This window comes from Solea solea, chromosome 4, assembly GCF_958295425.1.
Source record: "Solea solea chromosome 4, fSolSol10.1, whole genome shotgun sequence".
NCBI classification, from domain to species: domain Eukaryota; kingdom Metazoa; phylum Chordata; class Actinopteri; order Pleuronectiformes; family Soleidae; genus Solea; species Solea solea.
In genome coordinates, this window is record NC_081137.1 from 17,115,786 (window position 1) to 17,175,708 (window position 59,923).

Genomic DNA, 59,923 nt, shown 5'->3' on the forward strand with positions numbered 1-59,923 from the left:
TTAGTACGACTGTAGCCATTTTTGAAACCCAAACTGGGTAACGTCCAGAGATTTGGAACCAGGCATTACCTGGAGGAATTTGCTGTTCACATATGAGCGACACAGCATGTGTGACACATGTTCACTAAAGCGGTGGAATCGCTGGAGAATGTCTGACGTGACTGTGGCAGATATTTGTGTTCACACACGCAGCCCATCCAGAGAATCTCTGGGGGTTCAGCGCACGTTTGAATGCAGCTTTTGTGTTTGCCTCTCAATGAACTCGATAACATGATGTTCTACCATGATAATATGAATTGTGTGGTTCTTTATACACTGTAGGGACTGAACTGTATTTACTTGCACAGGCAGCCAAGGAACCATTCACTACATTTCTGTGCAAATGCACAAACAGTCCATCTATGTTCAGCTCATCCTCAGACTGAACTGAACTCAGGAGAAAATCTACTTCTCCTCTCATCTCTCCATTTTCTAGTCTTCTCTGAACATTCAGTGACTACATTCATCAGTCTGTCTCTCTGGATGAATTTAACATTATGTCTTTCCATTTTACCCACAAGCAGCTGCACTGTCTGCCTTAAAAATTGCTTTGTGTTGTCAATTATTTCAATGGCACTGTTATTTGTTAACGATTATTTGAGTTTTTGATTAATCAGTTACCAAATTAGTTGATTTAGTAATCAGTTTGCATGTTTTTTTTCAATAATTAAAACAGGCTTTCTGATTCTGCTGCTTCTTAAATGTGAATATGTTCTGGTTTCTTTGCTCCACATAAAGAAAATCACTAAAACCGAGTAGTTGTTTTGGTTCAAAATCATAATTTCCAGGTTTGGTAAACAGTGATCAACATTTTCTGACATTTTACTTCTGACCAAACAATTGACAGATCAGTCAAGAATCATTCGTTGCAGCCCTAGCTGTTTTGTCAACAGTTTGTAAAGAATGACAAATTAGGGAGGAGGGTGCAGTAAATGAATGTGTAGAGCTGGGCAATCAGTCAATTGTGATTTTAAAATTCTTTGTGGACAGAAAACAAACACTTGCTTAACCCGAGGCAAAACATTTAAAAGGAACTATATGTTGTTTGCACATCTAACAAACCTATTGATTTATTTCAACTAATATTATTGAACTATTGCCCAGCCCTATTAATGGGGTAATTAATAATTAAAGCAAACTTTGATAACACCAGAGAGCACGTCCCATTTCATCACAATACTTCTCATACAGTCTCTTAAAAGCAAATTAAGTTTCTGCAGAGCGGCACACACAGCTGCGAGTTCAGCCACCATCAATAACAATGTCCAAACCTCCTCCGTCGAGCTCCGTTAACCTGAATAAAAGCTTCCTGTTGGCTCAGATCAACACACCGCAGGCGTGGGGTGTAGTTGTCCATATTTTAGCAGATACCTGAACATCACTCCGGTGACGGGAGACGTGTTGTTTTAACAACAACAACAACAACAGTGAAAAGTCTGACCTGACTGCGCTGCAGAGAGAGGCGTGCAACATAAAAATGTCTAAATCATTTATGAGACACAGTGAAGGGTTTTTGCAAAAGGTGCACGGCAGAAGCATGTCAGGCAAAAGGCTGAGGCTGTACTAATGTTAGGGCAACAGGCTTTTTTTTTTTTTTACCCAGTATGGACAATAAAATCTAATAAAGAAGAAAACAAAGGATGTAATGGCACAGGGACTCTATGATCTAGACAAGATACAGGGAAGGTAAAAACATTGATTATACTCGTTTTACTACAAGTACGTGTACGTTGGGGATTCTTCAAATTCTGAATTTTAGCTTTACTCATACATTCACTTTTCCCCCCACACTATGTATGTGAAACCACCATTTTACCTCCTCAATATTTCTGTAGTATTGCACTTAAATGTTTTGGCAACTAACGTTTAGGCACAGAGCTGCGTCACCAACAGACAATCAGTATCTGCGTCGGCTTTGTCCCTAAGCGCAGGTGTAATACTGTCTTTATTAGACTGGAGGTGATGCTGGAGGGATGTGGAGTCTGGTTTTTATTCTGTCCCAAGTCCAGTGAGCAGGTTATTAAGAAAGAGTGAGATTATAGTGCAAATAAGAAAGTGATCAGAGAGTGGAAGAAGGAAGGATGAAAGAAAAAACCCACAGCAGTCACTACAGTGTCGTGTGTGCGTGTGCGCGCACATCACAGACACTGGCCCACAACCTAATAATACATCTAACATATTAAATCCTGTATTAAAATGGATTTCTTTTTGTTCAAAAATAAATACTCTGTAGCCATGATCATTTCTGATGAGAGTCTTGGAATGTATGAAAATATTTTTGTCCTATTCAAATATGTAAATGCATTCCTATATTTTCTGAAGCAAACCAAACAAACAAACGAAAAAATTAAATAAAAGAAGCTATTCATCAGCACAGGAAATAGCAGGAAAATTATATTTTAAATTAATTAATGTCTCATTAGTATGAGGAGACAGACATTTTATATATATTTTTTAGTTTTTTTTTTACAAACTTGCAGCGCAATCGTCCAGCCAAATAAGCAGGGACTGAGGGAAAGGTTTGCGTTTAGAAAAACACCCGAGGTGGCTCTCTGACACGCTCTATACATTCGTACACACATTTAATTAAAGGTATAGGCCCAACAGTACTTGCAAATGAGATTTAAGTGCATCTAATAGGTGGAGTTTGCGTCACGTTGTACTTGTGTTATAAACAAAATATTTTTGCAGTTCATGATGACAAATGAGCCGATACTGTCTAATCTGTCTTGAGGCTTTAAACTCCACCCAGCTGGTTTTTCTGGGATGTTAAAACAAACACTCACAGTTACATGTAACTCAAGGCTTTAACCAGGTCTGACTGTTTGTTCCCTCGACAAAACGCACACGCGGTCATATTTCAAATCCTCTCATTCGCTCACGCTCTCACTCACTCACACACGTTGTGGAAAAAAAACAAAAAACACTGCAGTGCATTTTTATCTCAATGCAAACAAACCGATCTGTGCATTCAGACTCTGCCGACAGCCTCTGCACTGCCTTCGCTCAGACACTCACGACACAGGCGGTGGAAGTGCACGCTGGGCTTTAGCTGTCGTCGTCCTCTACGTTGCTCTGGGACAGCGTCTTGTCTGGATTGTAGGAGCCTTCGAAGCGCTGGGAGGAGATGGCCGCTTGGTGAGACATGCTCTTCCTCACGATGTCGCCTTTTCTCCACAGAGTGATCTCCTGCGGCGTTACAACACAACTCGTCACAAACGACAAACACGTACTGGCACGGTGGAATGTGTTGGCACTGGTCAGTCACAGCTGCGCTGATAAAGATTGTTAGTGAAAGGTAACAAGTAGCAAAGTCATGTCCCAGTGGTATAAAGAACTAAAAGAAAATCCTCTCACTGCAAGTATGAGAACACTCTTTTAGATAGATATTCAACCTATTTTATGATTTGTGTTTCAAACAGTTAAAACCAAGTAAGTTAAATATAAAAGAAGCTTGGATTTGTCTAAGATCAATGGGGAGAGAGTTCCTGAGTGTCAGGACTGAAATGATTGAGATTTCGTAGCAACCAGCAGGCTCAGTAGGGACAGGATGAGTCAATACGCCTTTTTTGTGGCCAATATCACAAGCTTAGTCATCTACTGAAACTGATATAAAGTCGATACAGACCTTCCACATCTTTTAACCTACTAAGATGTTAACAACACAGCCATTTTACACTCTGTGCTTAGTCATTTACAGTATTTATGCAATATTTTAGGTTTATGAATCCCATTTTTTCATAACAGATCCAGTGATTTTGACCATATCCGACACCTCTTCTTCTTTCAGCGTCTCCCTTTAGGGGTCGCCACTGCGGATCATCTGCCGCCATCTTGCCCTATCCCTTGTGTCCTCTTCTTTTACACCAACTGTCCTTGTCCTGTCCTCCTTCACAACATCCATGAACCTTCCCTGTGGTCTTCCTCTTTTCCTCCAACATCTTTAGTCCAATATAACCACATATCCCTCGTCTGCACGTGACCAATCCAGCTCAACCTTGCTTGTCTTACTTAATCCAAACCGTTCAACCTGAGCTGTCCCTCGAATATGCTCATTTCTGATCCTGTCCATCCTGGTCATTCTGGTTGACCTTAATGTTTGCTGCTATCCTTCTGTCCCACTCCTGATACTCGTCTTGTGTACTGTCCATTGCATTGGATTGGCTAACCCCAGGTATTTAAATTTTCTCTACCTCTACTTCTTGCCTCTTCACCGTACCACCTGTCTCACAGTCATCCACACACAGGTATTCTGTCAAGGGTATAAAGGCTCATCTCTAATTATTATTATTAGATCATTATAACTTTTATTAAAACTAGAAAAGTGTAATTAAGATTAAAGTTGTCTTTTCCAAGTGGGTTCTGGCCAAGATTGACAACACCACATTAAACAGGGTTACAGACAGGCAGAGTAGTGTGTGTGTGTGTGTGTGTGTACCTGCTGTTTGAAGTAACGTCTTTCCTCCTCATCAATGAGCACCAGGTTGAGGTAGTATCGCACAGAGAACTTCTTGTTGATGTCCCTCATGGTGGGCGTCATCTCATAGCCTGCCAAAAACAGCCTGATGGGGATGGACTCTCCTGAGGGACAGGAAGAGGACGAGGAGCAGATAGCAGAAAGAGTTAACAACAAAGCCAAACCCACTGTTTCTGGACCACCAACAGTAAACAACCCTTCTCTTTACCTCTGACTGGGGCACCGTCCATGATTTCGTACTTGGCTATGGTGTCGTTCTCGTGGTAGACGTTGGGTCCCGTACCTGTGGTCTCCCGCTTGATGATATCGATCTCCATATGTCGAATCTTAATCCTCACCAGCAGGAAATAAATCTTCCCCACAATCACGTCTTTTAGATGATACCTGTGAGTGCACAATGACACAATCTGTCATACTTACACATGACTTTTTTTCATTTTATCTTGCTTTGAGCAAACGGGTAAGATCCCAAATTCCAGGAATAACTTAATTTATTTTGTGGCGTTATTCAAATTACAGTTTCTGTTCCAGTTTATATCGTTTTGAATAAGTAAACCGGTCACTTCCAACTGAACAGTTTTATAAATGAATCACAGCTCCATTTTATGCACGTTACTGCTTAGGCTTACTTTGATTTATTGTACTCGAACTCGATATGTAGACAGTCCTCGATGCCCACTTCCATCTTGATGGAGGAGTTGAGCTCTGGATAGGTGCTGAGTGTGTGAACCACAATGTCCAGTTCTTTGCTGATATCATTCAGTCTCCGGCTCACTGTCGCCCGAAGAAAGTAGCTGGAAGTGCAAACATTATGCAAACATTAGCTCACGAGCCGTGACAGTATGTGGCAAGGAAACAAGACTACGACACTAAAGTGGGTTAGGGTAAGCCACATACAAAGAACCTTGAAATTCTGAGATTGTGACTGACCACAAATGATATAGAAGTGATATAGAAGAGAATTTTGATGCTACATTTTTAATATCTAATTATATTGATTCATAATAATACTATTGCACTTCCATTTATTTTTTATCTTAACTTTCTTGTTTTCTATCCTTTTCTGCATGCCACAAAATCTGAACGTTAAACTCATCTATAAATAAAGTTAAACATTAAGCAAAAATCAGTCTGTACTGTGACACAGTGAATGCAAGTTTTATAAGGGATCAATGTAAATGTGTCATTTTTCTATCACCACAATTCTCTGTGAGTTATTATAACTTTAAGCAAAAAAAGTTGTCGATTCCAGTTTAAACAGACTCAAATATGAAGCTACAAGCAGCTACAGAGCTACATCATTAAAATAATAACAATAAACACAAGTAGAGGGGTAGCAAAGGAATATGAAATAAGGAAAAGACAAATAATGTGAATGATGCTATGAACAATTATGTATTATTAATTAAGTAAGTTTGTATAAATGCACACCGACACACACACATAGCAGAGCTCACCGTAGTTTGACGTTCTGCCCAGTGTAAGACTCGTAGGGTTTCTCTACATGTGTGAACTCAAAGTCAAATGTCTGTGACTGTGTCAGCTCCCCCGGCCGAGCCAAGTCTTTCACAAGAGACACAAACTCATGGTGGTTCCCTCTGTCATAGTACAGCTCTGGAAGAGACACATTCTCAGCATCAGACAGCAAAACACTTCTCCATATTCTGATGAACACGACGTTTATGCAGACTCTTCCTTTAAAGCTGACAGCTGCAAACAGCTTTGATTGGATGTGATGAGTGTAATGGCTTCATCTTGCCCTGTGTGGATGTGTAATGCCTCACAGCTGTTTTATTCTGAAACATCATTTAGATAATGATGAGTAATTTTGTGACCGGCCCTCATGCTACATCCAGTCTTAAGTGAGAGCGTCATTGTGCCATTCAAAGCACTTAGATGTACTCAGAGACAGATGGTGGTGAGGATAAAAAGGGGAACTGGAGGGACTGCAACATTCAACATGCATTCATGGTTAAAAAAAACAAAACATCAAGTAAGAGGAACTTCCGCTCTTACTGCAGCAAAACTTTAAACTCCATGTGAATAAACTGAACCTACCATTTTTAGATTGTAAAAGGAATTGTAGATACATGGAGTCACGCAGGTCTTGTGACTTTCTTCACAGTGCAACCTTTGTGAAATTATTTACAGAATTCAAATGACAAATCATTTACTTGATGTTGTTTTGTTTGTTTGTATAACGCATCCTCACGTTGAAGTAAACTGATTCTATCTTGACTCATTTTACACAGTGCAACTTGAATTTCCAGGAAGTATTCACTTCAGATCCATGATCACTGTTATAAACCGCACTTTAAAACAGCAGTGGGAAAAAAGCACAGGTCCCTAAGGACCATCTAAATAGTTCTTCTCACTATCAGCCTCCTGCAAATCCCATGTTTTGTTTTGTTTTGTTTTTGCCTGTGCTGCTTTTGAAATGTGTGACAGAACAAACAAGGTGAGTCATCCTCAGTCTGTGGATCACGAGGTGTCAGATCTAAAAGTTTACCGGCTTCTAGAGGAATATCAAACTTGGCACAGCATTTTCTATGGACGTGCTTAAACTCAAAAGATCAAGGATCAAATTAAAGCAACCACCACACGATGGCTGATAAACAGTACAAACATTTGGAGACCTAACATGGAGATAAGTAAATGACAGTGAATCAAGGTGGAGCTAATTCCTAATTCCTAACAGTCCCTTGCCAGTTTCACTCGCCAGGTGTCGCTACTTCATGTCTCCTCACAGCGGTGCTGCTCAAATGAATGAGGGAAACTTGGGGCGGAAAGTTACCTGACCGAAGGACAAGGCAGCTCACAGCGGGATAATGGTGTAGAAAGCTACTCTAAGAGATGACCTATCCATGTTCCAATACATAGATTTAATGCACTTTGTTCTCTATGTTGTGAATAAATAGAAAAATCCTGCACGTTTTTGTTTTCTTCAGTTAGACAGAGAGCGTGATGTATCGCTATATGATTGTCTTGCGATTTATTGATTATCACAGAACCGTTGTATCGCGATATTATTGGAATTGTTGACCGTGCATTGCCTTTGATTCCCACCTCTTATATATACATATACGTATATGTATATATATATATATATATATATATATATACACATATATATATATATATATATATATATATATATATATATACACACACATATATATATATATATATATACACACACACACACATATACATCTTATGTCATATTGATATTGAAGAAAATTATGTCACAATACATGTTTTAATTGATTTTGTGCAGCCTTATTATAAGCATAATATTGTGACATAATTGCCAGCGTAATTTTCTCCCCTTCTCCCTTCCTCAGGACCGCACTTTATATGAACGGTAATCCAGAAATTCCTAGTGAATCATCAGCACGCTGCTGTTTTCCTATTGTTTACATTGCACAACCCGAAGAAAGAAGCACTGAAACAACTGTCTCAATGTTGCTTAACAATAAAATGTTCCCCAGTGGTTTAAATTTAGTTAAATTTAGTGCAACATGTTGGTTTTAACAGCAGCTGATTTCCGACGCTTCCGACGCTATGCAACAGTTTAGTGTGTTTTATTGTTTCTTAGAAAGCGAAAGACTAAGCTCTAATGTGACTGTTTACTGTCAACATTTTTTTTAAAACTGAATGTCAAAGGTCGATCAGACTAGCTAGCCAATGGCTGGCGCGTCAGCTGACGTTAGCTCGCACGTACGTCTGTCACGAGACCCGGCGCTTCAAACTGACAGTTGTTGTGACAGTGACTACAGTACAATATTAATAATACAGAACAGTGCAGTGTTGTTGGCTGGTGTAAAGTTACTTATGCAGACTAATGTGTCAAATAAAGTCAACGGAGTGAGTGTAGCCTGTAGCTACAACTGCTTAAGCTCTCATGTCAGACTTTGGCTCAGTGCGTGTGTGTGTATGTGTGTGTGACGCAGGCCCGTGTAGTCGCTCACCTATCTGTCCGACAAACTCGATCTTAATGCCGTTGTGCTCCAGCCTCTTTCCCGGGTATTTGAGCGTCACGTTGACTTTGCCCGACACTGTTTCTCCGTCGTAGAAGAGGAAATATTTGTCCTTCCTGCCGTCTTCGCTTTTGTGCTCAGCCTTCTTTCTCGTTTCAGCGTCATTCAGGACTATGTCGATGTCCGCACTTTGACCGAAACCAAAGAAGCTCATGTCTGCTGCTGTCACTGCCGCCGCTGCTGTCACTGCTGCTGCTACTCAGGAGGAGACCCAGCTCTGTGTTAGCTGTTGCTGTAGCTGTTGCTGAGCAGAGAGAAGCGGAGATGAGCAGAGCTAACACAGCTTCCCACAGATTCTTCTTCTTCGTGGTGTTCAATGGCTGTTGACAAACAACATTTTAGTCCATTACCGCCACCAAGGGGTGTGGAGTGTGTATCGGCACGTCAATGTTGTGTGATGACGTTGCCTCTCCACTAGAGGGCAGAGCTGAATCACAACAGGAGACGACTCAACTGTGTCACTTGTGGAGAAGCTTTGCTCTCCTTTTTCCATTAAGGCTTTATTAATGTTCTTAAACTCTTTTTTCATTCTTTTTACCCTGGATTTTAAATGTAAAATGTGAGAAAATGTTGATTTTTTAGGAAACATTCACATTAAAGAAGCTGAAGGGTTCATGATGCACTTGGGAAAGTGATGGATGAGTTAAAAAGGTTTGTTACAATCTTCAGTCTCATCATTAGATGTCAACCACACACTGGACCTTTAATTCTTGATAGTATGGTGAACTCATAAACCTTTAAATAAAAATCTGTAGTTTTACACCCAACTCATGCAGAGAATGAAATTAATACACATCGTAATCATCAATATGATATTTCAAAGTAGGTAAACATCAGTTAAATATGAGCGTAAACTGATGAATAATGAAGCCACACATTCTATGATGTAATCTGTGTGTGTGAGAGAGAGAGCTCATTATGTGGCTCCTCTGGGAGCAGATTCATAACTGTTGTTGTTATTAGTTCTTGTCGTCTTCTGAAAGTCAATCCTCCCCTTTGTGAGTCATTTTACGATCAAATATGACAACAGTTAAATGATTCCCCCTCAGGCATCAACCAAAATGACTCACATTTCATAGAGAAGGGAGTCAAAAAAACAAAAAAACAAAAAAAACTGTCTCATGCTGGGACATCTGAGAGTCACATGGCTGAACTTTACTACTCTTTCATATTTGAAAGGATGACTTCAACAGGCGCAGTCCCTCCCGCTGTCCTGACATGACTGAGACCAATTATTTTTGCCGGGGTTTGGGGGGGGGGGGGGGGGGGGCAGCTGGAGCTGGACTTCATCACATCACATCACACCGTGATATTTCTCTACATTCCCTCTGTCGTGTACCGTTTTCTCCTCCTCGGTGTCAAACTCTCTCTCTCTCTTTGCTCTGTCTGCAAATGTTTCCAGCACAGGCCACAAAAAGGTTGGAGCACATGTCTCTATGATGTCTGATAAAGGCTGATGAACGAGCTGATGCTGCTGTTTCCCTGCAGAAAAGATCAGTTTGCTGCTGTTTTACTCGCATCATGACGTCTCCAACGAGACGCGCCAGGAAAGAGCAAAAGAGGAGACGGGACAGTGAGTCTGACTGCAGCAGATATAAGGAAGAAAAAAAAAAAAACTTCTTATAAACAAAGTTAAGTTCTATACTGATCTATACCCATGGTTCTCAAACTGTGGTAAGTGTACCTCCAGTGGTACGCTCTGTGGGTACTTGGGAGGAAAATCAGAAATACTCTTCTGCTGTATGTACCATGGTATGTGATTGGAGTGTGTACAAGATTTCTACTAGAGGATGACTAAAATGGAGAGAAGGAATTTCCCTAAGGGATTAATAACATATAATAAAACAATAAATAACAGCAAAAAAAAAAAAAATGTGTTCACAGCGGGATAGAATTAGAATGTGTATATTTTCAAAAATAGTCAACTCGGAAACTTGCTATGCAGTTTTTAACAATTTTACTGTTCTATTATGTTGCTATAGTACGGTTTTATTTCTATTTTTTTTGTTATTGATTTTTATGTTGATGTGCCTTTGTGTTTTTGACCTGACTCATAAATCTTATTTGATGTGATGTGATGTAGTAGGCTGCTCATAGAGGGCGGATGGGACGGTGTATTGTCACCAACAAGCTTTAACTGGACCCTCGTTTATGGCTCATGGCTCCACCTGTCACTCACTCACTCACTTCCTGTAGAATCACAGGCTGAACCTGAAGCTAAACCTTGTATATAGACTGCAGTTTCCTGGTTATCGGCTGTACAGGAGGTCACACAGGTACTGGGGCCCCAGGGCGGGGAGGGATTCCGAGGTGAGGAGGAGAAGGAGGAGGAGCATTTAGTAAATGATGCAGGACTTGACTAGGAGCCAGTGAAGATGGATTATGGTGAGGGTGATGCAGTCAGACACTTGGAGATCAGCCAATCCTGGAGTTATGATGCTTAGTGGACAGAAATCAGCAAGCAAGTTTACATCCAAACCTGTTTCCTCATCATCAATAAAACAAGTCTCTGGAGGAGCTAGCTCTCTTGGAAACAGGAAGTGGAGTAACATTTGCGTTTAATGAGGACTTAAGATTCCTTAAATGTCATTTAATCTATGTACAGTACATCTATCTATGTAACAAAATACAGCACACACATCCTCATTAATGCAGAATCCTCACATATTTAATCCAGTGTGTGGTGCAGAGAAACTGAACAAAAAAATGACCTCAGATCTGCATTTTTTTTCATCTCATTGGCCTAAAAGCTCGTATAACTCCAAACACATGTCGTATAATCCATAACTGAACCGCTTTAACGAGAAAGTCTGTAAGAAAAAGTTTGTGTGTAAAAAATAAAGTGAATTGACGTGATTCATCAGGCTCAAAGGCCTAAATTACCTCTTTTTTTAATGTGCTTTTTCTAACCCGTGTTGAGCCAAAGGTGAAGCGAGCTTGACTCGATTTTTCTGACTAAAAGAAAATGATCCGCTGGCTCCGCCGCAAACGGCAATATATCATCATCCCTGCTGAGCTCATGGACTATAAAGCTCCTTATCCAGGAACACGCGCTGCCAGTTGGCACCGCGGCCAGAAGAGAACAAGAAAGTTGTTTTCAGTGGGGCAGGAAATGGAAATGGCTTCGGACTAAGATAAGAGCCGCGGATCGACAAAGACGCCCTCAGTGGGACGTCACATGGACCTTCACAGTGTGGACACTGTGCGACTGACACATGATCCACACAAAGGGGAAAAAACAAAAACACACACACACGTCTCCAGTAACATAGGAAGTGAGTTTATTAATCACAAATTGAGTAATTAAAATAAAAAAAAAAGAAACAAAAGAAAAGAAAAACAACAAGCCGTAAAGAAACATTCTACTTCACAGAGTGCCGTTCAGAATAATCACCTTTTTTGTTTACAGGATGAGCGGCGAGCGCTGACGTAGAGGCCAACGTGCCCTTTAACACCAGCGCACAGTGTGACGCAAATATTAGAATCACTATCAGCATCCAGCCATAACTGAATGATCATTATAAATGGAAAGGCTTTATTTTCCACCACCCTCCTTTCCTTTTTTAAGCCTAATATTTTAGTACCATATTCTATATCTTTACCAAAAATAATTCACACTATATTATTAGGCACTAATATATTTCTATATCTACTGGTTTAGAACATGTCTGCGCCTTCAAATCTATGGAAAAAAAACAACAACAACACTATGTACAAATTTGCAGATATGTAAAGAAGCAAAAAGTGGAGATTTGTGGTGACATCATTCCTCTCAGAGAGCACGGCCAAACGACTGCTGCTGCTGCTTTAAAAGCACTTAAGAAGGAATAAAGGTCATTAACTGGGTTTATTTGTTTAATGGTACTTTTTTTTTCATCTCTTGGTTGATTGAACATGTTAAGGAGAATGAAAAAAATAGAAGGATGAGCTACTATGTGCAAACGTCGGGCTGATCGTCTCTACCACGACTGATACTCGGTTTACATTTTACCATTTAACTGTCACACCAGCTGCTTGAAAAGAAAAGGCCAGTAAAAGTAAACAATACCACAAACTACCACCGAGTGTCTAGTTCGTCCCAACTTTTGGAGAAAAATATACCGAAATAACAATATTTCTGATGGTCTTTCACCAAAATTCAAAATAAAAGTGTTTGTTTTGATAAATGGTGCTTAAATTTGAGTTTGAGCCCTCTGCTATAAACGGTTTCTCCGTGTTAATGTGCAGAATCTGTAGGTTTGAGACTGAGCTTTGATCCTTAGCCACGAACCATAATAGTTAAAAGTCATGTTTTAGTTAATTCAATTGTTTCAATAAGAATTTGAGAGCTGTCTTAAACTCTCTGGAATAATAAAATCTGGTTGTAGATTACAGCTGGTGGCTTTGTTGTTACGAATGATGATAAAAATGTTACGTTTTTTCAGTATTACAAATGGTAAGAGTTTCATATCGCCTCCAATAGTATTTTTTTTTTTTTTTTTTACATGTTCACCACTTTACATAATCTTGAAAGAGAGAAAGAGAGAAAGAATAATCTATGTACAATCAGAAACACTGTTAACCCTCCAGACCCCAGCTCTGCTCTAATTAAGCATGAGTTAGACACATGAGGCATCAGAAAATAATTCATAAAGGATTCAGGTCAGAGGAGAGAGAGAGAGAGAGAGTCTCCTCTGTGTGTCTCCTGCTGTGGTTGGCACCTTAAATTATAGTTTTTAAATAATCCCGGCGCTGATGACATGTCACAGTGAGGAGCCGTTCACACGCAGCGTCTAAAAAAATCCTGGAAAAATGATGCGTGTAAGCAAAGAATCCAAAACATGGGAGCATCCAAAACATGGGAGCTGCTTAGGTGACTGGAGTTGCTGTTGCAGTTGTTTTTCTCTCTCACTCCAGCTTTGTTGTTTGAACATAATATGGAGGAAAAGGAGAGAAAAACAACTGGGTGCATCCTTTGGAGTTAACAGAAAACAATTTAATCTACTTCTTTGGGTCGAGTATTAAAAGACTCGCTCTGGTTTGTGTCTCCGTGTGAACGGTCCATACCACGATAAACACGCTAACAGCTCTTAGATTTTCCTCTCTGCAGTTGTTTTGTTTCAGAACAAATAAAAGAGAACAGGTTAGTTTCATTAGACTGAGTGTTAACAGCACTTTTGATAAAAAAACTCATAAATATAATAAATAAAAAGTGAAGATCAGGGAGCAAATGTGGGTAATTCATTGCGCTTCCAAGCATCTCTTTTTTTTAAAAAGCAAAACTGAGCCAGCAGTGTTTCCAAACGCTTCCAATTTAGTGGGATTAAAATGTCCGGGTTAATGTTGACCGCAGTAGATGTGAGTAGTTTGGTTGTAGCTCCAATGTTTGTTTGTTTGTTCTGGATCTGGAAGGTTAACTCGCAAACCCTGTATTATTATAATTATTGTTATTATTATCTTTTAATCATTATTATTATTATTATAGTTGAAATACTGAACATAAATGTGTGATAGCAAAACTATATATCTCGGACAGCAGGTTCAATATATACAAGACCGACAACAAGCATAGAAGGACACTTAAAACGAAGAAGACGCAGCACTGATTGTGGACAGTGTTTCACAGCATTTGACTGGCACTCTTCAAAACCTCTTACTAAGACTATCTACAAACACCCACATGGAGGTCTATCGCGACACTAACCGGGCGCTCCCCCCGTCCCCCTCGCCCCGGTTGAGACATTACATAATAAGACTGCCGATCACGTCATGATATGCTAACACAAGTCTTTTTTTTTTTTCCTCTTTCTTTTTGTTCAGACTGCAAACGTGTAAATGCTGGACGCAAAGTGGTTAAAGTACGACACTTTTTTTCTCTTTTTTTTCTTCAATCCACAATCAAATAATAGTAATAATAATAATAATAATAATAATAATCATAAAAAAAAGAAGAACACATGTTAGTATTTTACAAATATTTAAAAAAGTAAACCTTTATCTATAGGCATTTTAAAATATATTCCATCAAAAATAGTCTGACAAATTTCAACAGTAGAAAAAGAAACGTTATACAAATGACAAAGAGTTTTTGAAGCGAAAAGTTTTACAGTAGAAACACGTCATGGATAGAGTGACTTTAGAGGAGCGAGGGAGAGAGAGAGAGAGAGGGAGAGAGAGAGAGATATGCCTCTTTGTCCTCCGCTTACATCGGTGTTGAAAAACCATGCAGTTACTGTCTAGAGCTCCGTAATGTAGCAAAACAATTCAGCTGGTGGTGATGAGAGTTGACAAACTCAACCCAGTCCCTACGCGTGCAATAGCTGTACATGTTGTTCTGTGAGGTCTTGTCACCTTTGGCAAACTCGAGTCGCTGGGCTTTCGGTCGCGCTGCGCGCTGAGAGCGTGGACTGTTGGCGGCTCCGTGGTCAGACAGTGTGGAGCGCGCTCCCACGTGTCCCGTCTCTCACTCAGCACAGTGCCCCCCTCTTCATCCTCTCCCACCTCAGATCACAAATGACGACTTGTGTCGGAAATCCCCCTGCGGAGAAGCGGCAGAGCCACACAGAGGACGACCGTTAACAACTCCGGATAAAAATGTTTTGCGCACCATTTCCCGTACTTTAGCAGAGATTTTGATCTCTGTGTGCAGAGCGGGAATCAGGAATAGAACAAATTAAGCACATGAGTCACACTGGTGGCTCCTGTGCTCCTGAATATTATCATCTTTTCATTAAAATCTGCAACGTGCCTGCAATTAGTCGACAAAAGGCCTTAGATGACAGCCCTTTGGTAGCCCTAATTGTTACCATGGCTACTGCTTGTTTCTCTTGTTTACAGACAGTCAGTGTAAATTACTGTTAATATACACATTGGTAAGAGATAAAATATATATGGTGCTATATACAGTACGCAGGCAGGGAAAGCAGCAGCCGCACTAACCCTAACCCCGAATATAACATAACATAATATAATATAATATGATATAATATAATATAATATAATATAATATAATATAATATAATATAATATAATATAATATAATATAATATAATATAATATAACATAATATGATATAATATAATATAATATAACACAACATAATATAATATATAATATATATAATATAATATAATATAACATAACATAATATAATATAATGTAATATAACATTATATAATATAACATAGTATAATATAATATAACATAATATAATATAATATAATATAATATAATATAATATAATATAATATAATACAATACAATACAACATAATATAATCATAATTTGTATACTTTTTCACTGCTGACACAAAGATTTCCCAGACTGTTCTCAGTCATTTTTTAAAAACAAACTTTAAATAAGTGTATCAGTTACAAATTGATCCAATTCTAAGTGCCGTCTACAAACCTCGTCTTCCGTCCTGACGTAGTCCACTCCATCTCCTCTGGCTGGAACTTTGTAACTGAAGGAACACGGAGCACATTAGGGTTTGATGGATGACAGGGCTGAGGCAGTGCAGGCACATTGATTTGTTGAATCATTTTAAAATAGGACGACGTGTGGACGTCTTACTTGTTTCCTGTCTGTTTTTGACTGGAGAAGTAGCCTTTCTTGTACGCACAGCAGATGCCCACTGTTATACACAGGAGCACGACAACCACCACCAGCACTCCCAGCAAAATCCCCACCAAGTCCAGATCAACTGTGGAGGACAGGTCACATTTTAGACTGCTGTCTGGTAAACCTGATGTTTAAAGACTCACACAGCCCTGACTGTCACGTTCATATTCATTTTAGCCCCATGTGTGCATCACTGAACTACTTACACACTTCCATTTTCTGGGGTAGACACTCAGCTTGTCCCGCGTCGTTCTTCGCTCGACAAAAGTACTCTCCTGCATCTTCTTTCCTGACCGCAGTGAACTTCTGCATGGGAGGAATCGAAATCGAGCAATTATTCAATCAATTCGTTCATTAAGTTTCAGTGTTTTTCTTTTGTTTTGTTGGCATTGTCATCACCTTCACTGGTAATGTCACCGTCAGTGAATTGTTTATTTAGGCCCATGATTCATTGTTTCAATTGAATTGTTGCTAGGAGCAAATAAAGGAAGAAGAATACAGAATCTGTCACTGTTTATATAAATTGTATTTAAAGTAATTGCACAAAAGACAAGAGGCTAAATACTGGTGCAGTCAGCACTCTAAGAATGAAACACATGAGTGCAGAATGAGATGTAAACATCACACTTTTCACAGTAAATGAAGCCTGAGGCAGCGCTGTGTCCATCTTTGAGGGAACATGCCAGAGAAGCTTACGGTGCTCTGTTACGTTTTTAGCCTTTTTAAAAATGACATAAAACTGCGGGGAGTCCGCGCCTCTGTCGCTCTCTCTGTGTGTGTGCAATCACTTTCAAACTCACTGCTGCTCACCATGTGCTATCACACGTGCACTTTCTGTCATGTTATGAAATAACAGGAGCAACATTATTTCTAATTTAATTAATTTAAGTCATTAGTTTTGCATAGAAATCAGCTATTCTGGACATTTTTGCCAGAGTGGAAAGACGGGAGTTATAATTGATCATGTACTTTGACAGCAGCAAGGAATGAATGATAAATTAATTATTTAAAACATCAATCAAAAAACTTTAATTGGAATTTATGCTACATATTTTCCCTTCCTTCAAGCCCCAAGTGTATGTACAACAAATTATTAAGTTTTGGTAATGGAAATTGTAGTATTTATGAAGTATTATTATTATTATTATTATAATAGTATTATCTACTATTTAGGGGAAATATTTTTTTTAATTTGCAGGAATAATACATTGCAGAATAATGCAAAATTTAAAGACTCATGTTTCCCAGTTTCTGAAAAATCCCACATTGAAAATGTATCTAATTAAATAATACAAGTCAATTTAATACATAAGTAATAATAATTATAGAATGGCACCAATTCCACTCTTTGCACCAGTTGTTGATTACTTTAAAAATAAAGAGTCAAAAAACAAGATAAGCCCAGTATAAAAAACCCATCCTTGTCCATTTACAGTACAACAGTGTCACATAAAGAACATCCGTGGAGTTTTTCTGTGACGTGTCACGTTCTCAGAGACCAGCACCAAGGTTGACAGGAGAGTGAAGCAGGCACGGGGAAGCGAGTGAGAATTGAGGAATGTGCAAACGAGGACAGCAGATTCCCCTCGTGGCTCGAGTGCGCTCACACCATCAACTGTCTCCCCAAAATATCCGCCCCCACCCCTGGGCGTCAGGCCACCGACCCCGCTGCCCCGCCCTTGCCGCTCATGTGCCCTTGTCCCAAAGACATGCGCGGCACATAACTCACCAGAGTTCCCTTTTCCGCGTTGAGAATGTACGAGGAGTTGAAGAACTTCAGGCTGCTCTTTGGGTCGTCGGGAATCTCCTCCTTGTTCTTGAACCACTGGTACTGAGAGTCGGGGAAACCCTCCTTCTCCACGCAGCTCAGCTCAGCCGGTTTCCCAAACGGCACCGATTTGGGGACAAAGCATTTCGGCACCACGGGCTTCACTGCAGTGGCACAGAGCACATGATCATGGTCACACACATGGCTTCACAGCTGAGATAAGTCTTTGTATTTGCTGAGCATCACAAAGATAAAAAAACAACAGACAGTATTGTCTCATGATGTGGCTGCGACCCGCTGTAAGACCTACATGAAACAATGTCGTCCTCGTGGCTTTACGGTTCACTGGAACCACTGACCGCAATGACACGACCAGATGGGTACACGATTTTCGCCCTGTGCCAAAAAACGCCACTAAAACACGCGCTCGCTTTCTTTAGAACTGCAATTCAGAGTAGATGCAGTTTCAGAGGTTTCCTCTTATAGCCCAGAACACGCCTTTGCAGCTGGGCAGGTCTGGTCATAACGCATCCTAGTGTGTATGCCAAAGGGCTGGTGCGACCTGCAGCACAGTCTCATCTTACAGCATCCAAAGTGTCAGGGCACAATAATAGCTTGTTTCCTGCTTGAACCTTTATATTTCGATGCATCCGTCTCACATGTTTGACTCGACATGCAACACGTAACACACACCAGTTAATGCCTAATCCGAACCTTAAAGACCCTGTAAAGCGAATACAGCGTTTCTTCTCCTCACACATTCTATTAGAGCTGCTACTAACGATTATTTTCATAAATCGGTGAATCTGTCGATTATTTTCTCGATTAATCGTTTGGTCCATAAAATATCAGAAAACCTTAAAAAATGTTGATCGGTGTTCATCAAACCTGGAAATGATGATGTCTTGTTTTGTCCACAAACCAAAATGGCTAACTTTTAATGATTTCTTTGTTATGCAGAGCAAAGAAATGAAGAAATACTCACATTTAAGAAGCTTAAACAATCAGAAATCTTGTTTTAATCATGAAAAAAGCTTCAAACCGATTAATCGGTTGTCGATTAATTTAGTAATCGATTAATTGTTTCAGCTCTACATTCTATGTAAAAGAGGATGTGGGAAAAATACAACTGTGGAATAAAGAGTTTCTCCTTAGTGTTTTTTTAGGCAGGTCTAAAAATATGGCTCCATGACACACAGGCACCATAGCTAACATAACTCCTCCTCCTCCAAATGCTGTAACGATATAAAAACCCATTGCGCACTTTATCAACACTGCCTTTTGTTTGCTAACTAGCTAAGATGTCTTTGTTCAGTCACTGACCTCGATGTGAAATTACATTACATTACATTACATTACATGTCATTTAGCAGACACTTTTATCCAAAGCGACTTACAATAAGTGCAATAAGTGCAAATCACACAGAATAACTCTGACACTTGTATCTAACAAGAAGCTGCTGATAAAGAGGAAGAGAGTCTGCGATATGTCGTTAAACTACTATGAAAGTGGAGAAAATGTAGCTCCCTGACATTAATATTCTGTACAAACTACAATGTTCACGGACTCTGGTCCCCACTGGGGCGGATAAAATAAGCAGAATAAGACGGGACTTATAATTCATCATATAGCAAAAGAATATGTGAGTAATTAATTCATTAAAATATCAATTATTGGCTTTTCGTCAGTGTTTGTACAGAATATTAACGTACGTGGGATTAACAAACATGTAGTGAAGGAACATTTTTCATATTTTCTATCCATTTTAAGGCCTTATCCCTGACCTTAACCATGACCAGTTCATGCATAAAACTTCACGACAATTCAAATGTTCAAATGTAGGTAACAAATACAAGAACACACAAACACATACATTCATCAATGATGCAGGTAAGTTGAAGTACCTCTTACAACGAGATCGATCACAGTCTCATCAAATGACTTCTGGTCATTAACGGCAGTGACCTCGCAGCGGTACTTCGCGGTGTCCGATCTCGTGGCGTTGAGTATCAGTAGCGAGGCGGGTTCTCTGAATATCGCTCGGTTCTCGAGATCGCCTGTCGACAGGAACACATCGTCAACAACATCACAAATAAAAGGTACAAACTGTAAAATAATTCAGTTAATTAGTATTTGTACACATTAAAAAGTTGTCCAACAGATCCTAATCTTCAATACAGGTGCATGTTATACATGTACATGAATTATATACGTTGCTCTGGACTCTTTTATAAAGACAATTACTTAAATGCTGAACTGCATTGTGGGTCCGTTGCTGAGGTTGAGAAATGTCTAACTTTCCAAGAGTCAGCTTGACTATAAGCCAATGAAATCACACTTTGTAAATATTCTAGAACAGGCACTCAAATCAAATCAAATCACATTTTAAAGTCTACTTCAAACACTACACAACCCTGAGCTCTGTAACAAGGAACTATAAAAATATGAGAACAGAATAGATGGTTTTCTTTTACATACTTTTGATGGCATATTTTTTAACCCTTTAAGAACCAGTGTATCGCAGACGACACTCTTGCGCAAGCACACTTTGCATTAGTGTATTTAAGCGATGGTTTGTGCTATTGGAAAAATTCCAACGGTTTCTGTTTTTGGACATTGAGTCAAAAACAACTCAAACAAATGTTATTTTAAATATGTTTTTTACTGTTAACATTTCAAATTTAACACGCAACATCTGGTGTTCATGTACAACCTTTTGTTTTTCTTCATTATAATTGTTAATACACTACTTTAACATGCAGTAAATTGTAAATAACTGTCAGATATTGAAAGTTATTCTAGAAAATGGGCAAAATGGCCCTTTTATGGTTAAATTAAGCAACAACAAAAAAAAGTCCAGATGGACATTTTAAGGCTTAGGTGTTAAAGAGTTAAATATGCTTCCTTTGTGTTAATTCTACATAATAGCAGAAAAGAAGCAATTATGACGATTAATCACATCAACTCTTCAATCAATTAATAACATGAAAAATTATGCAAAAATACCAAACAAACTGTGACTTAATACCCTACCCATGATTTTGTTGTCAAAGAACACATAACTTGGTCCACCGACTGTAATCTTCTTCCATTCCACTCTGGGCCTCAATGTAGAGATGGACTCAATCACACACGATAACTCGATTTCTGTGGGGCAGAAAAGAGGGTGAATACTATTAATTCAAGGCTGACGTGAAAGACATTTTTATCAGGGTTTATTTATAATTGTTCATTGGCTCTTACTGTCAAACTCATTGGTCCACGGTGAGGCATTGTCTGTCTTTAGCTCCACCGCTAACACAGTGAGGACGCCTGGAAAACAAGAGGAGAAGACGCCACATAGCATATGAGCATATCTGCACAGTGTGAATTGTCATGATACCGTGATGATCTCATGTTGAATGCTGAATACCGGTGCCGTGTCTTTTTTAAAAATATTCTTCTTCTTGCAGATTTGTAACCCTTTCACCTTCAACCATCTTCAATTTCACAGGCACATTTTTACTCGAATGGAAATGTTAATCTCAAATTAAGCGTGATGTCATGTGATGATCTGGAGCTTTGTCCTTTCGGTGTCCAATTTTAGTCGTGTTGGTCAAAGCATTATATGTGTATGAATGTATGTAATGAGGGTGGGGGGGTGCTGCTTCTACGCACACTGGATAATTGTGCAGGGAGGCATGTGCCCTTTTCAGGGCAAGTCACAAGTCAGTATTTCAACTGCCTGCCGAGCGAGCCCCTCCTCTCTCTCTCTCTCTCTCCCTCTCTCTTTGGGCCTGATGGTGTTGCCCAAGTGGGACAAATGGTGCAAATGCACCCTTGACAGATCTGTGTTGGTATGTGGTGGAGGGATAGGGCCTTGAGAGGCAGCGCTGCTGAATCATCGTGACAGCCTACGGTCGCGCAAAATTAATCCCCACAAAGTCACTTTCACACGAATGTTCACTAAAGAACAGACTCATCAACACGTCCACAGACGTGACATGTGTGTCTACATTAAATAAATAAATGAATGAATGAATGAATGAATGGAAATCAGTCTGGTGCCCTATCCATGTGATTCTGAACCTGCTTCCTGAATGATACACACTGTGTGTTCAGTCAGGTGTGCTCTGAGACTAATTACTAGCACCGCTGGGCCCCTCGTTTAAAGAAAGAGGGATAACCTGACCTCCACTGAGTGTCATGTGGATCCACAGCAGTGTCTATGGTCACCTACCAAAGCAGACGGCGTAAGCTGATTAGGACACAGTCTTTCTGGAGATCATGACAAGACGACAGCTTGTTTTTAGCCACCGCTGACAGTAATAACACTGCGCGAACTGGGTCACAATTACATTTGACATCAAGAGACCTCCCCTCAGGAAGCGTTGTCGAAAGTTTAGTCTTCACAGTGACTTTTTCTGTGCTCCGAGTCCATACTTGGACTGCACTTGGCTCTTGTTATTGTAATTACACAGGTATGAAAATAGAAAGTCAATTTGCAGAGCCGTTTTTCATTTGATCATGAAAGCAGAGATGTATCAGACGCCCACCCTTGGTTGCTGATAAATAAATTGGATGATCATCGCTCTTCCATCTTCATGTGCAGCATTAGAAAAAGTCCAAACCAGCTGACGCTGACCTCATACAGGAATAAATAAATAAATAAATAAATAAATAAATGAATGAAAGGCCGATTTCAGTCAAACAACTTGCAGTAGAGTACAACAGCTGATGACAATAATTAAAGGTTAAATTTACATAATATTTGATTTAGCTTTGCGGCTCCAGATGTGATTTGAAAACCGAGATCCGTGCCAAAGATGCAGAGACAACAGAGTCTGGTCCCAAGATGATAAAGTCTAGTTTTACAGCACCACATGAGAAAAGTGTTTTCTATCTGACTGAGAACTTTACCAAAGACTTGCAGAGGGAGTAAGGAGCAGAATGTGCACTTCTTGATTCAGAGAGATGACAGTGAAAGAGACGCCAATCCAATTCAGTCACAGCTTGTCACCTACGCTGCACACGAGCACTCTGGCAGAATGAAAAGGCTGTGCGCTTTCAACTTCCTGTGTTTCTGAGCTCTTCTTCTTCTACTACTGCTGCAACACCGATGTCAGCCATCTTCAAATGAAAAATGCACAACTGAGTCATCTCTGCACGCTGAGAGGTTAAGACGACGACAGAGTCAATGGACAATCCTGTCAGTTAACTTAATTCATACATGTGCAGATATGCTATATTTACTGTTTCTGACAAAAGCTTGTGTATGCCAGGCATGCCACTGCTTACTTGTGGGTTTAAATTTCAGATGCACTGCATGTACTGTGTAACTTAATACCAAATCTAACTAGGCCAAGTATGCCAAGAGTCCAAAATATCAGAATATGTTCTGCTGAAATAGAATCATAAGTTGACAATAAATTATTTCAGGTGATTAATTTAGTCCCATGACTTTTTCATTAAATGCAACACTTCATCATAATTCCAAAGAAGTAATAGCGGTTAGCACCCAACCCCCCCATCCCTGTGCTCCTCCTTAATTCGGAGGTATTAGGCCAGATTAGGTGACTAAGTGAGCTTGACGTCGAGATAAAAAGCTTGAGGTCTGTCATGGAAACAGCTGTCCAGGAAAAGAAATGAAACCCCCACTCAAAAGGACTGTACATGGAGATCTGTCTATAATTTTATCTTCAGTATGAAACAGGAACAGCAGACCATAATAACGACGAATGATCGCTTGATACCACTTTTCATAATTGTAGACGAATCACAGACGCATAAACTTGTGGGATAAATATTCTAATCCTTTTAACCCTTTATTGTATCGCAGATGACACATTTGCGCTTTGCATTACATCATCTTTGCATTTTGGCAACAAATGTGATTTTAAATATGTTTAAAATGTTTTAAATTTCAAATTCAACACACAAAATCTGGTGTTCATGCACAACGACAGTGTCTTTTTAAATAAAACCTTTTGTTTTTCTTCAAAACAATATTTTAACATGCAGTAAATTGCCAGATATTTAAAGTTATTGGGTTACAGAAGAAATAAATAACCCACAACATGTCTCAGTTAAGCTGCTGCTGCGTCTATTTTTTAATTCAATAAAAAAATTATATATTTTAGCTTAATATTAATCCACAAAGCTGCGCCGCTCTTACTTACATTTCGTCAGCTGAGCTCAGTGAATTACTTCATTGATAGTTAGGGTTTAAGGACTGTATTGACTTATTTTCTTTTTCTGATCTCTGATCCAGTAAATTCTCTTAATCTATGTCATTAAGGTATGGCGGCCCTGATATTTGCTCCAACCTACTGCTCATCATAAGTGAACTAAGATGGCAACACACACAAAACACACCCTGCACTATCTATCTTCATCCCACTCTTTCTTAACTGGATAAAGTGAAATGCTTGATCTCACATTTAATATCACAACAATAATATAATAAACATTCGGCTGCATTGGCAAAACATTCTGGTGATACTATACTGTACCAAAACAGGGGCGATGACAGATGACTGTCATCGTACAAATGCTTTATGCTTAAACAATATAGAGTTTCCTTTGTGTAGTGACAGGAGTGGAAGGTGGCAGTTGGAGGCTCAAATACACGATACGATACAGTATCAAATATTGATATTATCAATGTTTTCTTACAACTAACATGCAGGCTTAAGTAATTCATAGAACTAAAAGCTGTTAAACTGATTAGGCGAACAAAAGAAAAAGAAAATAAGCACTCAATGAAAAACAATTCCCAGTTGCAGATTTAGTGTTGAAGGGGGAGGTGGATTCTGAATCACTGCTGGCACATTTGGGATTTTGCTAATAGCAGTACTTGTGACAATGTTACTGCTTTGTAAAGTGTGAACTTGTCATCCACCAAAAAGCTTCATCAGGGAAACAGGGTTACAATATCTAAGCCTGTTGAAAGCTCTGGTGGTGCTGACTATGCGTTACGAGAGTGGCGTTTCGCTTTTTCCTTCCAGTTTGTCTGGCACATCCTTTCCTGATCGTGTCCAACTCATCCTGTCTGTGTTCTTATCTCCTTCAAGTGTCTCTAAGGTCTAGCCCTCATTTCCAATACTAATGAGCTAATGATTATTATTGTTTTAATTAGTGCGTGGCCACAGTAGTGTTTGACGCAGCAGTGCATCACTATGTAAAACATGTGCGATATAGATTATGAGCTTGTTAATCCATAAAGGAGAGGGAATACACAAGAGACAAATAAGAAATATAAAAAAGTAGCATGTCACGATGGTGGTGTAATCTGGTTTCTATATGATACACTGGTATATCAGGTTACAATGAGGTTGAATGTAAACTCGCACAGCTATTCCATGACGTCACCGTTTTACAGGAGGTAAAACACAGGTCATCGTATTTTGTTTTGCAGAGACACACTCACAGTGATGAAAAAAAGCAACGTCAGCATCATTAGCGCTGGAAACATGCAGCTGAAATGGATCAGTTACAAAGACAAATGCCGGTGGATGAAAGTGAACGCTCCTCAGTGGAGTCGGTCGTCGAACAAGCATCTCTCACGAGTGAGTGATCTTATAGCCGAGAAGGTGAAACACCGCACAGTAATGGTTTAAGCGTCAGTTCTGACTTGAAGAATTTGCAGACTGAAGCTAATATGGAATATTAAAAAGGACAGTGCAACACATTCACGCTTGTTCTTTGTGGTCGTGACGATTAATAGCACTTATCTCGTCTTGACAAGCACTTAAAGAGATTTACACTACAGCTTTGTCATTCACACACAGATCCAGCGGATTCTGTACACATGACACGCTTTTTCTGTCACCTATCATTCACACTGGCACAGCCATTAGGGGCTAATTTACAATTCTATGTTTTGTCCAAGAACACTCGGGCATGCAGACTGGAGGAGAAGAGCGGTGTCAAACTATTAATCGTTGAGTTAATGGACGACCCCGTCCTTCCTTTTGAGCCAGATCTGCTCCAGATTCTAAAACAACAAACACAGACGACCTCATCATGGGTGGGGACTTGCTGACTGAGCAAGTTCTTGGTATTACCATCATCAAAACAATCAGACATTAGCCAAGGATAATCAGTTCCATCAGAGAGTTTAGCGTGATCTGTTTGTGAGGATGTTGGCCCTTAATAAGAGAACCATTTAATCCATGCAGGTGCTCAGTGACCTGCATATACAGTCTTGCCATCTTGGTTGGACACAGCTGTGTGTGAGATCTGGCAGTCTGCAAATCTGCAAAGTTTTTTCTTTAATCTCCTTGCTGGCCCCATGATGGGTGCAGGGTTTTCTGTGTAATCTTAGTGTAATGCCCTCATAAACCCCCCCAGATTTACATCACTGAATAATACAATAGGAGGAGAGGAGCTGTGTATTTCTTGATGCCTGCTCTGTTTAATGAATCCCTCCTTTCTTCTGTTGTTTCCCCTGGGAGGCCACACTTGTTTCCTGTGCTGCTGCTCAGTGAATCCAGAGAGGTGAGGCTGGTATCATAAATAGAAAGGTTCAATTAAGCAACCAGTGATATTCCCCGAGGAGCATCTAGGCCTCGTGCCTGTGGAGAATATTCCCACGCCCCTTTTAAGTCTCAGACATCAAAGTACACCCAGATTCACTCGCTATCAACCAGTTGCTGTTTAGAAACTTTTTTTTACTCCAAGTTGAGTCTGGAGTTCTGCAGATAAACAAGTTGTTGATGCAAATACTTCATTATCCTAATTAAAAAAAGTTTTAATTAGTGCAAAACCCAAAGTCCTACAGAAATACTATGCTGCTGACACAGAGCCTCTCAGGTTAACCATTTGTAAAAAAATGACAAGAATATGCTGTATGACTCACATATTCTGAGCTCTTAAAAAAGCAACAGTGGCTATAACACCTTTCCACAGGCATGTGCATCCAAACACGTGTAGAGCAAGGCACATGAATATGAGAACATGGTACATATTTACTGCATGCAGCTAATGTTACATGAATAACATATCCCAGATACCCCCTCATATGTATTCAGCAACGTGTTTCCAATTTGAACGTTGGTAAACATGCAATGATGAGGCTGGTGAGGAGTGAAAACATGTTCTATCGCCGTGGCGGAGAAATGAAGAATGTAAATGCTGAGGGAGACTCAACTGGGTGCACTGGTTTATCGCCCCCCCCTAATTATCCCACAAGTACATAAACACATCAGCCCGAGCTGCCTGTTCTCTGCACCACGTAAAGGAAGAAGAAAACTAAACTAAAACGAGAAGCGAGTTCATGACAAAGCACCAAGCAAACAAACACACAATTAGCAATGTACGTAAATCTGTGAACCACAGTAGGAATTGTAATCACATAACTAGCAAGGTCCAGGTCAGCATCAAAGAGATAACTGGAATGTGTTGGTTATATAATCGGAAATTAAAAACATTTCTATCTGCCAACATGTTTTGTGCACAACTAAACAACTGGTAATCAGACTCTAAACATAGTTTCACTTCATTTAGGAGGATTTTTCTGAAGCCTGTTGATGTATACCAGTATTAAATGTTCATTGTAGGGCTTCACCCATCATTTGTTTTCACCTTTTGTCATCTGTGTTAAAAAGCTTGATATTGTGACAGCTATTGGGTCTCATGACTGTAACACACAAAAACAGTGCAAAATTTTAACAACTCCAAACGCTGTAGCACATATGCCAGACCTGGACAAAAGATTATGACCTCATCGTTTTCCCAAATACTATATTGGTTGTCTACACAATAATGCAAGGGTGGTGTTTTGACATTTTCCCACTAATAGCATTTCAGGACTCCCAAAAAATATGATGTTTCTGTGTGAAAAAAACCCCCAAACCTGATACAATGTGGTGTGGCCAGTCCCTTAATCTAGTAGAATCAGTGACTCACATCACTGTTCTCTTCACATGAGGACAGGCTATTTGTGAAATCACCCCACACCCAACACCAAATACCTTCAAACGGCAACACGGGGAGGAGGGAGGGGAATGTAAATGCAGCAAATGACAGGAAGTTAGTCACAAGTTAGCCAAAGGAGGAGCTTCAATGAATGATCTTAAATTATTAGATCACTCCTGCATTCCATTAAAGCCTTAAGTAAGACTATATGTTCAACATGGATAACTGGATAAGAAGCTGCCCTTCATGCTGTGTTAAGAGGTCGTTAAGTCTATTGCAGGGTTTCACTTCTGCTGCATTTTCCCCCTCCACTGAAAGCAAGCAAAACTGCCTTTAAAGAGTGTAAATTCATGTTAATCTATATTGTCATAAAAGATAGCTAGATTATTTTTTTGGCAGTGCACACAACTGCTGTGTCTCTGTGTCACAGCAGAAAAGTTCAACAGGAATCCTGAGCAGACAGAATGTGGTAAAGTAAGGAGAGAGGGTTCAAAGATGAAAACCACAGGTTGTTTTACACATAAAGACAAAAAGGTTATTACGTTTAACATTAAATATTAAGCCGTACAGTAAAACATCACTTGTGCCAACTATGAACAGCGACTTAATTGTGGATCTCTGTACTAGTAACAGGAATGCTGACAGGAGGCAAGTAAAAAGTTGTCACTGAAGCACTCACATGTCTCTAAAGCTTTACCCTGAGTGGATGCTAATTTTTATTTGATAAAAGTGCATGATGTCAGATAGAGCACAAAGCCTGACAAATTAATTCATAAGAGCATCACATATTACCATAAGCCTCTTTCTGAGAGACGCTTATAGCTACATCCTAGACAAAGCATGCTCCCCTGCTCCAGTTATCAGAGTATTGGTGATATTTCCGACTGGAATCTCTTTCTGCTCCCCACCTTACGCGCTTACTGATGACCAGAGCTACAAGGATCCACCCTGTTTTGTTAGCTGTGGGAGAAAGCGACTACACACACCTCAGAAGTCCTCCTTCATGGAAATAGGAACATCTTGACATGATGACAACAAGGTTGAGGTTTTTAGGGCTGAGCTGGCAGTGAGGGGGAATAACCCCCCCCAGGCTTTATTGTCACAGCTGTGCTTATCCAACAGTCCTTTAACCCACACGTGTGTTAAACTGTCTTCATCCCACCCACACCTACTTTTACCTCTCTGTTAGTAGCTCTGGTCTTATGATAGCTCTGCATATGGACAATAAAGCATTTCCCCCAAATATTCTGTTGCTGTCATGCTCGTCGACTTTAACTCTGTCAGTCTGTGTGGGAAAACATGAAAGAAAGTTAAAAGGAAGAGACAACACGTCACTATGTTTGAGCCCACACATGGCTGGACCCAGAGCAGCAGCAAACTGTATGTTAAATATGCAGCTATATTAAACCTGCACATAAATGTATCACATGCTGATCAGGACCGGAGTGGTCCACTGGATTCAAGGTTTGCCATGCACAGCACGTTGGTATTTGGGTCATAGTTTGATCCATTTCCTGTAAAACGCAGGAAAGAGGGCAAATGGCTTCTTGTCCTCCCTTTTTCTGTGTGACTTAAATAACTTACAGCCATACACTTTCTGCTGGAGAGTTAGATGAGACGATTGATACCACTCTCATATCTGGAGCCTAAATATAAGACTATAGCCGACAGCTGTTAGTTTAGACTTGAGACTGAAAACAGCCACCCTGGCTCTGTCCAGTAGTAAAATAAATCTGAATACCGACATCTTCACAGCTTTTTAGTCTACCCGTTTCTGGTCTTTGTGCTAAGCTAAGCTAACTGACTGCTCAAAGTGACTTCTTATCTATCATGCCAATAAAGTAAATATCTTTATTATCCAAAATGCTGAGCAAAATAATAATAATAATAATAATAATGATAATAAAAACTTAGATTTATAAAGCGGCAAAAACAGGTGTCGCTTCAATATACAGAAAGCGGCCTTATCTAGCACTAGAAACATGTCTATGGAGCGTCACATAAGTATAGACACAAAAGCTAATTTTATACTAAATACAGTTATGGGGAACTGTAATGCTCTTCACAATTTATTCTGGCATCCCAGACTGGCTTTTCCCCTTTCTAACCGTTCTTCTCTGGTGGATACACATTTGAGAAGGACAGGACGCATTAGATTTGATTCAAATACATCCTATCTTTTGCAGGTGTACTCAACCACAGTACAGCTTTCCCCACAAGGCCTTCTTCTGTATTCATTTATTCTGCATTTACATATGCGGCTGCTGCCGGCCCTCATCTGTGAGCCCGATAAAGTCGGGGCAACCGACGTGCCTTACTGCTGGTGAGCCCTGTGATCTACGCAGGGTCAAAGATTTGGTCTGAGCCAATGAGAGGATGGATGGAGGGCATTGGAGGAAGCTGATGGTGTCACCGAATGCCTGGGAACCTGTCACTTTGTGTCAGTGTTAGCGTCTGCGTCTGACCTGCTCTCACTTTGACCTCGAGCTGAGCACAACTAGTTCACAGGACTGGACTACAGAGAAGGAAAAGCAACTTTTAATCTCCTACCTTAAAACACACAGTGCCTCTTGCCACCAAATATGACTATGTTTACATAGTCAGGTTTTACAAGTAATTGGAATAAAAATATGACAAGTAAACATGCTAATCCAAAAAACTCTGATGTTTCTTTCCGAACTAGAGGGCTGGCATATGCCTATCGTCATTCGGATCAGTGTAACATATTTCTGTTTTGTTACCACCGTTTCTCTACTCCAAAAATGAATAATAAACAGATATGAAAGTTACAGACGCGGAAGAGGACAAAAATGAGACGGATAGCAGACAGTGAGGGGACGAGCAGACATGTGCAGCGTTTGTTTAGAAGGGAAGCTTTATCTTCTGCTTCTATTTCTGGAGAATTAGACAGCGCACACTAAATGCTTGATGCATGTGTATGCACACCACAATCAGATTATTTCATTTTGAGTCCATGTAGATGATGGAATTGTTAATTCCAATCAGAATTAATCTTTGCAGGAAGACATTTTTGTAAACATAGCAACTGTGTTGCAACATCGCTTCCCATTAGACCGTTCCACACTCACTTAATGGCTGTTTCATACTCACACACCGCCCTTTATAGATTCTCACTCATCTTGAATCTTTTCTCACAAGACTTTACTCTGACCTTTTTATCATCCTGTTTCAGTTACAACAAGGATTTCCCATGAGGTTGAGAAAAAAACAATTTATGATTTAACTGCACTTCTGTGCACCATTTACTTTCTATACAAACCCTGCATGTTCATTTATAACAGTGAAAAATAAAGCATATGCATCATAGATGCTAAGCAACAGCTGCAGTCTCCTCCTCACCATAACAAAAACGAAGCATTACATCATCGTTTTACAATGTATGTCATTATATTCCGTAATCATAATCCTTTAAAATATTTATTTAAATATCTCATGCAGCAGTAAACAAAACATGTAGATCGACTGCTGATCCACATACAGTAACTTAATTTTATACAGTGCAAACACCTTTTAAACACAAGGCCCTTGTTCTTTATGGTGCCAAAGTTATTCTCCACAATAAGGAAATAAGGAATTTAAAAAGAATTGATAACAATTGAACAGCCTAATAATAACAATACTCATCTTTCATTAAGTCATGTGAAGCATCTTGGCTCTTAGTTAATCTGATGCTGGTTTCTGTATAAAAATAGTGCTGTTGTTTGGTATCACACTGTCTCTTCACATGGTCCCGGCAGCCATGCATACCAATGGAGACCTTTGTTTAGTGACACAGTTTCAGGCTGTTGGAGTAAATGAATGGTTAATTAAACAGAACAATCATCTGGGGCTATTGTGACAGAGCATACAATTGTTCTGGAATTATTGGTGAGAAAAGAAATAAAGAGTATTTTAGTATTTCTTCTTTTAATTTTTAAAAAGATTGTTTACAAATAATTACTCCAGAAGAGGAACATAGGCTTTAACACTATGATTTAACTTAAAATATATTAACATGGTTAGGTGTGTACGTCTACAAGGGCAGTTTAATCGAGCCAAGGCTGTACTGGGACGAAGATAGGCAATTGGACAACTTGCAGAGTACAAGTCCAAGTATAAACGCCAAGGAGAGGTGTAACTCCAATCCAACAAAGCTTATACACGCAGGAGTAATCGGACTATGAATCGCATGATCCAGGTATGTTAGTCCGACTAAGACTAGCTCGATTATAGTCGGCCAAACACGCATTAATCTGCAAACATATTATAATGTAAGAACATAACATGGCACAACACCCTATTCATGATACATTTTCCCACATCGATAATAACCACCAAACATGTACAATGTGGAAGTGTAAACTTGAATACGTCGACCAAAACTCCAGACATGAAATTCGAATGGAAATCATGATACAGCACAGAGTTATATTTGGGCCCAGTATTGCACGCTCTACTGAAACACTCTACCCCTCCCTTTGCACTCACAATTCTTGTAGCCACATACAACATAAATTTAAAAAGAAACAATACAAAAAAAATTAAAATAAGTACTCAATGCAAGATAATAAACCTACAATTAGTGACACAAGACATGCTTCTGTTTTAGTCTTAAGGCCACAGCTAATATCAGAGCTGTACAGCAGTGATGTGGGTAATAGCAGTTAATACTCAGGGGTCATGAGCTGTTCTTTTACTCGAGTGAGAAGAGGTTAGCATTCAAATGTCCACACACTATTTATAATGGCTGTCAGCGACAGCCAGAGCCCCCACAGTCTGCTAATTGGGATCCCTCCAAGGTAAAAGTGTGAGCAGCAGCTCCTCCCAAGGAAACATTTGCTGCCACTTCCTGATGAAATAATTGCCTTCTCATTTTTTCTAACCCAGGTCAGCCTGTTGAAGGAGACGCTGGGAACGCCTTGTCAAAACAGATCGAAGTATAAGGCCAAGAGGGTGAGCAGGCCTCCCCTGGCGCAGCATCTTTGTTATGTGAACAACCTGACATGCCACACATGTTTGATGTCCAAATGAATTGGGGAGTGCTACAACATCAGCTTAAAGGAGATCTAAACAATTAGGGGCGGGGGGCTAAATCAGATCACTGAAATAATTTTTTTTGGGCTTTATTGAGAACCAAATCCCAGGCTTGAATTGAATCTGCTACCACACGAATCTGTGTTAAATCGCACCACAGTCAGTGCCAGAATTAGCTCCTCACCACACACTGCACAGATGGCATCAGTGGCACTCACTGCAAATGCTTCACATTCTGGTCCAGGCTGCCTGACCCCTTCCTTAATCCTAATTAGGAATGCAATTTCCATGCAGGCCTTTTTGAAACGTGATGAAAATAAACGTTTGTACAGCCATAACACTGGCTTATGGGCAGTATAAGTTCATGATAGTGAGACAATTTTAAACCGATCACTATTGTGGGATTATGTGAGGGACTATTGCTACTGTGCACTAACCTTCTCTCACTGTGAGTCACCAGTGAACTGGTCAGATCATAATACATGGCGGTAAATCCCTGAATAACACTGTGCTGCTTGTCCCTTCTATCAGACACACACCAAAACCTCCCCCATCCAATGAAAACACACACAATATTAATTTTTCCATGTCACAAAGGTTTAACCCATAATTCCTATAAATACATGGAAACACATTTTCAGGAATCAGGCCAATCTGGATGCTCTGATATGACCATGGGTTGTTTTTTTGACCAGCCAGCACTTCCTTTACCTAATAATGCTCCATTTGACCAACACTGACACTGTGGCACAGCCTGCAGAGATGAGCATTCATTGTTAAGTGCGTGGACGATGAGTGTAGCTGACCACGATGAACTCTGGCTCAACGGACAACTGAACAATGCCACAACGCCAAAGCAAAGGCATGTTGACTTAGCAGGTCCAAAAGGTTTAATCTGCCTCACTTCCTGTGTGCTCCAAGGATGAGGGCTGAAAAGAGCTGAACTGAAAAGGGTGAAAGGGTGTTTTTTGTCATACAGCCTGTAGGGACACGCCATCTTTATGCACAACTCTGTTGACTTTTATTTTTAACTTTTTCCATGAGGTGCGTACCTCACCCTTCACACAGTGACAGCATTGCCAGGAGTTCAGTGTTGTTTTAACATCCCTCTACTCTAGGCTCCATGTAATGAAACAAAACTCGGCAACTCAGTACAAAAGGCCAACAGACACATGTACCAGCACATTACAATGCCAAATAAACTCATGTCTCACATTTGTGGCACTCGGGAGCCTAATGTGTGAGCAGGAAGATTATAAAGTCTTCATAATAGGGCTTCCCGGCAGTGTTCAGCTCAGTCATCAAGATGCTATCAGCTCTCAAACAGCAGACCCTGGACAAATCCCAGTATCTCTAAAGTCTACTTTTAAAAGAATAATGTCCTACAGCCTTGACGGCTAATTGCCATTTATTTCCACTATGGAGCAGAAACCAACTTGTGATATGAATATTGGAAAAGCATGGTAGTTAGACTATCTGGTTCTTGGTGTAGAGAATAAGTTCAGGATTTCACAACACTCAATGTTTTTTTCCCTCAAAAGCACAAAACACTCCTCAAACACTACATGCTGACAGCCTTCTGAATAAAGCCATCAATCCACATTAACTAATTCCAGCCGCTATTTCAGGAAATACTACAAAGGGGAGTTTCACAGAAGTTTATCAGACTGTTGATCACACGTTATATCTTCACTGCAAGACAGAACAACATGCCGGAGTGTGAGAGTGTGTCAATCAGCATGGTCAAACAAAATGTCGAGGGTCAAACACAATAATGCTGAAAGGGTTTACCCTCCGACAAAGATTTTCTTTAAAAAGGCCCGCCATCACGAGCAATGGCAACTGGCCTGCATGTTGTATAATGCTGTGGGAAGCAATGCTGACTGTTTCATTGTTCCTTAGTAAGCACTAACGTGAAGTACATGAAGAGGAGTACAGAATGTGAGGTCACCAAAAATGTTTGACTGTGTGGGGATGAATGGTCACAGGTGAAATCAGCTCTGACAGGCAGCCATGGTTTGAGTTGACTTCAGGGGTCAACCTCTCTGTTTTTAACCCCAGCCTTTTCCCAGTGAAAGTAATGGTATACGGGCATGATCATTTTCCCACAGAAACACAACTGTCTCCTCTGTATTTGTGCAGGAGACACACTGGAAAACACGTTGAGGTTAATATACAAACTTGATAGAGACAAAAAAGCAAAATTCTGCTTTCTCAGGCATTGAAATCACAGAGAATGTTGAATTTGAGAGGGCTGAAATGGCACATTATATTTGAAATTAACAAATACAACATGGCTTCACACAGGTTTTTTGGTCTGATACTTGTTTATTCCAATCTCTGAAATGGATTTATCCTAATTAAAAAGGGTGAGGACGCCTGCACTCTCTCACAAGCCATATACTCAAAACAGACATCCAAATTCCATTCTGTCTGACGCATAACTGGGAAAAAATCAAGACTGTAAATCATAAGCCTCACTTGCCAAAAACAAAAACAAAAACACAAATAAATATTGAGACATCATAGTGTAAGGTTTCCAAACAAGAATTTGCCAACAAGCAGCCCCCTCAGACAACAAATGTGCATAAAGGCATACTCTAGACTCAAATAGTTTGCACAGACCGGCTGAGCTGGGGCCAGGGAATGTTACTCGAACAACAGCTGAGGAGGGAAATCATCTGAGGCTCCTGCTGCACACCACCCCCCCACTGCTGAAGCCACACTTCCATCACCTGCTCAGGGAGGAATCCTTGATGGGTTTCCGTGGGAAATACCAGACAGAGGCATCAGGCGGCTGCATTGTCGATCATTTCATGCCACCCATTCTCTTAGGTGACCCATACTGCCATGAGCACACACACACACACGCAGGAAGTAAAGGTGTCACTGCACAACCTGCTCGTACAGGAAACAATGGCTAAGTTCCAAAGTGCCTTTATAGTAAGAATAGCAGACAGCTGGCGAACTCAATCACCTACTGTGTCTGTTTGCATCAGACATCCAGTAACTGTGCTGTGGCATCGATGTGTTTAATATCACACAGACAATTTCTTCTTAGGAACAATCAAGACAAAGTTGGTAATTAAATAAACAACAATTTTGTTCCCTACCGTTATGTAACCAGTTTTTAAAACTTTTTTCATGGAGTTTACATGTAAATAGAAAAATCAAAACCTGCTGCTGTAGATTACTGAGTGTTGAAATACTAACATTTTCGGACCAGTGTTCTACAGCACAGGCACTTTCTGCCATGTACACATAACTGCCGAGTAGAACAACCAATAGCAATGCCCTCCCTATCTAAACTGTTCTATGATTGGTCTCCTGCCATGGGCCAGTTTTCTACAAGGCTGCAAAAAGAGCGTAGAAGAGGTGCAGAGGTCTAGTTGTCTAGACTCTCTCAGATCACTGATTTACATTTTGATGAAAGATTATGGAATTATGGTATAAAATACCACCTTTAACTAAATATTTGGCGATGTAGTGAAATAGCCAATGTAGAACTGAAATCCAGAATTGTTCCACTTGCTTGTGTTAAACAATGGCTACCCCCGAATGAGAAACTGCCCACTCAGCCTGAGAAGAAAACCAGTAAAATAGAGCAAAACAAGAACAGCCATGTCCACATTCATATTCACTGTTACACTCAGATCAGACTGAGACCTTCACATTGGATACCAGCACACTACAGCAGTTTATCAGAGAAGTGTGCTTCTCACTGAACACACACTAAGAATTGCCCCAAAGGAAGCCGCCCACAGATGTGATGCTGATGATCTTGAGTGCTGATGATCTGTGATAATACTGTAGCTATAGTCGCTCAGTTTTGCTTCAGTGATTCTTGGCAAGGAAAGGGAAGAACTAAAGGGTGGTGGTAAGCAGTGGGAGGGGGGGTTCATTACATTAAGTGCAGGCTGGACGGAGGCTGTTCAGATACACTCATCAGCACGAATATACAGAATGCCTCGGAAAAGTGTGGCGGAAAGCTCATGAAACCATAAGATCATTGTTCGAGCTCAAACCAGATTGGGCCAGAATTCAATAGCTATGAGGGAGCTGCGGGTTCAACTTTAGGGTGGAGTACAGTGGGTGCACGGGTTGGTGGTCTGTTATATGTTTTTCTGATCGTTCGCCTCTGAGAAAAAAACATACAGACATTCTGAGGCCTTTTAGGTTCCCTCTAACCGACTAAATGGCTTTTGTTCTCGTGTTTTGAGCGGCTGTTTCTTATTTTCTCAATAAATTATTTGGTGACTGTTTGCTTTTGTATGCTGAATATTTTAGGACTCTCTTTTCCTCAATTCAAAAGAATAACCCAGAGCAGAGATGTGGCTTTGTTTTTAGGATCGAGTGAGATGAGAAGCGGATTGAAACACCTGAGGGTGCAGCTTTGTCTAACAAATGCCCGTTTAAAAAGGCTCAGACATTTCCAACAGTTGTTATAGAGCTTCAACAACTGCTAGTCCATGTTACTTAAGTGGAACGCCACAGATTTTTTACAAAACCTTTGCACCATAATGCAGTAAGTTGTGTAAATGAATGGTCAAGTTGAACTGCTTTCTGACATTTTTGAGAGAAATCAAAGAAACAAAATTTGCTTTTTAATTATTTTTTTGTTCTTTGAATACCGTTAAAATAATTCAGACTATGTTCATGACATGTTGTCTTATCTTTCCACATGACGAGGATCATAATTTGTGTTGGAAAATCCCTTTTTTAATAATGCCATGTGGTAATTGTGGCCCTATAAGAAATCCTCACGCTTAAGATTCCAGGTCCTTTTAAGTTTACGGCATAAGCTCTGATAATGGCCTTTGTATAAATATGTCAATCTGATCTTAAAAGTGGAGCAGTCTCGTAAAAGGAAATGGTAGAAAAGATAACGTGGTCATTTCGGGAATTACTCTTAAATGATATGAGGCTTAATGTTGAGACACTGACAATTTAGTTTAATTACAATCCTAATTGCAAAAAATTCAGGAAATCCCTGAACACAGAGGGGGTGTGGATTATTTACTTGGTCATCCTGTTTTGACTAAATTTCCTCCCATTTTCTTGTTTTCCATCATTTACCTCATTTCATATAAATAAAACATTATTTGAAAATACATCTAAAATAAGACTATAGGCTCCTCCTTCACTGAGTGTAACTTTTGATGTCTTTCCTTTACTTAAGTTTCCATTAAGATCTGGAGCTGAAGTTATGTGACAGGCAATGCTTTTACCGTTCGTCTGAGATCAGCTTTGAGGCTGGCGCATGGCCATTTTGAGCGACCTGATATAGTGATGGTGAATGGCTTACAGACCCCAGAGTTATCCTGAAATCCACTGAAACTGCCGTCTCGTCTTGTTGCTTTGTACGACGCAGAAACCAGGCAGACCCACATGTAAAGCCCCACTCTGCTGCAGCTCAGACAGGGGCCAACCACAATATTACAAACTCGTCACCTATGTGTGGCATCCTGACAAATATCTGAGGCACTCACTTACTCAGAGTATGCCCTCGCGCATATTTGGCTACTAGCTGTGCATGTTGAGGTGAGCAGGCTGAGCCTGATTCATGCAAAGACTAAAAACCCACGGGCAAACCTAGACCCAATGGAATTTATCTTAAAATAATCAATAAATTCCATTAAATCAAATATTTATTACTGTTCCACCCAAAAAAAAATATGGGTAGTTCTTCACACAAGCAGTAAGGACACAGAGGAGCATTCAGCTCCTGGTCTTTATGATGATCTTGTTTTGTTTTCATCTTTCATGAACTCATGAACTATGAGATCAATATCATCCTAACCAATGTCATTTGATGACCTGATCCCAACATATTTACCACTTAGTAGCCCACGCTGTAAGAGATAGCCTTTACACCATATGGCCAGACAGTTTGGTCACAATCTGCCAACTCTATCTGTCCTGTCAGCTGATGTACACTGATTCTGATGGTACTGGTGGGCTATCAAAAACCTCAGTCACTCATCATAGAAATAATAACATGATAGAACACAACTTTCCTTAACTTTCCATAAATCCAATGTCTGTCGATATGTCTGCTTATTTGAAGTATTTACATTTTTAGGTGGCAAATGTGCTCAGTTGCGGGTGGAGGATTCGATTAGATCGTTTAACACCCTCTGTGTTTGTAAATAGGAAGCTACACTAAGCAGCTTAGCTTAGCATCAGACAGGAAATCACAAATCAACAAAGTGTGTCCACCAGCACCTTTGAAAGTCACTAATTAACATGTAGAATATTAAACATGTACAATGTGTCCTATTAGTGATTATGTGCCGTATACGGCTTTCAGCCATTGCCAGGTTTCCGGCTGAGACTCTGGGAAGTTTATGTTCCCCCAAAAAATAGTCAATAACATTTTTGTATTATGTTTATATTCATGTTATTATTTATTTATGTGATCATGCTTTGACCAAAATCAAATGTTAAGTCTTGGCTTCAGAATCATTACAGCCATTAATGAACACTTTAACACCTAAGCCTCAAAATGTCCGTCTGGACTTTTTTGCTTAATTTAACCATAAAAAAGGACCAAAGAAGTCCTGTCAGTAAGTGCTTTGCCCATTTTTCCAGAATAACCTTTATTATCTGGCAGTTATGTACAATTTACTGCATGCTGAAATACTATCTTAACAATTTAAAAAGAAGAAAAACAAAAAGGTTAATTTAGAAAAACATGAAGTTGTACATGAACAGATTTTGCGTGTTAAAGAGACATTGACGTACAACTTCTCAGCTTTCAGAAACCATTGGAATTTTTCTTATAGCACAAACCATCGCTTAATTACAGTAATGCAAAGAGCACTTGTGGTCAGCGATACCCTCGGTGTTAAAGGGTTAAGTCAATATACATTGGGTCAAAAGGAAAGGCTTCCTATGCTGTTAAGCGTAATGTCTGTTGATCAAAAATCTAAAGTGACATCTGATTTCCATTAGGCTCAAATTCCAGAGCGAGCTATGGCGGTTGCAAATATCCTTAAGCAAATTTGAACCACGATCTAATTTGTGATTTTTTCTCACGGTCAGCAGTCTCCCAAATTATTTTAAGATGAACTTGAGATGGCGCGAAGAATGACGGCAGATAATCTGATGCTGCGATTTCACCCACATGTACCTCAATACTGAATGTGACACTGAACTGGTTAGGCAAAAAATAGCCAATCAATATGTGAAACATTTTACACATGCCCGCACACACGTACGCGTACATGTACACACACACATTCAGGAGTTAATCATCGCTAACAACTCATGAACTCATCACGAACAACTCAAAAATCTCTGTGTCATGTCTAACTCTGAGCACCCTGAAACCCACTCTCTGCAGCTTGATCAGCTAAATGTGGAGCTACGGAGTCAAAAATGGAGACAAGCATTGTGCTTCTAACCTCTAGGGTCTTTTTCCTCTTAATTAGATAATATGTTACAGAAATTAGTTATCATTCCTGAGATATACAGTACATGCAGTGTCTGCTGAGGTTGAAAATGCCAGGCTTGCCGGCTTGTAATTCTTTTCGTTTTTAAGTCGAGTACATTAAGGTCCATGTCACTGACCGAGTCCCATCCATTACCTCTATGCTGCGTCCCAGGAGATGCCACTAATTCACATCTAATCGTCCTTCTGACATTTAGTGTTTTTACCCCCAAGCCATCAGCATGGCCTCTTGTCACAGAGGTGTATCAGCACATGTTACTGCAGTGGTGGAGGTGTGGAAACCCCCCTCACAATTAGACAATTAGCTCTAATAAAACTAAGTAAGATTGAAGGACAACTGTGCCTGAAAAAACAGAGACAGGGAGCTCAGAGAGACACTGGTTTTTCAATTCATTTTTGAACATGAACAAGATTATGCAGTCATGTTTTTTTCTCTTGCCAAAAATGTTCTTCAACATTGTTTTTTTACTTCATGAAAATTTATGGTCTACTTTATTTTTCCCTTTTTATGACTGAAACTATGTGAACCACGAGGAAACTTAAAAGCCTGCTGTCCCCGTCCCATAGACAATGAGGCAGAAAAACTTTTAGCCAGACACACACCACAATTAGAGTTCATTTTAATAATTTAGTTTGATGGTAGTGCTTACCTGGCTCTGGTTCCTACCATTATTATTATTCCCTAAAACCCGACATGACGTGTTATCATCTGAACTGAAATGTTATTTAAAATAATATATACATGTTTCTGGGAATGCTAATGCACAATCGTGATGATGTTTTTAATGCTGGGACCGATGGTTTGGACAGAAATGTGAACAAACACCTGAGGGTCTCGGATGACTCTGCACTGTAGCTATTTCTGGGCAATGATTGCCCTTTTGTTACAGCCTAATAAACAAAAGATGAATCCACAGCCATTATCTGGTTATGATTCTCAGCACAGCCTCAGGCTCTTTCCTTTCTGACCCAGAGCAGCAGCACAGCCACATGTTATGTCGGCCATATCATTAATGAAGCCACTAATTATTTCACTAAGCTGACAGCATCCCAATGTTTGATCAATGCCGCTCGCTTTTGACCTATTGATGTTCTCCGTCAGTATCCAGCGGACACCAGAGCACAAAAGTCGCTGTGATGCTTCGTCCCTCCGGGGACCATGTGACCACAGATATCATCAAACAGGAAGCCACTTTTGTGCTGCCCGCAGCTCAGGCAGCCAGTACAGAGGCATCTTGGGGATTATCCTGTTGATCTAAAATGGGCTAAACAGTGAATGATAATGTCTGATAAAAACAAACGGCACGTTTAGTCTAGAATTGTGAAGAGCCGACATTTGAGAAAGCTCATTAACCTAAACAGGATGAGAGTAAACTACTTTTTCTCATGAATCCCTCTCCTCGTCGTACCCCTGGTTGTAATTTATTGACAAAACCTTAGACAAAAACATTCCTCTTCTACACGGAGGCAATTCAGATGGAGTTTTTGGTCAGTATGCACTGCCTGGAGGCTGGTCTCAGTTTATGTTTTTTTTCAAACGGTAGTCTTATTGACATTTGAAGCATGCACATGCCATTGCCATTTCTGGAACGTGAGCATATTAGCATTTGCCTTTAAACCTCAGCATCTGCTGCGTGCTCCTGTGAGCGAACTACGACAAAAGGTGGGTGCCGCATTTCCTCTCTCTGTCTAAAGTTAAAATGGATTTCGGTCTCTGGAGATGAAGCGTCACACCCTGCTTGTTTTCCGAATGCCTTCACCTCGCAACACTGCTGAGCTTTCTTCACAACTCGCCCTTTCAGCGCTGACCTCAGCCGGCTCATCAACAGGGCTCCCTTTTATCTCAGAGGAAAACAGGTGGTTATGATTGTTAACCAGCGCACATACGACAGAGACAGACTCTCCCTCCATGTGTTTTCTATTTGGAATGCTGCATTTGCTAACATGCACACTCAGGTTTGGGAGGGACGTGGAAGATATTTCTGGTTACGCCTGCGACACTGCTCAAAACACCACCGCCCACTCCCGCTCAGCTGTTTTGGCTCATTCCACAGTGAGGGCCATGTGCCACTGTGACTTTATCCCATGGGCTGTTGTTGCACAGATATCCACATGGCTAACTGCTGCCATCTTCTAAATGATTAAAACATTTTTTTGTGAAGCAATAATGAGTGTAAAGCAGCCAAAATTTCCCCGAGACACCTGGCACCTCTTATACGAGTGTCTGCTGAGATCGATTTTCTGACTTGAAACGTCAAATGCTGCCACAGCATGGCACTTCTTTCGGTTTGTCTATGTCTTCCTCTGCCATTTTCTTCTGAGCAGTAGAATGTCAGACCGTGTATGACTTGTCCACAGGGGCCCGCGCATGCCATTCAGAGAGTGCTTCAAACATTTGCTCACAATCTTTGGGTGGGCAGGGAAACATCTGACAGTGTGCACCTCGGAAGGGGGGGGGGGGAGCCACGATCGGCAGTTATCTTGGGGCACGGTGACTCCTGCTACTCCAAATGGCTATTCCACACATGCCAAACTATGAGAAATGCTCAAACGCGAGGCTTGACGATAGGAAAAATGCTTGAAGAGTGTGCTGGGTCACGTCATCCCGATGAGCAGCCCAGTCAAAGCTCTGTGAGTGATGCAATTACTTATCAGCAAAGAAACACAGGGGGAGGCTGAACAACAAACCAGTGGACAGATTTCTCTCTTATCTTATCCATTCAGATAAAGTATAGGCTCCAATTGGATTAAGCTGACAGCCATGAGTGACAACAAAGATAATGTGAAGTCATAAAAATGCCAATTGTGTAGAAGGAGAATTTAACACTTGAAAAAAAGTGTGAAAAATGTATTCTGAACCATTTGCATGATCCGAGTTTACTCTTACAGTTTTACGTTTTTTAAAATTATATTTTTGCACGGGGCTGCAAGTAACAATTATTTTAAGAATCAATTAATCTGACAATTTAGATTTGTGTGAAAAATGACAATGTCCTCAAATATATTGTTTTGTCCACCAATTAAAGATATGAAACTAAAACAACTGGATTTATTTATTTAAATGGTTGGTGACTGATTTATTAGTTGGTTACAACTGATTAATTGTTGCTAGCCCATTTTAATTATGGATTAAATTTGCTCTACATAAATAAAAGTAAGCAGCACTGGGGTGTGAAATGTTTTTTTTTTTGATTTTACATTTACATTTGCTCAGTACTAATCCACTTTAAGCGTCTTCCATGCTCCCCCCCATGTCTTCGCCGTGCTCTTAGCATGAGGCGTCTGACAGATGTCCTCTGAAAGTCTCCACCACTTTCTCTGGAATAGTTTAAGTGAAAAGGCTCAGGTGCAGCCAACAATGGAAAATGTCGATGCATTCCATTAGATCAGATTGGAAAGTCTGATGTAAGCATGTCTACTTAAAATAACAAAGGCTCTCCTCTTTCGCTTCACTGACAGATGACTGAGATATGCAGCCATATTCAGTCGTGCTGGGTTTGGCCTTTACTTGGTGCGGCTGGAGCTGTGTGGATATTAAAATAAAAGCCGCCCCGAAGAATCACAAATTGAGTCTGACCTACACGACAAGAAGAACTCAACAACAAAAAGTAGATTTGGAGCAGAGCTACTCCAAAATACAAGAAACATTCTAATTACAGTCAGTACCCATTAGTGATAAGTGTTTATCAGCACAAATTAGTAATTCACAACACGGCTTGTGGGCCAGCTTCCGTCAAGCCAGATTTGTCCTGTTTCTACACACAGAGGCAGTGCAGGCTGGGAGCTTTAGTCGACCACATGGCTAAGCCCCGTCCAGGCAAGACAAAAGAAATTCTTAAATCTTCAACAGTTCACTGCCCCCCCTGAAATGTCAATTGTGCTACTGCCATGCCCTGCCACAGAATTTCTCAGGGGGAACATCATTAAGAGGACTGACTCTGAACTGTATCACTGGGGGGAAAATAAGGGTATGTCTCGGAGGTGGGAGCAGAGAACAGTTTTTGAGAGCACAGCAACAGATGTGAAACAAGCTCTATACAGCTATTCCTGATTAAAGTGAAGAGAGTAAGCCAATTCACACACGTGAGAGATCACAGCGGCGTCTGTGTCTGCACTTCCCTTTGATCTGCATCTCTATCCTCTCACACCTTCCTTCATCTACACCCATGGGTATGTGTGTGAGAGAGAAAAAAACAAGCAGCCAATTTCATGCCAAACTAACACGGTGACATTATAACAGAGCACACGGATTCATGCACGGACATAAAAAGGACAAATAAAGAAAATTAAAGTAGGGCATCAGACCATCAGGAATGTGTCAGGAATGTTTTGAACCGTGATTTGTGTTTTATCTCTATTATCTAGGATGTAAATAGCCTGTGTGGTTCTGAAATAAGCTGTGACACAAGTTTAAGAGCAGCTAAAAAGCAAAGCTGAGTAAAACCAATCTTGACTAGACATAAAATAAATAGATGATTAAATTGCGGCATTGCCTAGCAACAAGTGGCATTTTGCTGCAAACACAGTGGAATTAAACGATCGGATTTAAAAATGAAAACACATCAGAAGAAATTAACATTTCCAAAAAAAACACATATATAAATGTATCGCAAATGTTAAACCACATTTCCAAAAATAAAAATCTGCTTTTATAATTGATTCCATCCTTTTCTTTCAGCTGAATCTGCTTCCATTGCACTAATTCAAAACTTTTCCACATCCCTGGAGTGTAAAAACTTATATGAAATATTTAAAAACCGTTTAATTTGTGTGCAAACAGCTAATGAAAGAAGGGCTTGGCTCTTGCAGGAGTGTGACTGTGAGACTGATAAAACTTAAAGATACCGAGTCCTCTACTCCCTGGTTAGTAGGAAAGGGGACAGTGAAACGAATTGATTTTCCGACGGCTGTTTCTGTTTACCAGTTCAGCTCCAAGCGTTTTGGAAGGGTCCAGCAGCCGCGGGAGGAGGAGGAGGAGGTGGTGGAGGAGGAGGAGGACACTGGCTGTGGCTGTGGCTCCTCCCGCGGACAGCCTGCTTTATTCCACGGCGGAAAGAAAAACCGTTATCTCGCATCACTACGTCCAACATCCCCCTCCACCACCGCAGCTCCAAACCACCGGTAAATAAGTTAAAAACAGCGCGGGCAGGCGAGACCAACCCTTCCCCTTGTTTTCACTTCACAGCCGTGAAGTTAAAACTTCAGGGAGGTTGAAACTTTTCCCCAAAGAGAGGAAATAAATGCGCCGCTAATTGGGACTGAAGTGGTCCTACTAAACGAACATGTGACAGTTCATTTTACACTCAACACAATTATATTTGTATTAAAAAAACCCACAGTGGAGTGACGTGACTGTAAAACCACGGCTTCTTTTCGTTACCAGACATTTTGACAGCTAGTTGTGCTTAAAATGGCGACTATATTTGTCATTTCGAGGAGAGAATTAAAAACTCTAGTTGACTCCGTGTCGACTCACTCTCCGTCCGTCTGTGTGGAGTTTAACGGTACTTCTGTACCACGTAATGTTACTTCTGAGCCACGGCGTCTTTATCTTTCCTCTCCTTTTTTTTCCCGTGTTAAACGTCGAACCACACACGCCGAATTTGTGTTGAAGGCAAGGACTGAAGGACTGAAGCGGCAGACACTTAAAAAAAAGATTTTTGTGTTACTTACAGTGAGTTGTGAGGAGAGCCAGGAGGCAAGTCAGACGTGCTTTCGCCATCTTGGAGTCGATGCAATGCTCGGTGTGTGTGACTGGCCGTGCGCAAAGTAGCTCACAGAGCTGTGGTGGCGATGGAGAGAGGCAGAGAGACGCAGGCACAGAATGGGAGAGGGAGAAAGGGGGAGAGGGAGAGAGGGGAGGGGTTATCTATTATACTTGGTTTCCATAGCTACCGGAAGCATCACTCACACAGGCAAGAATTTATAGTTGACACTTTGTGGGAGGCTTTTACTGCTGTGGCTTTATACTGTAGGTGTATATGCAGCAGCTGGGAGCTCAGATAGAGAGCTACAGTCATGCATGTGTTTGAAGAGAGGTCAACAACAAAGTAAAAGATTACTGAACACTAATGTGGCCACTCATAGCACGGATTGTGATTATTTTATTATTAATTAATGTGTAGATTACTTTCTTGGATAATATGGCGGTTGTTTTATCGACACAATGGTGAATTTGCTGTTCCGAAAAACTTACGTCGGTCTGAAATGTTTTGTTTTTGTCAACACACCAAAGATACTCACAATACCAGGGGTCTGCAACCTATGGAGTCCCTAAAGGGACATAGTGATATATTTTCTTTTTGTGTTCCCTTGCAATATTACCTCGCAAACAGTTTTGCGTTACCTTTGCAATGTTTTATATATTTATTATTTAGGGCCTAGACAGAAAATCAGCCTCAAACCAACCTTTAGTATGAAAAGAGTCATTTTTATGAATGTGCAAAGTAACTACAACATATTCACATTTAAAGTTCCAGTTTTAATGTGGATGAGCATGAATATTCGATTATTTGTTTGATTATACATAAAAAAAACAAGTTAATGTGATCTTTTTATCCTCCTAGTTATATGGTGAAGCTTTGAGTCTACTCCTGAGTGGAACAGGATTCATATGGAGCCATTCTACATTTGCATTTTTATTTACTTAGTGTTGTGTTGCAGATCAAGGAGGAGGATTCCCGCTCCGACAGCTCAGACACGTCAAAGCAACATTTGCCTTTCAGCGTGGTAGGATGTTCCCACAGCAGCAAGCAGGTTCACGAAGAGTGGCAGTGACATTTCAACCTGGTTTTTATGTAAAGATTAGTCAATTTTAGGTTTTTAAGAAACATTTAACACACCGTTAACCCGAGTGGAGATGAAGAGAGGAGAAGAGAAAGGGCAGAGCACTACAAACAGTGGCAACCTATGCACCTAGCCGACCTATCCTACACTGGTCCCACATGCAGGAATCAGACTTTCACTGATTTTAAAAACATTTTAAAAATATGTGTTAAATGAGCAAAGTAAATATTACACAGTTTGAGTAAAATGTAGAATCTGCAATAGAAATGTAGATTTAAAATGTTCTACCTTGTCTGAAGTTCCCATTCCAGGCACAGAAGATTGTTGACCACACACGCTCCCCATTAAGTGTACATGCACAATTTGCTCCTCTTCCACCGCAGCTTAAATGTAAACATAAACCAGTGTGGATTTTATGTAATGAAGTGGAAAATGACTACACAAAGAAAGAACAATGACATTCTTTCTGGTGTGCAAAGACCACTGTGAATGGAGGAACCCTCTGTTTGTTACAATCTGACATCCAACCATTAGATGTCACCAATTCTTGCACACTTGACCTTTAACCCTTAATGCTGACGCGTCTCGGATTTATGCCGCAGGCACACCCTTGATGAATTGCAGGTCGCATCATCAGGCTTTTTTTTTTCTGGCTTATGTGTTGTTGAGTCAGAGTTATGGTTAATTTTAAATCACTTTTGTTTCATACAACTGGGAGTAGCAATAATTGTGCAGAAATCACAAAATAGAATGTCTTATATTACACATAAAATATACATATATATATATTTTTTTGAGTACTTTGTTGTACAGGTGACACTCTTATAGCCTCTGTATATACACTTTAAAAGCGAGCCTAAATTCTGGGCTCTAAGGGTTAAAAACTAAAATCATACTTATTTTCCAAAAGATAAACTCAAAACAATAAATTGATTTTTCAAAAAAATATTAAATTAGAAACCAATGAAAAATACATGTAATATACGTATAAAATAATAAAGCATTCTTTTCCAAGATATACAAAAATAAGGGGGCTACAACTGTAGCTTATGTTGGGATTCTTAGAGCTTGGTACTTGGTACCTTGTCAGCACTGAGACTAACAGTGTTGTGCTGTCTTTCAACGAAATATCCACTTCCTATTTTGGACTGGCTGTAAATCACATCTCTGTCAAGGCCTGCCCCATATGTTGTATGCTGGGTGACAGGCGTTGCAGCCACGTCAACCCGGAGCTCTCTTACCTCATGCACATGATCGAACAGCCACAGTCCTGAGTCCCACCTCGCTGTCATAGCAGATTTGGTTTTGCTCAACTGGCCCTCACTCTCACATTCATAGGCAACATCAAGCAAGTTTTCTCCCTCTGAGCCTTGTTATAACTCTGCATTGACAGCAGATATAGCCAGGAATATAAATGCTACTGAAACCATGTCTACTAGTCAGCTATTCTCAAAGAGCTCCACGCCAGTGACACCTGCATCTGCGTGCGGCACAAACACAGAAGTCCACGATCGATTGACATGATCACACAGTGTGTATCCAAACTGCATCAGTACATCATTATCAAAGACTCCAATCTGACATGATTTGCAGTACTCAAATTTGTACTCGCATTACAATGGCTCATCTAAATATAGAAGTGTATCCAATTATGCCGGCATGCATATGAATTGTGTTATATAACATATGCAGATCTGTAATTCATTTGCGGACGAGATTCTAGCGTGGATCAGGTGTGGTCGGTGCCTGAAGTGGGAAAAAATAAGTGCAAGTACTTCCCTTTATCCGTATGAGGCGTGTATGTCTATCAGTTGTATGCTTAAATCATTCAATCATGTACATATTAGCTGAGATGTTCCTCTTTCAGCTTCTCCCTTTAGGGGTCACCACAGCAGGTCATCTGCCTGATGGATATAGTTCTTGTTTAAAAATAAAAATAATAACTCTGGACACTAAAATCAAACATTAAACTCTCACAAGAATGGGTGAATGTCACATATACTGCATCCTGAGATATGATTGTACCAGCAGCTCGTGAGTCTTGCCGGCTGACTTCGAGCAGTGTGTACCATTTAAATCACATTGTTGCCTAAAAGGGATCATTTAAAGATAATGCTTATTAATACCCACATTAGAAACTTTTCCAATTTCTTTTTTCAAAATAAATTAAATCAGGCCACCTTCTTTTCATGAGTGAAATAAAAACAAGGGTGAGGGAAACATGACATGATGATTAAAGATAATCAATTGGAATGTAAATCCATCAATTTATCCATAATCCATTCATGCCAAACACGAGCCAGGAGACACAGGGCGAGAGGCAGGGTTCACCCTGGTCAGGTCGCTAGCTCTCAAGGGTCCAAATGACCAGTGAGTACCTGGATGTCATTTGTCCTTGTTAGTGCGCTGAGCTTACGATTCTAAACGTTGCAAAAGATGTGTAAAGCAAGGCATTTACCCACAGTGTACTTATATGAAAGTCTTAACCCAGGAAACCAAACAATAAGAAGATCATACGCTTATATAAACATACATATGGGTATTTTAGTCAACTTCTGCCAATAAACCTTCCTGAATGTTACACAATGGATCTTTAAATACAAAATTAGGAATTATGAAAATGAAACAAATATATACAGTTGGAGCAGGGACACATGCAGGGCAGTGGGACCCTGGTACCAGACCTTCTTAATCGAACCCTAGTTCATTTGCTCGGAAAGTCCGACTCTGGTCCACCTCTGGTCCACGCAGGGCCTTGTGGGTAAACGCAACCAAAACATAGCCAGGAGAAATGGCTGAGCCCATTGTTGCAACGTATACGTGTCGTATGTTCACATAAAACGATAGGATGTGACGCAGCTCCATGTTTTTTGCGTAAACATAAATTGCCCTGCATTAACCAATAGATGAGAGTTCTCTTGTTCATTGTTTGTCTTCTCCTTCAGTAATCCTTGGTGCAGCGCCACCTCAGGCGAGGAGGGGAATACATTATTCAAAAGGTTTGGTTTGTTTCACTGAAGTGTGAAAGCAAACTCGGACGGGCTGAATGTTGCAACCTCCAATTGAACCGAGGCCCCGCTCGTGCAGAGTCTAGCGGACTATTGGGTGTGAAAACGACCGGATACACACACTACATCCATTCTCACTGTGAACTGAGGCTTTTATGACTAACACCGAACGTGTTAAACCGAAACTAGCAGAGGAACACTTCTATGTAAAGGTTATAGCTCTGCCTCACTACATTTGGTGTTTACTTACTGGAAACATGCATGGTTAAAAAATAATAATATATATGTATATATATATATATATGTATATGTATATATATATATATATATATATATACACATATATACACATATATACACTGTACATGCGAGATAAATGTTTAATAACTGATCATGAAAGTGTGCTTTTCCCCCTGTTATCTTGTTAAGACAAAGAGAACTGGACCAAAGGGCTTTCATATACTGTGCTCCCACAGACTGTGGGGAGATGATGTAAAACCGAGCACTGTTTTTTTTTTTTAAAAATGGTTATGAAGGATGTCAGGGCAGATTCAATACGAGCCTAATTATACTTTCTGTAGCTTAAAACTATTTCAGCTCACTTCCTGCTCCTGCTGATACAACCACTTGACTGTGCGTATCATGACTTTTGACTGCATGAGACTCTAATTGTGTTTTTGCTCATTAATATTTATGTAATTATGCTAAGTGTGCACAGCTGCAGCGCCTGTCATGATTCCCGTTTCTTTTCCAAGGTTTCTGTAACAGTTGGAGGAGTGGTTTTTAAATTTGCGATTAAGTGACTCACAGCAAAAACCACAGCATTAGTATTGTACGGACACAATGGAACACATACTGTACGTGTCAACAATTAGACTTCCGGCTGTGATTTTTAGGCAGCCATTTGTGGTTCCTATGTCTAGTGTTCTATAGACGTTTAGGAACCAATACTGAATTGAGACTGTGAGAGAGACAAGTCAAAGCCAAGATTTGTTTACTATAATATTGGCCAGACTCTCTCTAAAGTACAGAGCCCATGTCTATAGGGCTGAGCCTGCTCACCACACTGAAAGCATACAGTAAATTTGCTCAGCAGATATCAGTGGTTTAGGAAAGCAAACTTTATTAAGACAATTGTGGCATCTCTCCCAGACAAGCATCTCCTTGTTGTGTCATCTCCATGACCCTTTTTCTAACTAAAAGTATGTTGTTGGTTGCATTTGAATCATCACAGTAATAATTGAGTGAAAAAAGTGACTGAAAATGTAATCAAGACCTTCAAAAAGTACTAAAAGTACGACAGCACTACCTACTTCTGCCATTCATGTATCCATGGTAACATGTGATGGCATCCCAAAAAGGACTTGAAATTCCAGCTGAGCCTTTTATAGCTATCATACCAAATGAATCCTATGAACAAGGCATGGCAGCATTTTTGTTGTTTTGGTATTCATTGCTTTACCGTCTGGTGAAATTAAACAGTAATTCTTCATGCCAATGTTGATTATATCTTGGGTTTTTTTGTTGTTGTTTTTTTAGCACTGCTCTGTTTCTCTCCCCTCTCCTCACATCACATCTCTGTCAAAAACTGTGGTGTATTGCATTCTGCAGCAATGTGCCATATCTCATGTCACACATGCCTGCCATACACTCCAACCTGAACATGCTTCAGTGCACACATATTCACATCTTCAGAGAGAACTTTGACATCTTACATTTTAAGACGGAATAAAACCTTAAAGTGACAGGTCACTGTCTTGAAGTGTGTATAACGAGGTACTGACACACACACACACAATACAGCTGCCTGCGGGAACACAAGGTAAAACAGGTTTTAGATCAGGGTCACGGAATAAAATCTACTCATGCCTAAATCTATAATACCTCAAATATTAGTTTGTAAATCGCTCACTTTCATGCACCAATAGCTAGGGAGAAAATGTGTCTTTTTAAATTGCTGATCTCGCTGCTTCGTGTGGTAAAGATGTAAACACTTCGGTGTGGGAAGTGAGTGCAATAAATGAACTCTGTTAGAAAGGATCGAAACAATCTGGGTTAACTTTCTGCCATTCTTTGGTTTATGGATTAGATTTATGTGGGTGGAGCTTTTTTACCCCCTTCTGTTTATTAAGTAAGCTTCTGCTTCAAAGCATCACATGCATGGGTTTTCTGTTCAGGCTGCTCTAAAAACAAGGCCCTTGCTCAAAGTACATTAAAAATATTTATTCTTAAACTGAATTATTAATGGTAGTATATTCAATGTTTGCCAATACACCTTGTTAACTTAACACAATCAACACTTAACAATGAATTCTATGCAGTAGCCTAGTTAGTTGGCGACTGGGGCACTGCTGAGTTGTTTTGGTTAATTGGATGTGCTCTTGTGCTACTCACTTCCTAGTATGTCTTGACCCATATGGTTCCCAAACTGTGGTATGTGTACCACCAGTGGTACGTGAGCTTCCTCTGGTAGTACTTGGAGACAAGTCAGAAATACTGTTCTACTCTATATGTGTGTATGTCTCAGGTGGTACTTGCTATAAAAAGTTTGAGAACCTCTGCTGGTCTAGACAGCAGGCAAATGACTGCACTGTGTGGCAGCTGCTGTCCTTGAACTTTCTGCATGCTGCCCTTGTTTTGTTCTCAGCCTATGGTGATAACTTTATCCAGCCTCGCTCTGACCTGGTGGAAGCAACAATTTAAGCATGCTAACATGCTCCCATGGACAAGAGTAACACAGTGATGTGTGTCAGGTATGTACGTATATAACAACTCACAGTGCTGGGGAGCAAAACGCCCAAGAGATCGAGGAAATCCATGAAGGTCGAGCAGCTTATCGCAAAAAAAAGAAAAGAAAATGGACATTCTGAATAAATCTGACCCTTACAATGCCCCCAGTGTCCTTCATTATGGAAACAGCTGCCAACACTTCTCTGATAAACTTTCCCTCATGCTACTCTGGAGAACAATTAGACATTGCATTAAAAACATGTTAAATAAACACGATAGCCTAGCGGTGATCCACCTCGTCTCGCATTTCTCCGACAGCGTGGTTTTCTGCCAAAAAAGGCATTATTGTGATTCCAACAGTCACACTACAGGAGTGGGCTACTGGAGCAATCGGAGATAACGAGACACAGCTGAGAAGAGTTGGGCACAGGTGTGTGTAATCAGGGAAAAGCACTGGGGCAGGAAGTTAAAGTAAACACAGCCAGGAAGGCAAAGTAAAACAGGAAGTAAACTGTATACTCAAGGAAATACAATTCAAAGTAAAGCCATTACTAATATGAACCACCCAATGTACAAAACAACTGAAACTATTTCCTGTCTCTTGTCCAAGGTCAGCTGAGATTATACACGGAAAGTTAGGAATCATACGCGACCATATCAGAAAAGAGAATCGGGGTTATCTTTTGAGTTGAGTGAAGTCAGCATGTAACGTCACATGTACATGTACTCTTTACACTTCAGTTGTTTCCACATAACAATGACGTTCAATGTCTCCCAGAGTGCAGACACACATACACGACTGAATTATGCACAACACGCATCAGGTTCCCCAGTGTTGATGAGTGTGGAGGAAGAAGAAGAGGAAGAAGAACCCACTCACTCACTCTCATGCATTGTTGTACGCAGACACTACATTTCCTCTTTTGTTTCCTCTGTGTTCCCGGTGTCTTCTGAATAATAGAAGCGGCTGGAGACTTATTGCATTCTCAGATTTACTTCCAGCACTTAGAACAACAGCAGTCGCTTGTTCTCGAAAAAAAAAGAAATAAGAAAAGAAAGAGACGCTGAGCAATGCACTTCACTTTCTACCTGTACTCTTCATCTCTATGTTTTTCTGGGCATGCTGTCCTTGACAGTTTATTCCGAACTGGTAAAGAGAGAGAGAGAAAAATCATATACTGTCATTTTCTAACCAATGTCATACTGAAATAAGTGACTGCGCAGTCTGCAACACACAAAGCTTAACCGCAGCGTAGGAGTGTCATATCACATCTCGGTCCTGAGAGATCAATAAATTACCTTTTAATGAATCCCGTAACTGCTACCCAATACACTGTAAATTATTTCCAGGATTTCACAAGGCTTTAACTGCGATGAGGATAATACGGGGCACTCCTGTAAAGTGATTTTTAAGTGTGTGTTGTTGTTTTATTACAGTTAAATACAGCACGTATACAGGGGATATACAGCTAAATAACATAATACTGTATATTGTGTGGCCTCTACTGTGAAGTGACAGTAAACAGCAGTGAAAAAGTGATGAACTGATTGCTAATGCAAATGTAACTCATTGTGAATGTACTGTCAGATATTGTACAGTGGAACTATTGTCCTAACGCTGCTAAACAAAGTGTGAGTTGTGGCGGCGGTTTACGAACAGTGTGTCAAAATAAAAGCCTGGACACAGACAGACAGCTCTCTGGGAAATGAGGCAAAAGTCAGCAGCAAAGGAGGAGATGCAGCATCAGAGTATGACGCTGACAAAGTGGTTACAAGCAGACTGAATATCAACAATCAAGCCCCTTTTTCCCAACGTGAGAGACAGAGAGAGAGAGTCTGGTTGTTCAGGATGACTGCTCATTTTATCATGACACACAATATTGAGCATATGGAAGTGTGTGTGCATGTGTATTATGGGCTACAGCTGGTGTTATTGTGAAACCTTCACGAGTTGAACTATGACAGGAATTCTATCCACACACACACACACAGCCTATTTTGGTTATAGTATTTAATGTAATACTTGTGTTTCTATTCATCCTCCCCATTTCTCGCTTTAATTACGTAATTCTCTGTGGATGTGGTTTCTGTGGAGAAATGATTAGACGAAAGACAAAGAAACAATGAAAACATGAGCATTCATGGTGTTTCTGCACGTACTTCTTCTTTTGGGATTTAACGGCAGTTTGCGTCGCAACACTCCCCAGTCGGTCATATTGTGTCTTCTTTTTCATCTCCTGTTCTCCTCTGTCCTCCTTCTGTCCCGTCCTCTTATTATGACACAACACAACACTGACTCTGAGGGAACAGAACAGTACCTGTGCCCTGAATGGATGAATCCTGCGACTGCTGCATCTTCACACAAAAGTGACCAACCTGGAACCACGAGGGACAGGAATCCTCACTGTTGCCTCTTTCACAAAAATGGAAATACATTCCATCCTTGCTCTGAGATTCAGACTACATCCATACTTTGCTTTGAAAACACATATTCTGCTCAGAATAAGGCTGCCATCCACACGACCCCTGTGTTTTAGGGCCCCAAAAATGGAAATGTTTCAGTTTGACTCTGTTAAAGCTCACTGTCGGTTTCAGTTTTAAGTTGTTGCTGGCCTAAAATTTATATAACTTATTTTTCACCTTTGTATCTCATTGTACTTTTTGAAAGTAAGCAAACAACAACTACCAAGGAGATAACCTGAATGGTCTCTACATACAGTTAGAATGTAAACCCTTTGGATTTACCTGGATTTCTGCATAAATTGGTACTGAAATGTGATGTGATCTTCATCTAAGTCAAAATAAACAATAGACAAACACAGTCTTATTAAACTAATACCTCACAATCAGAGCACAGAAGAAAAATATTCTTTTTTGAGTGGCCTCAAGAGAACGATTCACACCAGACATCCCAGGAATTGCTGCACTGAAACTGTTTTTTTTAAAAGAGGAATGGTCCAAAATTCATTGTGCAGGTCTGATCTGCAACTACAGGAAACGTTTGATTGAGGTTATTGCTGCCAAAGGAGGGCCAACCAGTTATTAAATTAACTTGTTCCACCCTGCACTATGAATGTTTTCATCGTGTGTTCAATAAAAACTTGAAAACATATAATTTGACTATTGTCTATTGTTGTGACTTAGATGAAGACCAATTTATGCAGAAATCCAGGTCATTCCTAAGGGTTCACAGACTTTTTCTTGCAACTGTACATGATTTAGGCGTGTTAGTATGGACACAGATTACACAGATTACACAGAGCTGAAATGCTCAGGTACGGACTATAGATGTATATAAACAGTGGATGTAGTCTTGGGGGTTTGCCAGAGGAAGCCAACCTGGAAGTCAAAATATAGTGAATCGCCACCAGTGGTTGATTCCACAGGGTGTAATATATATATATATATATATATATATATATATATATATATATATATATATATATATATTAAAAAAAACGGACAAAAGGGACAGGGAAAGGTGGGGGCAGATGATCGACCCCTAAATGGAGAAATTAATTAAGTAATTATTAATGTATTAAGACTTGACTTGACTGCCACTTCATCTGCAGATCATTTTCACTTGAAACTGTTTTCAATAGATAATGCCGTCGTGTGAACGCAGCCCCGTTTCCTTTCACATCATTCCTCTCGTGTTTGTTGCAAACTCTCATTTATATCAGCATCATTCTTTGGCTATGCTACTTCCCAGCTACGTCCTCCCTTCCACCTCCTCCTCCTCCTCCTCCTCCTCCCCCCCCCGATCAGTAACACATCTCTCACTCCTCCTGACTCCATTCATCACATTTTTTGATTGTGAACTAACCACCTCCCATAATTTCCCAGAGGCCGCGGGGTCAAGGACCCTACAGTATGAAATGTGCAGCTCATAAAGACCCACCCAGCTCTCGCCCGTGGCTCTCGGTCCACATGTGGCTCATTCATGCTCGCTGTCAGCTCCCATTACCTAATTGGAATTGAGATGCATCTGGCCTGCAATTTTTTGCCTGCACTGCGCTCCTGGTGGAGATACACTCTGAACTCCCCCCCCAACCCTCCTTTAGAGGGCACATTAGGACTCTTTTTCATGTATTCCTGCTGGGAGAGGAACTTTCTCTCTGATGTGTGGTCAAAAAGTCATGTACACGCATAAAAAGAGAGAGAGAGAGGGTACAGAGCGGATCAGAGCTGACTGCGGGAAGCCAATTCCTGTGGTTCACTACAGTTAATAAGAGAGATGTTTAATTCATGAGATCTATCGTGCTACAGTGGCTTCAACTTCAATGTTGCTGTATATACATATATATATATATATATATATATATATATATATATATACATATAAAAATAAATTAAGCTTCTGTGCTTGAAACTTTCAAGTGTCAGGATCAGTGACCTTGCACATCCAGGTCTGAGATCCATCGTGGGCTCCGTGCGTCATGATCCTGAATGAACATGTTACATAACCCGGTCATGGAAAAAAAAAAAAAGAAGCTTGACTCACTTTATTTAAGGTAATTTATTATTTTTTTCACATCAAACAGACGATGGCTCATTAATGTCATTAATTTTCGAAGAGAAAGTACTGGCAAATGACCCAAATTGGAAAGTGTCTGAGGAACGGCTTTTGTAATGAAACGAGAGAGCTGTTAATTAGAAGCGATAATTCCGTTCCCCTCTTCAGCTTGTCAGTCATAACCGCCACACTTGTTTAGCTTGTGTTGCTCTGACACGTAGGTACAGAAGGGATTCATTTATAGCTGAAAGAAAATGAAAATGGTTTCCAGTCTTATTTATAAAAATGCTGTGGGAGTAGTGAGGCGAGCTTTCGACGTTTCATTCTCTCCTTTGACAAACAAGTGCATATTCTCCGTCTGGATAAGATAAGTTACATTTCCCACGTCTTTAAAAGTCTTGTCATTTGTCTTAAGATTTAGGAGCCTAAAAGACGCCGATGAAGAGCAAGAATAATAGGGCCACCTTTTAAATCTACAGCCTCTCCTTGAACGCTGAAGGCTCGTCAGTTGTGAGGGGTGAGACGCTGAAGGAGCACAAGAGGGACGGCCCATATCTGACTCTCATTTTCTCTGAGATTAAATGTGGAGCCCTTCAGCGATAAAAAACACCCAAAAGGCCAACATAATTCTGTCCGACACAAGAGTCTGAATGGCTTTTAAACTGAACATCTCTCAGTTCACAGCAGCAGTGGAATGACTTTTGGAATAATGGAAACACTGTGGGAAGCAGTCTGAGCTTCTATTCCATATCCTTGATATCAGGCGTCACTTGTTTGTTATTGGTCAGTGCTAGTCGGACGTTTTGGTCGCACTATTTCTAACAACCTTTCTTTCTAGTCACTTATTTTCATCAACTATGGGCACTTTTAACTGAAATGTCACCAGAATCTTAACGAGTAAACATTTTGACCGACTAGTGGTATTCTGGACCAAACTATGAGTTAAGTCGTAAACTAGTGAGCTGCAAAATCTATTTTATTTAGTGCTGTCAGTTGAACGTGGAACTATAGTTTTCATCTGCACAATTGTTCTTTAATATCTTCAGTTTGGAATAACATATTGTCTTTTCCCTTTTTTTCTTTCTGTTTTGTTGTTGTGTATTTCCTTGTCTGTCAAACTTCCTGTTTTACTTTGTAGTTTTTATTCCTTGTCCATCGTTCTTGTCTTGTTTTACCTCCTGCCTCCCCCCCCCCCACTACTGTCCCTGGTGGTCTTCACCTGTCTCTTGTTTTCTCATGACTCGTCATTGTCAGTGCCAGTTTGTCTCTTCGGGCATTGTGTCCATGTGTCCTCTGTGTTTTTCATTTCCTTCAGTGTGTCTGTTTTTGCCTGTACCCTGAAAAGACTCCAACGCGGACTTGAGTTCCGATTTAAGCTGCCTCCACTTCCCCTGCTCTGTTTGGCGGCAGCACTTGTGAAACACACAGTGCACGAGTCGAGTGGACACTCGTGGTACTCTCAGGAATGGAGAATTCATCACTTTCAAATGTGTCCACATAAGCTCCTCTTTTACATGTCAAATTCACCCCCGTACAGGTTACCATGGTGACGCCTTTTTCCATGCGCTTTTTCTGAAGTAGACGGCGTTCTACATGGGTGATTAGGTGTGTCAGTCAGTTTTCTTTTAATATTTGATCAGTTTTACACGTCTTAAATATGAAGATCCTAAAAAAAACCCAAAAAGTCCTTAGATTTAGCAGCAGGCGTTTCCTGAGAAGGCAGCTGTGCCTGACTTTGACACGCTCCTTGTTCTTCCTCTGTGGTAATGACTTGCCTTGTGTGAGAGGGTAAATGTGTGTGTGTGTGTGTGTGTGTGTGTGTGTTTGTGCATGGATGATCTCACGTAAGCTTACCGAGTGGGCTTCACCCGCTTCATCCTCACTGACCACCTCCCACAGTGCCATCTGGCACCCTTTTTTCAGACAACAGCGGCCTATACTCTCTTGCCTTTATTTTGCCTTGCTCTACTTTATGTGTGTGTGTTTGTGTGTGTGTGTGTGTGTGTGTGTGTGTGTGTGCACTGAACCGAGCCACAGTTCTCTTCTATTACAGTCTTATAAATTGCCCCAATTCTGCAATTTATTGATCTTGCCCCTTATCTCCCAGTGCAGCCTGGGTGCCGTGGACACCCAGGCTGCACATTTCTCACCAACTTCTATTTATTTGACAGGTAAACACACGTGGGAACACCTCAACCATATAATGAAAGCAAGGGTTTCTATTTGTTTGCTCAAATCCCACACAAATGTGTGTTATAGTGAATCTTTAATGGCGCTATAAATATTCATTGATGATTATCTAGGATCCTTACTGATAAATTAGAACAATTTCCAACTATGTCTGTGTTGTAATACATATTTGGAGTGCGGCAGATGGTTTCCATCCAGCATGAAAATAACATTTAAAAGGTTTCACAATATGTGCATGGTTGTTGTTGTTGTTAAGGGCTCCCACTTCACACTTGGTTTCCAGGTCTAATTTTAGCCCTAACTTGCTCCCCCCCCCCTTCCCCTCCTCCCAAGGATCAAGGTTTTGCCTTGGGGGTGATGGTGCTACGACGAGAGCTAAATGCAG

At 40.3% G+C, this 59,923-nt stretch overlaps 2 protein-coding genes across 2 annotated transcripts; both read right to left on the bottom strand.

Annotated features, from left to right (window-relative positions):
* Nucleotides 1–740: 740 nt before the first annotated feature.
* On the bottom strand, nucleotides 741–8,861 carry vps26bl (vacuolar protein sorting 26 homolog B, like). Its single transcript, XM_058627725.1, has 6 exons — nucleotides 8,488–8,861; nucleotides 5,974–6,130; nucleotides 5,146–5,310; nucleotides 4,725–4,900; nucleotides 4,478–4,620; nucleotides 741–3,228 (listed from the first exon to the last, which is right to left on the bottom strand). Exons 1-6 carry the CDS (start codon nucleotides 8,708–8,710, stop codon nucleotides 3,088–3,090), a joined length of 1,005 nt encoding a protein of 334 aa, XP_058483708.1. The 5' UTR covers nucleotides 8,711–8,861; the 3' UTR covers nucleotides 741–3,087.
* Nucleotides 8,862–11,820: 2,959 nt separating this feature from the next.
* On the bottom strand, nucleotides 11,821–59,253 carry jam3b (junctional adhesion molecule 3b). The gene is made up of 10 exons (XM_058627876.1): nucleotides 59,203–59,253; nucleotides 45,982–46,177; nucleotides 21,168–21,236; nucleotides 20,958–21,071; nucleotides 19,829–19,981; nucleotides 17,885–18,087; nucleotides 16,362–16,461; nucleotides 16,108–16,237; nucleotides 15,943–15,997; nucleotides 11,821–15,073 (listed from the first exon to the last, which is right to left on the bottom strand). The coding sequence occupies exons 1-10, from the start codon at nucleotides 59,251–59,253 to the stop codon at nucleotides 15,038–15,040; spliced, it is 1,107 nt and encodes a 368-aa protein (XP_058483859.1). The 3' UTR covers nucleotides 11,821–15,037.
* Nucleotides 59,254–59,923: the final 670 nt, after the last annotated feature.

What these genes read in the sequence shown, in the direction of transcription:
- jam3b (XM_058627876.1), bottom strand. Translation starts at nt 59,253, where the DNA reads ATGGCACTGTGGGAGGTGGTCAGTGAGGATGAAGCGGGTGAAGCCCAC. An exon ending in AAGCGGGTGAAGCCCACTCG is followed by an intron (nt 46,178 to 59,202) that starts GTAAGCTTACGT and finishes CAAGTATAATAG; the next exon opens with ATAACCCCTCCCCTCTCTCC. An exon ending in ACGTCAGGACGGAAGACGAG is followed by an intron (nt 15,074 to 15,942) that starts GTTTGTAGACGG and finishes GCTTCTCCGCAG; the next exon opens with GGGGATTTCCGACACAAGTC.
- vps26bl (XM_058627725.1), bottom strand. Translation starts at nt 8,710, where the DNA reads ATGAGCTTCTTTGGTTTCGGTCAAAGTGCGGACATCGACATAGTCCTG. An exon ending in GGGCAGAACGTCAAACTACG is followed by an intron (nt 5,311 to 5,973) that starts GTGAGCTCTGCT and finishes TTGCACTTCCAG; the next exon opens with CTACTTTCTTCGGGCGACAG. An exon ending in TTCGAGTACAATAAATCAAA is followed by an intron (nt 4,901 to 5,145) that starts GTAAGCCTAAGC and finishes GTGCACTCACAG; the next exon opens with GTATCATCTAAAAGACGTGA.